Consider the following 72,089-nt stretch of genomic DNA (forward strand, 5'->3'; position numbering starts at 1 on the left):
AAAGAAAAGACTTGCGGCAAAAGCACAGCAAAGAACTGTGCGTTCTTCGAAATCCCAAATCCCAAAGGAGAGTGGATTTGTGTCGGTTGCGATGCCTGACCTTCCCAACACTGGACGGGAAGAGATTGCGCCTTCCACCATTTGCACACCCCCTGCAAGTGCTGGAAGGAGCACCCGCGGTCCAGTTCCTGATAGTCAAATTGAAGATGTCACTGTTGAAGTACACCAGGATGAGGATATGGGTGTTGCTGGCGCTGGGGAGGAAATTGACAAGGAGGATTCTGATGGTGAGGTGGTTTGTTTAAGTCAGGCACCCGGGGAGACACCTGTTGTCCGTGGGACGAATATGGCCATTGACATGCCTGGTCAAAATACAAAAAAAATCAGCTCTTCAGTGTGGAATTATTTCACCAGAAATGCGGACAACTGGTGTCAAGCCGTGTGTTGCCTTTGTCAAGCTGTAATAAGTAGGGGTAAGGACGTTAACCACCTCGGAACATCCTCCCTTATACGTCACCTGCAGTGCATTCATAATAAGTCAGTGACAAGTTCAAAAACTTTGGGCGACAGCGGAAGCAGTCCACTGACCAGTAAATCCCTTCCTCTTGTAACCAAGCTCGCGCAAACCACACCACCAACTCCCTCAGTGTCAATTTCCTCCTTACCCAGGAAAGCAAATAGTCCTGCAGGCCATGTCACTGGCAAGTCAGACGAGTCCTCTCCTGCCTGGGATTCCTCCGATGCATCCTTGAGTGTAACGCCTACTGCTGCTGGCGCTGCTGTTGTTGCTGCTGGGAGTCGATCGTCATCCCAGAGGGGAAGTCGGAAGACCACTTGTACTACTTCCAGTAAGCAATTGACTGTCCAACAGTCCTTTGCGAGGAAGATGAAATATCACAGCAGTCATTCTGTTGCAAAGCGGATAACTGAGGCCTTGACAACTATGTTGGTATTAGACGTGCGTCCAGTATCCGCCGTTAGTTCACAGGGAACTAGACAATTGCTTGAGGTAGTGTGCCCCCGTTACCAAATACCATCTAGGTTCCACTTCTCTAGGCAGGCGATACCGAAAATGTACACGGACGTCAGAAAAAGACTCACTAGTGTCCTAAAAAATGCAGATGTACCCAATGTCCACTTAACCACGGACATGTGGACAAGTGGAGCAGGGCAGACTCAGGACTACATGACTGTAACAGCCCACTGGGTAGATGTATTGCCTCCCGCTGCAAGAACAGCAGCGGCGGCACCAGTAGCAGCATCTCGCAAATGCCAACTCGTTCCTAGGCAGGCTACGCTTTGTATCACCGCTTTCCAGAATACGCACACAGCTGAAAACCTCTTACGGCAACTGAGGAAGATCATCACAGAATGGCTTACCCCAATTGGACTCTCCTGGGGATTTGTGGCATCGGACAACGCCAGCAATATTGTGAGTGCATTACATCTGGGCAAATTCCAGCACGTCCCATGTTTTGCACATACCTTGAATTTGGTGGTGCAGAATTATTTAAAAAACGACAGGGGCGTGCAAGAGATGCTGTCGGTGGCCAGAAGAATTGCGGGCCACTTTCGGCGTACAGGCACCGCGTACAGAAGACTGGAGCACCACCAAAAACACCTGAACCTGCCCTGCCATCATCTGAAGCAAGAGGTGGTAACGAGGTGGAATTCAACCCTCTATATGCTTCAGAGGATGGAGGAGCAGCAAAAGGCCATTCAAGCCTATACATCTGGCCACGATATAGGCAAAGGAGGTGGAATGCACCTGTCTCAAGCGCAGTGGAGAATGATTTCAACGTTGTGCAAGGTTCTGCAACCTTTTGAACTTGCCACACGTGAAGTCAGTTCAGACACTGCCAGCCTGAGTCAGGTCATTCCCCTCATCAGGCTTTTGCAGAAGAAGCTGGAGGCATTGAAGGAGGAGCTAAAACAGAGCGATTCCGCTAGGCATATGGGACTTGTGGATAGAGCCCTTCATTTGCTTAACCAGGATTCACGGGTGGTCAATCTGTTGAAATCAGAGCACTACATTTTGGCCACCGTGCTCGATCCTAGATTTAAAACCTACGTTGGATCTCTCTTTCCGGCAGACACAAGTCTGCAGAGGTTCAAAGAACTGCTGGTGAGAAAGTTGTCAAGTCAAGCGGAACGCGACCCGTCAACATCTCCTCCTTCACATTCTCCCGCAACTGGGGGTGCGAGGAAAAGGCTACGAATTCCGAGCCCACCCGCTGGCGGTGATGCAGGGCAGTCTGGAGTGACTGCTGATGCTGACATCTGGTCCGGACTGAAGGACCTGCCAACGATTACTGACATGTCATCTACTGTCACTGCATATGATTCTCTCCCCATTGAAAGAATGGTGGAGGATTATATGAGTGACCGCATCTAAGTAGGCACGTCAGACAGTCCGTACGTATAGTGGCAGGAAAAAGAGGCAATTTGGAGACCCTTGTACAAACTGGCTTTATTCTACCTAAGTTGCCCTCCCTCCAGTGTGTACTCCGAAAGAGTGTTTAGTGCCGCCGCTCACCTTGTCAGCAATCGGCGTACAAGATTACTTCCAGAAAATGTGGAGAAGATGATGTTCATTAAAATGAATTATAATCAATTCCTCCATGGAGACATTCACCAGCAGCAATTGCCTCCAGAAAGTACACAGGGACCTGAGATGGTGGATTCCAGTGGGGACGAATTAATAATCTGTGAGGAGGGGGATGTACACAGTGAAAGGGGTGATGAATCGGACGATGATGATGAGGTGGACATCTTGCCTCTGTAGAGCCAGTTTGTGCAAGGAGAGATTGATTGCTTCTTTTTTGGTGGGGGCCCAAACCAACCAGTCATTTCAGTCACAGTCGTGTGGCAGACCCTGTCGCTGAAATGATGGGTTCGTTAAACTGTGCATGTCCTGTTTTTACAACATAAGGGTGGGTGGGAGGGCCCAAGGACAATTCCATCTTGCACCTCTTTTTTCTTTCATTTTTCTTTGTGTCATGTGCTGTTTGGGGAGTATTTTTTGGAAGGGCCATCCTGCGTGACACTGCAGTGCCACTCCTAGATGGGCCAGGTGTTTGTGTCGGCCACTAGGGTCGCTTAGCTTAGTCGTCACACAGCTACCTCATTGCGCCTCTTTTTTTCTTTGCGTCATGTGCTGTTTGGGGAGTATTTTTTGGAAGGGCCATCCTGCCTGACACTGCAGTGCCACTCCTAGATGGGCCAGGTGTTTGTGTCGGCCACTTGTGTCGCTTAGCTTAGCCATCCAGCGACCTCGGTGCAAATTTTAGGACTAAAAATAATATTGTGAGGTGTTCAGAATAGACTGGAAATGAGTGTAAATTATGGTTATTGAGGTTAATAATACTATGGGATCAAAATGACCCCCATATTCTATGATTTAAGCTGTTTTTTAGGTTTTTTTGAAAAAAACACCCGAATCCAAAACACAACCGAATCCGACAAAAAAAATTCGGTGAGGTTTTGCCAAAACGCGTTCGAACCCAAAACACGGCTGCGGAACCGAACCCAAAACCAAAACACAAAACCCGAAAAATTTCCGGTGCACATCACTAATAATAATAATAATAATCATTATAATAATGTTAGGGGAGCAGAAATGAGATACAGTGAGATGAACGTGTGAGGGGGACAAAAAAGGGGGACAGGGGAGACAAAAATTAGAAAAGGGAAGACACGGTGGACAAAGATTAGAGACCCCCTGTCTCTCATCTTTGTCCACCCAGTCTTCCCGCAATAGAGAACATGATAACTAGAAAATACATACATTTAATGTAGCTAAAGATCACTGTATTGATAATCAAGTGAGAGATTGGAATAGAATATTACAGGCACGATCTATAGCATATCAGATATCACATATCTTACATTATGTGAATGTTATGAGTCTATGTTATGAGGACAGTGAGAATAACATAATGAATTTATCATCCATTGCTCTCACAGCTGCACAAAAGCAAATATTTTGAAGAGGTCTTAATTTCGTTTTAAATCTGTACTTAATAGCATAGTATTAGTTCTTGAACATAATTTATACAATTAGCATTTTGTGGGTGTGCCGCAGCTAGCGCCTGCATCTTTGGACACAGCTTCAATGGCCCCAGTGTCTTAGTTACGACGGACATTCTGAGCATCCATTGAGGTGCTCATTAGTTGGATGGTGCGACTAATGTGCATCCGACGCATATATATAGTGAAAACCCGCCTCGTGCAAGTGTGCGAATGCATGCGCACGCTGTGCGAAAACTTTGCTAGACAGCGGACAGCTGCAAATCCGTTCGCAATTCACTCACCATCAAATGAATTTTCCAGTCTGTGCGTATCCCAGGACTTACTCCTATAGTGCGATAGAATCAGGCTGTTCGGGGCTGGAGTTGACGTCACACACCCTCCGAGAAAATACGTTTTGCCTGACACTCCCAGAAAATGTCCAGTTACCACACACAAATGTCCGTTTTCTGTCAATCGCCTTGCATACATTTAGCGATCGAAATTTTCACACCATTCTATCTAGAGATGAGCGGGTTCGGTTCCTCGAGATCCGAACCCCCCCGAACTTCACCTATTTTACACGGTTCCGAGGCAGCCTCGGATCTTCCCTCCTTGCTCGGATAACATGAACGCGCCCGAACGTCATCATCCCACTGTCATATTCTCGCGAGATTTGTATTGCATATAAAGAGCCGCGCGCCGCCACCATTTTTACTCATGCATTGGAGATGATAGCGAGAGGACGTGGCTGTGTTCTCTCAGTTTCTGTGTTCAGTGTGCTGCAAATATCTGTGCTCAGTGTGCTGCAAATATCTGTGCTCAGTGTGCTGCAAATATCTACGTTCTCTGCCTGAAAACGCTCCATATCTGTGCTGCATTGTAGTTGTGCGCAGTATAAAGTAGGAGGACAGTGTAGAATTTTGATGACCACCAGAATATATATAGCAGTACGGTACAGTAGTCCATTGCTCTACCTCTGTGTCGTCAAGTATACTATCCATATCTGTTCTGCATTGTAGTTGTGCGCAGTATATAGTAGGAGGACAGTGCAGAATTTTGCTGACCACCAGTATATATATAGCAGTATGGTACAGTAGTCCATTGCTCTACCTCTGTGTTGTAAAGTATACTATCCATATCTGTGCTGCATTGTAGTTGTGCGCAGTATATAGTAGGAGAACAGTGCAGAATTTTGCTGACCACCAGTATATATATAGCAGTATGGTACAGTAGTCCATTGCTCTACCTCTGTGTCGTCAAGTATACTATCCATATCTGTGCTGAATTGTAGTTGTGCGCAGTATATAGTAGAAGGACAGTGCAGAATTTTGCTGACCACCAGTATATATATAGCAGTACGGTACAGTAGTCCATTGCTCTACCTCTGTGTCGTCAAGTATACTATCCATATCTGTGCTGCATTGTAGTTGCGCGCAGTATATAGTAGGATGACAGTGCAGAATTTTGCTGACCACCAGTATATATATATAGCAGTGTGGTACAGTAGTCCATTGCTCTACCTCTGTGACATCAAGTATACTATCCATATCTGTGCTGCATTGCAGTTGTGCGCAGTATATAGTAGGAGGACAATGCAGAATTTTGCTGACCACCAGTATATATATAGCAGTACGGTACAGTAGTCCATTGCTCTACCTCTGTGTCATAGAAACATAGAATTTGTCGGCAGATAAGAACGACTTGGCCCATCTAGTCTGCCCCTTTTTTTTTTTTTATATTATTTTTATCTCTAACCTTATTTGATCCTTTTTTCTTTGTAAGGATATCCTTATGTCTATCCCATGCATGTTTAAATTGCTCTACTGTATTAGCCTCTACCACCTCTGATGGGAGGCTATTCCACTTGTCCACTACCCTTTCTGTGAAATTATTTTTCCGCAAATTTCCCCTGAACCTCCCCCCCTCCAGTCTCAGTGCATGTCCTCGTGTCATATTGCTTCTCTTCATTTGGAGAATGTTTCCCTCCTGGACTTTGTTAAAACCCTTGATATATTTGAAAGTTTCTATCATGTCCCCCCTTTCCCTTCTCTGCTCCAAACTATACATATTGAGATTTCTCAGTCTTTCTGGGTATGTTTTGTGATGTAGGCCATGCACCATTTTAGTTGCCCTCCTTTGTACAGTTTCTAATGTATTAATATCCTTTTGAAGATATTGCCTCCAGAACTGAATACAGTATTCTAGATGAGGCCGTACCAATGACCTATACAGTGGCATTATTACTTCTTTCTTTCTGCTGCTGATTCCTCTCCCAATGCAGCCAAGCATCTGACTAGCCTTCCTCATTGCCTTGTTACATTGCTTACCTGCCTTTAAGTCATCTGAAATAGTGACTCCTAGATCCCTTTCCTCCTCAGTAGTTTCCAGTATAGTGCCATTAATACTGTATTTAGCTTTAGGATTTTTGAGACCCAAGTGCATGATTTTGCATTTTTTGGCATTAAACTGTAATTGCCAGACTCTTGACCATTCCTCTAGTCTACCTAGATCCTCAATCATTTGTTTTACCCCACCTGGTGTGTCTACCCTGTTGCATACCTTTGTGTCATCTGCAAAAAGGCATACTTTCCCTTTAATGCCATTTGCAATGTCACCAATAAAGATATTAAAAAGCACTGGTCCAAGTACAGATCGCTGGGGTACTCCACTGGTAACATTTCCCTCCTGTGAATGCACTCCATTTACCACAACTCTCTGTTTTCTATCCTTCAACCAAGATCTTATCCATTCAATAATCCTAATATCCAATCCCAAACTTTCAAGTTTATTTAGCAGTCTGCGATGTGGAACTGTGTCAAAAGCCTTACTAAAGTCTAGATAAGCTATATCCATGGCTCCACCTTTATCCATCACTTTAGTCACACAATCAAAAAAGTCAATAAGATTTGTTTGACATGATCTCCCCCCTGTGAATCCATGCTGTTTGGGATCCAGTAAATTGCCGGATTTGAGATAATCTACAACTCTTTCTTTTAAGAGTGTTTCCATCAATTTCCCTACTACTGATGTAAGACTCACTGGTCTGTAGTTGTTTGCCTTTTCCTTGCTTCCCCTTTAGTGCAGTGGGACTACATTTGCCCTTTTCCAGTCCCCTGGAATTACTCCTGTAGCTAATGACTGGTTGAATAATTCTGTCAATGGTGCTACCAGCACCTCTTTAAGTTCTTTTAGTATCCTTGGATGTATCCCATCTGGCCCCATAGATTTGTCCACTTTCAGCTTTGAGAGTTCTGTTAGGACCTTCTCCTCTGTAAATGTACTTGTTTCATTTTCCTGAATATCCCTGCAACTTAACTGTGGCCCCTTCCCCTCTCTTTCAGTAGTAAATACTGAGCAAAAATAATCATTAAGATGATCTGCTATTAAATTGTCTCCTTCAACAAGACTCCCAGTGTCCGTCTTTAGTTTTATAATTCCGCCTTTTGTTTTTCTCCTTTCGCTTATATACCTAAAAAAAGTTTTGCCTCCTTTACCCACTGACTGGGCCATTTTCTCCTCAGCTTGTGCCTTTGCACATCTGAATACCTTCTTTGCCTCCTTCTGTCGAACAAGATATATCTTTTTGTCTTCATTATTTTGTGTCTGCTTATATTTCCTAAAAGCCATCTTTTTTGCTCTCACAATATTTGCTACTTCTTTTGCAAACCACACTGGCTTCCTTTTCCTTGTGTTTTTCCTAACAGTTTTGATACAAAGGTCTGTTGCCTTCAATATTGCACATTTTAATGTTTCCCACCTCTCCTGCACTGCTTCCAAGTTCTTCCACTCTGCCAAAGAATCGCTTACACATTTTTACATCCCTACAAAATGCCTTCCTAAAATCCAACACCTTTGTTTTTGTATGGGACGAGTAAGTCGCTGTCTTAATGCTGAACCATACTGCTTGATGATCACTGGATCCCAGGTTTTCACCCACTTTTACGTCCGATAATCTGTCTCCATTTGAAAGTATTAAGTCTAATATTGCGTCTTTCCGAGTGGGCTCCCTCACCAATTGGTGGAGGGATGCTCCCTGAATGGAATTTAAAATGTTCCTACTTCTAGTGGAACTAGCAACAGATAACTCCCAGTTTACATCAGGAAGATTAAAGTCTCCCATGATTATTACCTCTCCTTTTAATGCCATTTTAGTTATGTCCTGCAATAGGTTCTTGTCAAGTTCCTCTTCCTGACCTGGTGGCCTGTATATCACGCCAATACGAATAATCAACTTTTCCCCTGTTTCTATGGTCACCCAAAGGGCCTCAGTTTTTTCTTCAATACTTTGTATTAATCAAGTATACTATCCATATCTGTGCTGCATTGTAGTTGCGCGCAGTATATAGTAGGAGGACAGTGCAGAATTTTGCTGACCACCAGTATATATATATATATAGCAGTACAGTACAGTAGTCCATTGCTCTGCCTCTGTGACATCAAGTATACTATCCATATCTGTGCTGCATTGCAGTTGTGCGCAGTATATAGTAGGAGGACAGTGCATAATTTTGCTGACCACCAGTATATATATATAGCAGTACGGTACAGTAGTCCATTGCTCTACCTCTGTGTCGTCAAGTATACTATCAATATCTGTGCTGCATTGTAGTTGTGCGCAGTATATAGTAGGAGGACAGTGCAGAATTTTGCTGACCACCAGTATATATATAGCAGTATGGTACAGTAGTCCATTGCTCTACCTCTGTGTCGTCAAGTATACTATTCATATCTGTGCTTCATTGTAGTTGTGCGCAGTATATAGTAGGAGGACAGTGCATAATTTTGCTGACCACCAGTATATATATATATAGCAGTACGGTACAGTAGTCCATTGCTCTGCCTCTGTGACGTCAAGTATACTATCCATATCTGTGCTGCATTGTAGTTGTGCGCAGTATATAGTAGGAGGACAGTGCAGAATTTTGCTGACCACCAGTATATATATAGCAGTATGGTACAGTAGTCCATTGCTCTACCTCTGTGTCATCAAGTATACTATTCATATCTGTGCTTCATTGTAGTTGTGCGCAGTATATAGTAGGAGGACAATGCAGAATTTTGCTGACCACCAGCATATATATAGCAGTACGGTACAGAAGTCTATTGCTCTACCTCTGTGTCGTCAAGTATACTATGCATATATGTGCTGCATTGTAGTTGTGCGCAGTTTATAGTAGGAGGACAGTGCAGAATTTTGCTGAGCACCAGTATATATATAGCAGTACGGTACAGTAGTCCATTGCTCTACCTCTGTGTCGTCAAGTATACTATCCATATCTGTGCTGCATTGTGGTTGTGCGCAGTATATAGTAGGACAGTGCAGAATTTTGCTGCCCACCAGTATATATATAGCAGTACGGTACAGTAGTCCATTGCTCTACCTCTGTGACGTCAAGTATACTATCCATATCTGTGCTGTATTGTAGTTGTACGCAGTATATAGTAGGAGGACAGTGCAGAATTTTGCTGACCACCAGTATATATATAGCAGTACGGTACAGTAGTCCATTGCTCTACCTCTGTGTCATCAAGTATACTATCCATATCTGTGCTGCATTGTAGTTGTGCGCAGTATATAATAGGAGGACAGTGCAGAATTTTGCTGACCACCAGTATATATATAGCAGTACGGTACAGTAGTCCATTGCTCTACCTTTGTGTCGTCAAGTATACTATCCATATCTGTGCTGCATTGTAGTTGTGCGCAGTATATAGTAGGAGGACAGTGCAGAATTTTTCTGCCCACCAGTATATATATATAGCAGTACGGTATAGTAGTCCATTGCTCTTCCTTTGTGTCATCAAGTATACTATCCATATCTGTGCTGCATTGTAGTTGTGTGCAGTATATAGTAGGAGGACAGTGCAGAATTTTGCTGACCACCAGTATATATCTAGCAGTACGGTAAAGTAGTCCATTGCTCTACCTCTGTGTCTTCAAGTATACTATCCATATCTGTGCTGCATTGTAGTTGTGTGCAGTATATAGTAGGAGGACAGTGCAGAATTTTGCTGACCACCAGTATATATATAGCAGTATGGCACAGTAGTCCATTGCTCTACCTCTGTGTCGTCAAGTATACTATCCATATCTGTGCTGAATTGTAGTTGTGCGCAGTATATAGTAGAAGGACAGTGCTGAATTTTGCTGACCACCAGTATATATATAGCAGTACGGTACAGTAGTCCATTGCTCTACCTCTGTGTCGTCAAGTATACTATCCATATCTGTGCTACATTGTAGTTGTGCGCAGTATATAGTAGGATGACAGTGCAGAATTTTGCTGACCACCAGTATATATATAGCAGTGTGGTACAGTAATCCATTGCTCTGCCTCTGTGACATCAAGTATACTATTCATATCTGTGCTGCATTGCAGTTGTGAGCAGTATATAGTAGGAGGACAATGCAGAATTTTGCTGACCACCAGTATATATATAGCAGTACGGTACAGTAGTCCATTGCTCTACCTCTGTGTCATAGAAACATAGAATTTGTCCGCAGATAAGAACCACTTGGCCCATCTAGTCTGCCCCTTTTTTTTTTTTTTATTATTTTTATCTCTAACTTTATTTGATCCTTATTTCTTTGTAAGGATATCCTTATGTCTATCCCATGCATGTTTAAATTGCTCTACTGTATTAGCCTCTACCACCTCTGATGGGAGGCTATTCCACTTGTCCACTACCCTTTCTGTGAAATTATTTTTCCGCAAATTTCCCCTGAACCTCCCCCCCTCCAGTCTCAGTGCATGTCCTCGTGTCATATTGCTTCTCTTCATTTGGAGAATGTTTCCCTCCTGGACTTTGTTAAAACCCTTGATATATTTGAAAGTTTCTATCATGTCCCCCCTTTCCCTTCTCTGCTCCAAACTATACATATTGAGATTTCTCAGTCTTTCTGGGTATGTTTTGTGATGTAGGCCATGCACCATTTTAGTTGCCCTCCTTTGTACAGTTTCTAATGTATTAATATCCTTTTGAAGATATTGCCTCCAGAACTGAATACAGTATTCTAGATGAGGCCGTACCAATGACCTATACAGTGGCATTATTACTTCTTTCTTTCTGCTGCTGATTCCTCTCCCAATGCAGCCAAGCATCTGACTAGCCTTCCTCATTGCCTTGTTACATTGCTTACCTGCCTTTAAGTCATCTGAAATAGTGACTCCTAGATCCCTTTCCTCCTCAGTAGTTTCCAGTATAGTGCCATTAATACTGTATTTAGCTTTAGGATTTTTGAGACCCAAGTGCATGATTTTGCATTTTTTGGCATTAAACTGTAATTGCCAGACTCTTGACCATTCCTCTAGTCTACCTAGATCCTCAATCATTTGTTTTACCCCACCTGGTGTGTCTACCCTGTTGCATACCTTTGTGTCATCTGCAAAAAGGCATACTTTCCCTTTAATGCCATTTGCAATGTCACCAATAAAGATATTAAAAAGCACTGGTCCAAGTACAGATCGCTGGGGTACTCCACTGGTAACATTTCCCTCCTGTGAATGCACTCCATTTACCACAACTCTCTGTTTTCTATCCTTCAACCAAGATCTTATCCATTCAATAATCCTAATATCCAATCCCAAACTTTCAAGTTTATTTAGCAGTCTGCGATGTGGAACTGTGTCAAAAGCCTTACTAAAGTCTAGATAAGCTATATCCATGGCTCCACCTTTATCCATCACTTTAGTCACACAATCAAAAAAGTCAATAAGATTTGTTTGACATGATCTCCCCCCTGTGAATCCATGCTGTTTGGGATCCAGTAAATTGCCGGATTTGAGATAATCTACAACTCTTTCTTTTAAGAGTGTTTCCATCAATTTCCCTACTACTGATGTAAGACTCACTGGTCTGTAGTTGTTTGCCTTTTCCTTGCTTCCCCTTTTGTGCAGTGGGACTACATTTGCCCTTTTCCAGTCCCCTGGAATTACTCCTGTAGCTAATGACTGGTTGAATAATTCTGTCAATGGTGCTACCAGCACCTCTTTAAGTTCTTTTAGTATCCTTGGATGTATCCCATCTGGCCCCATAGATTTGTCCACTTTCAGCTTTGAGAGTTCTGTTAGGACCTTCTCCTCTGTAAATGTACTTGTTTCATTTTCCTGAATATCCCTGCAACTTAACTGTGGCCCCTTCCCCTCTCTTTCAGTAGTAAATACTGAGCAAAAATAATCATTAAGATGATCTGCTATTAAATTGTCTCCTTCAACAAGACTCCCAGTGTCCATCTTTAGTTTTATAATTCCGCCTTTTGTTTTTCTCCTTTCGCTTATATACCTAAAAAAAGTTTTGCCTCCTTTACCCACTGACTGGGCCATTTTCTCCTTAGCTTGTGCCTTTGCACATCTGATTACCTTCTTTGTCTCCTTCTGTCGAACAAGATATATCTTTTTGTCTTCATTATTTTGTGTCTGCTTATATTTCCTAAAAGCCATCTTTTTTGCTCTCACAATATTTGCTACTTCTTTTGCAAACCACACTGGCTTCCTTTTCCTTGTGTTTTTCCTAACAGTTTTGATACAAAGGTCTGTTGCCTTCAATATTGCACATTTTAATGTTTCCCACCTCTCCTGCACTGCTTCCAAGTTCTTCCACTCTGCCAAAGAATCGCTTACACATTTTTACATCCCTACAAAATGCCTTCCTAAAATCCAACACCTTTGTTTTTGTATGGGACGAGTAAGTCTCTGTCTTAATGCTGAACCATACTGCTTGATGATCACTGGATCCCAGGTTTTCACCCACTTTTACGTACGATAATCTGTCTCCATTTGAAAGTATTAAGTCTAATATTGCGTCTTTCCGAGTGGGCTCCCTCACCAATTGGTGGAGCGATGCTCCCTGAAGGGAATTTAAAATGTTCCTACTTCTAGTGGAACTAGCAACAGACACCTCCCAGTTTACATCAGGAAGATTAAAGTCTCCAATGATTATTACCTCTCCTTTTAATGCCATTTTAGTTATGTCCTGCAATAGGTTCTTGTCAAGTTCCTCTTCCTGACCTGGTGGCCTGTATATCACGCCAATACGAATAATCAACTTTTCCCCTGTTTCTATGGTCACCCAAAGGGCCTCAGTTTTTTCTTCAATACTTTGTATTAATCAAGTATACTATCCATATCTGTGCTGCATTGTAGTTGCGCGCAGTATATAGTAGGAGGACAGTGCAGAATTTTGCTGACCACCAGTATATATATATAGCAGTACAGTACAGTAGTCCATTGCTCTGCCTCTGTGACATCAAGTATACTATCCATATCTGTGCTGCATTGCAGTTGTGTGCAGTATATAGTAGGAATTCAGTGCAGAATTTTGCTGACCACCAGTATATATATAGCAGTACGGTACAGTAGTCCATTGCTCTAACTCAGTGTCGTCAAGTATACTATCCATATCTGTGCTGCATTGTAGTTGTGCGCAGTATATAATAGGAGGACAGTGCAGAATTTTGCTGACCACCAGTATATATATAGCAGTACGGTACAGTAGTCCATTGCTCTACCTTTGTGTCGTCAAGTATACTATCCATATCTGTGCTGCATTGTAGTTGTGCGCAGTATATAGTAGGAGGACAGTGCAGAATTTTTCTGCCCACCAGTATATATATAGCAGTACGGTATAGTAGTCCATTGCTCTTCCTTTGTGTCATCAAGTATACTATCCATATCTGTGCTGCATTGTAGTTGTGTGCAGTATATAGTAGGAGGACAGTGCAGAATTTTGCTGACCACCAGTATATATCTAGCAGTACGGTAAAGTAGTCCATTGCTCTACCTCTGTGTCTTCAAGTATACTATCCATATCTGTGCTGCATTGTAGTTGTGCGCAGTATATAGTTGGAGGACAGTGCAGAATTTTGCTGACCACCAGTATATATATAGCAGTATGGTACAGTAGTCCATTGCTCTACCTCTGTGTCGTCTAGTATACTATCCATATCTGTGCTGAATTGTAGTTGTGCGCAGTATATAGTAGAAGGACAGTGCAGAATTTTGCTGACCACCAGTATATATATAGCAGTACGGTACAGTAGTCCATTGCTCTACCTCTGTGTCGTCAAGTATACTATCCATATCTGTGCTGCATTGTAGTTGTGCGCAGTATATAGTAGGATGACAGTGCAGAATTTTGCTGACCACCAGTATATATATATATAGCAGTGTGGTACAGTAGTCCATTGCTCTGCCTCTGTGACATCAAGTATACTATTCATATCTGTGCTGCATTGCAGTTGTGAGCAGTATATAGTAGGAGGACAATGCAGAATTTTGCTGACCACCAGTATATATATAGCAGTACGGTACAGTAGTCCATTGCTCTACCTCTGTGTCATAGAAACATAGAATTTGTCGGCAGATAAGAACCACTTGGCCCATCTAGTCTGCCCCTTTTTTTTTTTTTTTTATATTATTTTTATCTCTAACCTTATTTCATCCTTATTTCTTTGTAAGGATATCCTTATGTCTATCCCATGCATGTTTAAATTGCTCTACTGTATTAGCCTCTACCACCTCTGATGGGAGGCTATTCTACTTGTCCACTACCCTTTCTGTGAAATTATTTTTCCGCAAATTTCCCCTGAACCTCCCCCCCTCCAGTCTCAGTGCATGTCCTCGTGTCATATTGCTTCTCTTCATTTGGAGAATGTTTCCCTCCTGGACTTTGTTAAAACCCTTGATATATTTGAAAGTTTCTATCATGTCCCCCCTTTCCCTTCTCTGCTCCAAACTATACATATTGAGATTTCTCAGTCTTTCTGGGTATGTTTTGTGATGTAGGCCATGCACCATTTTAGTTGCCCTCCTTTGTACAGTTTCTAATGTATTAATATCCTTTTGAAGATATTGCCTCCAGAACTGAATACAGTATTCTAGATGAGGCCGTACCAATGACCTATACAGTGGCATTATTACTTCTTTCTTTCTGCTGCTGATTCCTCTCCCAATGCAGCCAAGCATCTGACTAGCCTTCCTCATTGCCTTGTTACATTGCTTACCTGCCTTTAAGTCATCTGAAATAGTGACTCCTAGATCCCTTTCCTCCTCAGTAGTTTCCTGTATAGTGCCATTAATACTGTATTTAGCTTTAGGATTTTTGACACCCAAGTGCATGATTTTGCATTTTTTGGCATTAAACTGTAATTGCCAGACTCTTGACCATTCCTCTAGTCTACCTAGATCCTCAATCATTTGTTTTACCCCACCTGGTGTGTCTACCCTGTTGCATACCTTTGTGTCATCTGCAAAAAGGCATACTTTCCCTTTAATGCCATTTGCAATGTCACCAATAAAGATATTAAAAAGCACTGGTCCAAGAACAGATCGCTGGGGTACTCCACTGGTAACATTTCCCTCCTGTGAATGCACTCCATTTACCACAACTCTCTGTTTTCTATCCTTCAACCAAGATCTTATCCATTCAATAATCCTAATATCCAATCCCAAACTTTCAAGTTTATTTAGCAGTCTGCGATGTGGAACTGTGTCAAAAGCCTTACTAAAGTCTAGATAAGCTATATCCATGGCTCCACCTTTATCCATCACTTTAGTCACACAATCAAAAAAGTCAATAAGATTTGTTTGACATGATCTCCCCCCAGTGAATCCATGCTGTTTGGGATCCAGTAAATTGCCGGATTTGAGATAATCTACAACTCTTTCTTTTAAGAGTGTTTCCATCAATTTCCCTACTACTGATGTAAGACTCACTGGTCTGTAGTTGTTTGCCTTTTCCTTGCTTCCACTTTTGTGCAGTGGGACTACGTTTGCCCTTTTCCAGTCCCCTGGAATTACTCCTGTAGCTAATGACTGGTTGAATAATTCTGTCAATGGTGCTACCAGCACCTCTTTAAGTTCTTTTAGTATCCTTGGATGTATCCCATCTGGCCCCATACATTTGTCCACTTTCAGCTTTGAGAGTTCTGTTAGGACCTTCTCCTCTGTAAATGTACTTGTTTCATTTTCCTGAATATCCCTGCAACTTAACTGTGGCCCCTTCCCCTCTCTTTCAGTAGTAAATACTGAGCAAAAATAATCATTAAGATGATCTGCTATTAAATTGTCTCCTTCAACAAGACTCCCAGTGTCCGTCTTTAGTTTTATAATTCCGCCTTTTGTTTTTCTCCTTTCGCTTATATACCTAAAAAAAGTTTTGCCTCCTTTACCCACTGACTGGGCCATTTTCTCCTCAGCTTGTGCCTTTGCACATCTGATTACCTTCTTTGTCTCCTTCTGTCTAACAAGATATATCTTTTTGTCTTCATTATTTTGTGTCTGCTTATATTTCCTAAAAGCCATCTTTTTTGCTCTCACAATATTTGCTACTTCTTTTGCAAACCACACTGGCTTCCTTTTCCTTGTGTTTTTCCTAACAGTTTTGATACAAAGGTCTGTTGCCTTCAATATTGCACATTTTAATGTTTCCCACCTCTCCTGCACTGCTTCCAAGTTCTTCCACTCTGCCAAAGAATCGCTTACACATTTTTCCATCCCTACAAAATGCCTTCCTAAAATCCAACACCTTTGTTTTTGTATGGGACGAGTAAGTCTCTGTCTTAATGCTGAACCATACTGCTTGATGATCACTGGATCCCAGGTTTTCACCCACTTTTACGTCCGATAATCTGTCTCCATTTGTAAGTATTAAGTCTAATATTGCGTCTTTCCGATTGGGCTCCCTCACCAATTGGTGGAGGGATGCTCCCTGAAGGGAATTTAAAATGTTCCTACTTCTAGTGGAACTAGCAACAGATACCTCCCAGTTTACATCAGGAAGATTAAAGTCTCCCATGATTATTACCTCTCCTTTTAATGCCATTTTAGTTATGTCCTGCAATAGGTTCTTGTCAAGTTCCTCTTCCTGACCTGGTGGCCTGTATATCACGCCAATACGAATAATCAACTTTTCCCCTGTTTCTATGGTCACCCAAAGGGCCTCAGTTTTTTCTTCAATACTTTGTATTAATCAAGTATACTATCCATATCTGTGCTGCATTGTAGTTGTGCGCAGTATATAGTAGGAGGACAGTGCAGAATTTTGCTGACCACCAGCATATATATATAGCAGTACGGTACAGTAGTCCATTGCTCTGCCTCTGTGACATCAAGTATACTATCCATATCTGTGCTGCATTGCAGTTGTGTGCAGTATATAGTAGGAGGACAGTGCAGAATTTTGCTGACCACCAGTATATATATATAGCAGTACGGTACAGTAGTCCATTGCTCTACCTCTGTGTCATCAAGTATACTATCCATATCTGTGCTGCATTGTAGTTGTGCGCAGTATATAGTAGGAGGACAGTGCAGAATTTTGCTGACCACCAGTATATATATAGCAGTATGGTATAGTAGTCCATTGCTCTACCTCTGTGTTGTAAAGTATACTATCCATATCTGTGCTGCATTGTAGTTGTGCGCAGTATATAGTAGGAGGACAGTGCAGAATTTTGCTGACCACCAGTATATATATAGCAGTACGGTACAGTAGTCCATTGCTCTACCTCTGTGTCTTCAAGTATACTATCCATATCTGTGCTGCATTGTAGTTGTGCGCAGTACATAGTAGGAGGATAGTGCAGAATTTTGCCGACCACCAGTATATATATAGCAGTATGGTACAGTAGTCCATTGCTCTACCTCTGTGTCGTAAAGTATACTATCCATATCTGTGCTGCATTGTAGTTGTGCGCAGTATATAGTAGGAGGACAGTGCAGAATTTTGCTGACCACCAGTATATATATATAGCAGTACGGTACAGTAGTCCATTGCTCTGCCTCTATGACATCAAGTATACTATCCATATCTGTGCTGCATTGCAGTTGTGCGCAGTATATAGTAGGAGGACAATGCAGAATTTTGCTGACCACCAGCATATATCTAGCAGTACGGTACAGTAGTCCATTGCTCTGCCTCTGTGACGTCAAGTATACTATCCATATCTGTGCTGCATTGTAGTTGTGTGCAGTATATAGTAGGAGGACAGTGCAGAATTTTGCTGACCACCTGTATATATATATAGCAGTACGGTACAATAGTCCATTGCTCTAACTCTGTGTCGTCAAGTATACTATCCATATCTGTGCTGCATTGTAGTTGTGCGCAGTATATAGTAGGAGGACAGTGCAGAATTTTGCTGACCACCAGTATATATATAGCAGTACGGTAAAGTAGTCCATTGCTCTACCTCTGTGTCGTCAAGTATACGATCCATATCTGTGCTGCATTGTAGTTGTGCGCAGTATATAGTAGGAGGACAGTGCAGCATTTTGCTGACCACCAGTATATATATAGCAGTACGGTACAGTAGTCCATTGCTCTACCTTTGTGTCATCAAGTATACTATCCATATCTGTGCTGCATTGTAGTTGTGTGCAGTATATAGTAGGAGGACAGTGCAGAATTTTGCTGACCATCAGTATATATATAGCAGTACGGTACAGTAGTCCATTGCTCTACCTTTGTGTCGTCAAGTATACTATCCATATCTGTGCTGCATTGTAGTTGTGCGCAGTATATAGTAGGAGGACAGTGCAGAATTTTGCTGACCACCAGTATATATATAGCAGTACGGTACAGTAGTCCATTGCTCTACCTCTGTGACGTCAAGTATACTATCCATATCTGTGCTGCATTGTAGATGTGCGCAGTATATAGTAGGAGGACAGTGCAGAATTTTGCTGACCACAGTATATATATAGCAGTACGGTATAGTAGTCCATTGCTCTACTTCTGTGTCGTCAAGTATACTATCCATATCTGTGTTGCAAAGATTAGAAACCCCCTGTCTCTCATCTTTGTCCACCCAGTCTTCCCGCAATAGAGAGCATGATAACTAGATAATACATACATTTAATGTAGCTAAAGATCACTGTATTGATAATCAAGTGAGAGATTGGAATAGAATATTACAGGCACAATCTATAGCATATCAGATATTACATATCTTACATTATGTGAATGTTATGAGTCTATGTTATGAGGACAGTGAGAATAACATAATGAATTTATCATCCATTGCTCTCACAGCTGCACAAAAGCAAATATTTTGAAGAGGTCTTAATTTCGTTTTAAATCTGTACTTAATAGCATAGTATTAGTTCTTGAACATAATTTATACAATTAGCATTTTGTGGGTGTGCCGCAGCTAGCGCCTGCATCTTTGGACACAGCTTCAATGACCCCAGTGTCTTAGTTACGACGGACATTCTGAGCATCCATTGAGGTGCTCATTAGTTGGATGGTGCGACTAATGTGCATGTGACACATATATATAGTGAAAACCTGCCTCGTGCAAGTGTGCGAATTCATGCGCACGCTATGCGAAAACTTTGCTAGACAGCGGACAGCTGCAAATCCATTCGCAATTCACTCACCATCAAATGAATTTTCCAGTCTGTGCGTATCCCAGGACTTACTCCTACAGTGCGATAGAATCAGGCTGTTCGGGGCCGGAGTTGACGTCACACATCCTCCGAGAAAATACGTTTTGCCTGACACTCCCAGAAAATGTCCAGTTACCACACACAAATGTCCGTTTCCTGTCAATCGCCTTGCATACATCTAGCGATCGAAATTTTCACACCATTCTATCTAGAGATAAGCGGGTTCGGTTCCTCGAGATCCGAACCCCCCCGAACTTCACCTATTTTACACGGTTCCGAGGCAGCCTCGGATCTACCCGCCTTGCTCGGTTAACATGAACGCGCCCGAACGTCATCATCCCACTGTCGTATTCTCGCGAGATTCGTATTGCATATAAAGAGCCGCGCATCGTCGCCATTTTCACTCGTGCATTGAAGATGATAGCAAGAGGACGAGGCTGCGTTCTATCAGTTTCTGTGTTCAGTGTGCTGTAAATATCTGTGCTCAGTGTGCTGCAAATATCTGTGCTCAGTGTACTGCAAATATCTACGTTCTCTGCCTGAAAACGCTCCATATCGGTGCTGCATTGTAGTTGAGCGCAGTATATAGTAGAGATGAGCGCCTGAAATTTTTCGGGTTTTGTGTTTTGGTTTTGGGTTCGGTTCCGCGGCCGTGTTTTGGGTTCGACCGCGTTTTGGCAAAACCTCACCGAATTTTTTTTGTCGGATTCGGGTGTGTTTTGGATTCGGGTGTTTTTTTCAAAAAACACTAAAAAACAGCTTAAATCATAGAATTTGGGGGTCATTTTGATCCCAAAGTATTATTAACCTCAAAAACCATAATTTCCACTCATTTTCAGTCTATTCTGAATACCTCACACCTCACAATATTATTTTTAGTCCTAAAATTTGCACCGAGGTCTCTGTGTAAGATAAGCGACCCTAGTGGCCGACACAAACACCGGGCCCATCTAGGAGTGGCACTGCAGTGTCACGCAGGATGTCCCTTCCAAAAAACCCTCCCCAAACAGCACATGACGCAAAGAAAAAAAGAGGCGCAATGAGGTAGCTGTGTGAGTAAGATTAGCGACCCTAGTGGCCGACACAAACACCGGGCCCATCTAGGAGAGGCACTGCAGTGTCACGCAGGATGTCCCTTCCAAAAAACCCTCCCCAAACAGCACATGACGCAAAGAAAAAAAGAGGAGCAATGAGGTAGCTGACTGTGTGAGTAAGATAAGCGACCCTAGTGGCCGACACAAACAACGGGCCCATCTAGGAGTGGCACTGCAGTGTCACGCAGGATGGCCCTTCCAAAAAACCCTCCCCAAACAGCACATGACGCAAAGAAAAAAAGAGGCGCAATGAGGTAGCTGACTGTGTGAGTAAGATAAGCGACCCTAGTGGCCGACACAAACACCGGGCCCATCTAGGAGTGGCACTGCAGTGTCACGCAGGATGTCCCTTCCAAAAAACCCTCCCCAAACAGCACATGACGCAAAGAAAAAAAGAGGCGCAATGAGGTAGCTGACTGTGTGAGTAAGATAAGCGACCCTAGTGGACCGACACAAACACCGGGCCCATCTAGGAGTGGCACTGCAGTGTCACGCAGGATGGCCCTTCCAAAAAACCCTCCCCAAACAGCACATGACGCAAAGAAAAAAAGAGGCGCAATGAGGTAGCTGACTGTGTGAGTAAGATAAGCGACCCTAGTGGCCGACACAAACACCGGGCCCATCTAGGAGTGGCACTGCAGTGTCACGCAGGATGGCCCTTCCAAAAAACCCTCCCCAAACAGCACATGACGCAAAGAAAAAAAGAGGCGCAATGAGGTAGCTGACTGTGTGAGTAAGATAAGCGACCCTAGTGGCCGACACAAACACCGGGCCCATCTAGGAGTGGCACTGCAGTGTCACGCAGGATGGCCCTTCCAAAAAACACTCCCCAAACAGCACATGACGCAAAGAAAAATAAAAGAAAAAAGAGGTGCAAGATGGAATTGTCCTTGGGCCCTCCCACCCACCCTTATGTTGTATAAACAAAACAGGACATGCACACTTTAACCAACCCATCATTTCAGTGACAGGGTCTGCCACACGACTGTGACTGATATGACGGGTTGGTTTGGACCCCCCCCAAAAAAGAAGCAATTAATCTCTCCTTGCACAAACTGGCTCTACAGAGGCAAGATGTCCACCTCATCATCATCCTCCGATATATCACCGTGTACATCCCCCTCCTCACAGATTATCAATTCGTCCCCACTGGAATCCACCATCTCAGCTCCCTGTGTACTTTGTGGAGGCATTTGCTGCTGGTCAATGTCTCCGCGGAGGAATTGATTATAATTCATTTTAATGAACATCATCTTCTCCACATTTTCTGGATGTAACCTCGTACGCCGATTGCTGACAAGGTGAGCGGCGGCACTAAACACTCTTTCGGAGTACACACTTGTGGGAGGGCAACTTAGGTAGAATAAAGCCAGTTTGTGCAAGGGCCTCCAAATTGCCTCTTTTTCCTGCCAGTATAAGTACGGACTGTGTGACGTGCCTACTTGGATGCGGTCACTCATATAATCCTCCACCATTCTTTCAATGGTGAGAGAATCATATGCAGTGACAGTAGACGACATGTCCGTAATCGTTGTCAGGTCCTTCAGTCCGGACCAGATGTCAGCATCAGCAGTCGCTCCAGACTGCCCTGCATCACCGCCAGCGGGTGGGCTCGGAATTCTGAGCCTTTTCCTCGCACCCCCAGTTGCGGGAGAATGTGAAGGAGGAGATGTTGACAGGTCGCGTTCCGCTTGACTTGACAATTTTCTCACCAGCAGGTCTTTCAACCCCAGCAGACTTGTGTCTGCCGGAAAGAGAGATCCAAGGTAGGCTTTGAATCTAGGATCGAGCATGGTGGCCAAAATGTAGTGCTCTGATTTCAACAGATTGACCACCCATGAATCCTTGTTAAGCGAATTAAGGGCTCCATCCACAAGTCCCACATGCCTAGCGGAATCGCTCCGTGTTAGCTCCTCCTTCAATGTCTCCAGCTTCTTCTGCAAAAGCCTGATGAGGGGAATGACCTGACTCAGGCTGGCAGTGTCTGAACTGACTTCACGTGTGGCAAGTTCAAAGGGCATCAGAACCTTGCACAATGTTGAAATCATTCTCCACTGCGCTTGAGACAGGTGCATTCCACCTCCTATATCGTGCTCAATTGTATAGGCTTGAATGGCCTTTTGCTGCTCCTCCAACCTCTGAAGCATATAGAGGGTTGAATTCCACCTCGTTACCACTTCTTGCTTCAGATGATGGCAGGGCAGGTTCAGTAGTTTTTGGTGGTGCTCCAGTCTTCTGTACGTGGTGCCTGTACGCCGAAAGTGTCCCGCAATTCTTCTGGCCACCGACAGCATCTCTTGCACGCCCCTGTCGTTTTTAAAAAAATTCTGCACCACCAAATTCAAGGTATGTGCAAAACATGGGACGTGCTGGAATTTGCCCATATTTAATGCACACACAATATTGCTGGCGTTGTCCGATGCCACAAATCCACAGGAGAGTCCAATTGGGGTAAGCCATTCCGCGATGATCTTCCTCAGTTACCGTAAGAGGTTTTCAGCTGTGTGCGTATTCTGGAAACCGGTGATACAAAGCGTAGCCTGCCTAGGAAAGAGTTGGCGTTTGCGAGATGCTGCTACTGGTGCCGCCGCTGCTGTTCTTGCGGCGGGAGTCCATACATCTACCCAGTGGGCTGTCACAGTCATATAGTCCTGACCCTGCCCTGCTCCACTTGTCCACATGTCCGTGGTTAAGTGGACATTGGGTACAACTGCATTTTTTAGGACACTGGTGAGTCTTTTTCTGACGTCCGTGTACATTCTCGGTATCGCCTGCCTAGAGAAGTGGAACCTAGATGGTATTTGGTAACGGGGGCACACTGCCTCAATAAATTGTCTAGTTCCCTGTGAACTAACGGCGGATACCGGACGCACGTCTAACACCAACATAGTTGTCAAGGCCTCAGTTATCCGCTTTGCAGCAGGATGACTGCTGTGATATTTCATCTTCCTCGCAAAGGACTGTTGAACAGTCAATTGCTTACTGGAAGTAGTACAAGTGGGCTTACGACTTCCCCTCTGGGATGACCATCGACTCCCAGCAGCAACAACAGCAGCGCCAGCAGCAGTAGGCGTTACACGCAAGGATGCATCGGAGGAATCCCAGGCAGGAGAGGAATCATCAGAATTGCCAGTGACATGGCCTGCAGGACTATTGGCATTCCTGGGGAAGGAGGAAATTGACACTGAGGGAGTTGGTGGGGTGGTTGCGTGAGCTTGGTTACAAGAGGAAGGGATTTACTGGTCAGTGGACTGCTTCCGCTGTCGCCCAAAGTTTTTGAACTTGTCACTGACTTATTATGAATGCGCTGCAGGTGACGTATAAGGGAGGATGTTCCGAGGTGGTTAACGTCCTTACCCCTACTTATTACAGCTTGACAAAGGGAACACACGGCTTGACAAATGTTGTCCGCATTTCTGGTGAAATACTTCCACACCGAAGAGCTGATTTTTTTGGTATTTTCACCAGGCATGTCAACGGCCATATTCCTCCCACGGACAACAGGTGTCTCCCCGGGTGCCTGACTTAAACAAACCACCTCACCATCAGAATCCTCCTGGTCAATTTCCTCCCCAGCGCCAGCAACACCCATATCCTCCTCATCCTGGTGTACTTCAACACTGACATCTTCAATCTGACTATCAGGAACTGGACTGCGGGTGCTCCTTCCAGCACTTGCAGGGGGCGTGCAAATGGTGGAAGGCGCATGCTCTTCACGTCCAGTGTTGGGAAGGTCAGGCATCGCAACCGACACAATTGGACTCTCCTTGTGGATTTGGGATTTCGAAGAACGCACAGTTCTTTGCTGTGCTTTTTCTAGCTTGAGTCTTTTCATTTTTCTAGCGAGAGGCTGAGTGCTTCCATCCTCATGTGAAGCTGAACCACTAGCCATGAACATAGGCCAGGGCCTCAGCCGTTCCTTGCCACTCCGTGTGGTAAATGGCATATTGGCAAGTTTACGCTTCTCCTCCGACAATTTTATTTTAGGTTTGGAGTCCTTTTTTTACTGATATTTGGTGTTTTGGATTTGACATGCTCTGTACTATGACATTGGGCATCGGCCTTGGCAGACGACGTTGCTGGCATTTCATCGTCTCGGCCATGACTAGTGGCAGCAGCTTCAGCACGAGGTGGAAGTGGATCTTGATCTTTCCCTAATTTTGGAACCTCAACATTTTTGTTCTCCATATTTTAATAGGCACAACTAAAAGGCACCTCAGGTAAACAATGGAGATGGATGGATACTAGTATACAATTATGGATGGACTGCCGAGTGCCGACACAGAGGTAGCTACAGCCATGGACTACCGTACTGTACTGTGTCTGCTGCTAATATAGACTGGTTGATAATGAGATGTAGTATGTATGTATAAAGAAGAAAGAAAAAAAAACCACGGGTAGGTGGTATACAATTATGGACGGACTGCCGAGTGCCGACACAGAGGTAGCTACAGCCGTGGACTACCGTACTGTACTGTGTCTGCTGCTAATATAGACTGGTTGATAATGAGATGTAGTATGTATAAAGAAGAAAGAAAAAAAACCACGGGTAGGTGGTATACAATTATGGATGGACTGCCGAGTGCCGACACAGAGGTAGCTACAGCCGTGGACTACCGTACTGTACTGTGTCTGCTGCTAATATAGACTGGATAATAATGAGATGTAGTATGTATAAAGAAGAAAGAAAAAAAAACCACGGGTAGGTGGTATACAATTATGGATGGACTGCCGAGTGCCGACACAGAGGTAGCTACAGCCGTGGAATACCGTACTGTACTGTGTCTGCTGCTAATATAGACTGGATGATAATGAGATGTAGTATGTATAAAGAAGAAAGAAAAAAAAACCACGGGTAGGTGGTATACAATTATGGATGGACTGCCGAGTGCCGACACAGAGGTAGCTACAGCCGTGGACTACCGTACTGTACTGTGTCTGCTGCTAATATAGACTGGATGATAATGAGATGTAGTATGTATAAAGAAGAAAAAAAAAAAACACGGGTAGGTGGTATACAATTATGGACGGACTGCCGAGTGCCGACACAGAGGTAGCTACAGCCGTGGACTACCGTACTGTACTGTGTCTGCTGCTAATATAGACTGGATGATAATGAGATGTAGTATGTATAAAGAAGAAAGAAAAAAAAACCACGGGTAGGTGGTATACAATTATGGATGGACTGCCGAGTGCCGACACAGAGGTAGCTACAGCCGTGGACTACCGTACTGTACTGTGTCTGCTGCTAATATAGACTGGTTGATAATGAGATGTAGTATGTATGTATAAAGAAGAAAGAAAGAAAAACCACGGGTAGGTGGTATACAATTATGGACGGATTGCCGAGTGCCGACACAGAGGTAGCTACAGCCGTGGACTACCGTACTGTACTGTGTCTGCTGCTAATATAGACTGGATGATAATGAGATGTAGTATGTATGTATAAAGAAGAAAGAAAAAAAAACCACGGGTAGGTGGTATACAATTATGGACGGACTGCCGAGTGCCGACACAGAGGTAGCTACAGCCGTGGACTACCGTACTGTACTGTGTCTGCTGCTAATATAGACTGGATGATAATGAGATGTAGTATGTATAAAGAAGAAAGAAAAAAAAACCACGGGTAGGTGGTATACAATTATGGATGGACTGCCGAGTGCCGACACAGAGGTAGCTACAGCCGTGGACTACCGTACTGTACTGTGTCTGCTGCTAATATAGACTGGATGATAATGAGATGTAGTATGTATAAAGAAGAAAGAAAAAAAAACCACGGGTAGGTGGTATACAATTATGGATGGACTGCCGAGTGCCGACACAGAGGTAGTTACAGCCGTGGACTACCGTACTGTACTGTGTCTGCTGCTAATATAGACTGGTTGATAATGAGATGTAGTATGTATGTATAAAGAAGAAAGAAAAAAAAACCACGGGTAGGTGGTATACAATTATGGACGGACTGCCGAGTGCCGACACAGAGGTAGCTACAGCCGTGGACTACCGTACTGTACTGTGTCTGCTGCTAATATAGACTGGTTGATAATGAGATGTAGTATGTATGTATAAAGAAGAAAGAAAAAAAAACCACGGGTAGGTGGTATACAATTATGGACGGACTGCCGAGTGCCGACACAGAGGTAGCTACAGCCGTGGACTACCGTACTGTACTGTGTCTGCTGCTAATATAGACTGGATGATAATGAGATGTAGTATGTATAAAGAAGAAAGAAAAAAAAACCACGGGTAGGTGGTATACAATTATGGATGGACTGCCGAGTGCCGACACAGAGGTAGCTACAGCCGTGAACTACCGTACTGTGTCTGCTGCGACTGGATGATAAATAATGATATAAAAAATATATATATATCACTACTGCAGCCGGACAGGTATATATTATATAATGACGGACCTGCTGGACACTGTCTGTCAGCAGAATGAGTTTTTTATAGAATAAAAAAAAAACACCACACAAGTCACACGACGAGTGTTTAACTTTTTCAGGCAATCACAATATAGTATACTATACTGGTGGTCAGTGTGGTCAGGTCACTGGTCAGTCACACTGGCAGTGGCACTCCTGCAGCAAAAGTGTGCACTGTTTAATTTTAATAATATGTACTCCTGGCTCCTGCTATAACCTATAACTGCTCCCCAGTCTCCCCCACAATTAAGCTGTGTGAGCACAGTCAGATATTATACATAGATGATGCAGCACACTGGGCTGAGCACACAGATATGGTATGTGACTGAGTCACTGTGTATCGTTTTTTTCAGGCAGAGAACGGATTATATTAAATAAAACTGCACTGGTGGTCACTGGTCAGTGGTCAGTCACTAGTAAACTCTGCACTCTCTAGTACTCCTAAGCTCCAGTAAATCAAGTGTCTCTGTCTCAATCTCACTCTCTCTCTTCTAATCTAAATGGAGAGGACGCCAGCCACGTCCTCTCCCTATCAATCTCAATGCACGTGTGAAAATGGCGGCGGCGCGCGGCTCCTTATATAGAATCCGAGTCTCGCGATAGAATCCGAGCCTCGCGAGAATCCGACAGCGTCATGATGACGTTCGGGCGCGCTCGGGTTAACCGAGCAAGGCGGGAAGATCCGAGTCGCTCGGATCCGTGTAAAAAAAGCTGAAGTTCGGGCGGGTTCGGATTCCGAGGAACCGAACCCGCTCATCTCTAGTATATAGTAGGAGGACAATGCAGAATTTTGCTGACCACCAGTATATATATAGCAGTACGGTACAGTAGTCCATTGCTCTACCTTTGTGTCGTCAAGTATACTATCCATATCTGTGCTGCTTTGTAGTTGTGTGCAGTATATAGTAGGAGGACAGTGCAGAATTTTGCTGACCACCAGTATATATATAGCAGTACGGTACAGTAGTCCATTGCTCTACCTTTGTGTCGTCAAGTATACTATCCATATCTGTGCTGCATTGTAGTTGTGCGCAGTATATAGTAGGAGGACAGTGCAGAATTTTGCTGACCACCAGTATATATATAGCAGTACGGTACAGTAGTCCATTGCTCTACCTCTGTGACGTCAAGTATACTATCCATATCTGTGCTGCATTGTAGATGTGCGCAGTATATAGTAGGAGGATGGTGCAGAATTTTGCTGACCACAGTATATATATAGCAGTACGGTATAGTAGTCCATTGCTCTACTTCTGTCGTCAAGTATACTATCCATATCTGTGTTGCAAAGATTAGAAACCCCCTGTCTCTCATCTTTGTCCACCCAGTCTTCCCGCAATAGAGAGCATGATAACTAGATAATACATACATTTAATGTAGCTAAAGATCACTGTATTGATAATCAAGTGAGAGATTGGAATAGAATATTACAGGCACAATCTATAGCATATCAGATATTACATATCTTACATTATGTGAATGTTATGAGTCTATGTTATGAGGACAGTGAGAATAACATAATGAATTTATCATCCATTGCTCTCACAGCTGCACAAAAGCAAATATTTTGAAGAGGTCTTAATTTCGTTTTAAATCTGTACTTAATAGCATAGTATTAGTTCTTGAACATAATTTATACAATTAGCATTTTGTGGGTGTGCCGCAGCTAGCGCCTGCATCTTTGGACACAGCTTCAATGACCCCAGTGTCTTAGTTACGACGGACATTCTGAGCATCCATTGAGGTGCTCATTAGTTGGATGGTGCGACTAATGTGCATGTGACACATATATATAGTGAAAACATGCCTCGTGCAAGTGTGCGAATTCATGCGCACGCTATGCGAAAACTTTGCTAGACAGCGGACAGCTGCAAATCCGTTCGCAATTCACTCACCATCAAATGAATTTTCCAGTCTGTGCGTATCCCAGGACTTACTCCTACAGTGCGATAGAATCAGGCTGTTCGGGGCCGGAGTTGACGTCACACATCCTCCGAGAAAATACGTTTTGCCTGACACTCCCAGAAAATGTCCAGTTACCACACACAAATGTCCGTTTCCTGTCAATCGCCTTGCATACATCTAGCGATCGAAATTTTCACACCATTCTATCTAGAGATAAGCGGGTTCGGTTCCTCAAGATCCGAACCCCCCCGAACTTCACCTATTTTACACGGTTCCGAGGCAGCCTCGGATCTACCCGCCTTGCTCGGTTAACATGAACGCGCCCGAACGTCATCATCCCACTGTCGTATTCTCGCGAGATTCGTATTGCATATAAAGAGCCGCGCATCGTCGCCATTTTCACTCGTGCATTGAAGATGATAGCAAGAGGACGTGGCTGCGTTCTATCAGTTTCTGTGTTCAGTGTGCTGTAAATATCTGTGCTCAGTGTGCTGCAAATATCTGTGCTCAGTGTACTGGAAATATCTACGTTCTCTGCCTGAAAACGCTCCATATCGGTGCTGCATTGTAGTTGTGCGCAGTATATAGTAGGAGGACAATGCAGAATTTTGCTGACCACCAGTATATATATAGCAGTACGGTACAGTAGTCCATTGCTCTACCTTTGTGTCGTCAAGTATACTATCCATATCTGTGCTGCATTGTAGTTGTGTGCAGTATATAGTAGGAGGACAGTGCAGAATTTTGCTGACCACCAGTATATATATAGCAGTACGGTACAGTAGTCCATTGCTCTACCTTTGTGTCGTCAAGTATACTATCCATATCTGTGCTGCATTGTAGTTGTGCGCAGTATATAGTAGGAGGACAGTGCAGAATTTTGCTGACCACCAGTATATATATATAGCAGTACGGTACAGTAGTCCATTGCTCTACCTCTGTGACGTCAAGTATACTATCCATATCTGTGCTGCATTGTAGATGTGCGCAGTATATAGTAGGAGGACAGTGCAGAATTTTGCTGACCACAGTATATATATAGCAGTACGGTATAGTAGTCCATTGCTCTACTTCTGTCGTCAAGTATACTATCCATATCTGTATTGCAAAGATTAGAAACCCCCTGTCTCTCATCTTTGTCCACCCAGTCTTCCCGCAATAGAGAGCATGATAACTAGATAATACATACATTTAATGTAGCTAAAGATCACTGTATTGATAATCAAGTGAGAGATTGGAATAGAATATTACAGGCACAATCTATAGCATATCAGATATTACATATCTTACATTATGTGAATGTTATGAGTCTATGTTATGAGGACAGTGAGAATAACATAATGAATTTATCATCCATTGCTCTCACAGCTGCACAAAAGCAAATATTTTGAAGAGGTCTTAATTTCGTTTTAAATCTGTACTTAATAGAATAGTATTAGTTCTTGAACATAATTTATACAATTAGCATTTTGTGGGTGTGCCGCAGCTAGCGCCTGCATCTTTGGACACAGCTTCAATGGCCCCAGTGTCTTAGTTACGACGGACATTCTGAGCATCCATTGAGGTGCTCATTAGTTGGATGGTGCGACTAATGTGCATGTGACACATATATATAGTGAAAACCTGCCTCGTGCAAGTGTGCGAATTCATGCGCACGCTATGCGAAAACTTTGCTAGACAGCGGACAGCTGCAAATCCGTTCGCAATTCACTCACCATCAAATGAATTTTCCAGTCTGTGCGTATCCCAGGACTTACTCCTACAGTGCGATAGAATCAGGCTGTTCGGGGCCGGAGTTGACGTCACACATCCTCCGAGAAAATACGTTTTGCCTGACACTCCCAGAAAATGTCCAGTTACCACACACAAATGTCCGTTTCCTGTCAATCGCCTTGCATACATCTAGCGATCGAAATTTTCACACCATTCTATCTAGAGATAAGCGGGTTCGGTTCCTCGAGATCCGAACCCCCCCGAACTTCACCTATTTTACACGGTTACGAGGCAGCCTCGGATCTACCCGCCTTGCTCGGTTAACATGAACGCGCCCGAACGTCATCATCCCACTGTCGTATTCTCGCGAGATTCGTATTGCATATAAAGAGCCGCGCATCGTCGCCATTTTCACTCGTGCATTGAAGATGATAGCAAGAGGACGTGGCTGCGTTCTATCAGTTTCTGTGTTCAGTGTGCTGTAAATATCTGTGCTCAGTGTGCTGCAAATATCTGTGCTCAGTGTACTGCAAATATCTACGTTCTCTGCCTGAAAACGCTCCATATCGGTGCTGCATTGTAGTTGTGCGCAGTATATAGTAGGAGGACAATGCAGAATTTTGCTGACCACCAGTATATATATAGCAGTACGGTACAGTAGTCCATTGCTCTACCTCTGTGTCATCAAGTATACTATCCATATATGTGCTGCATTGTAGTTGTGCGCAGTATATAGTAGGAGTACAGTGCAGAATTTTTCTGCCCACCAGTATATATATAGCAGTACGGTACAGTAGACCATTGCTCTACCTCTGTGTCGTCAAGTATACGATCCATATCTGTGCTGCATTGTAGTTTTGCGCAGTATATAGTAGGAGGACAGTGCAGAATTTTGCTGACCACCAGTATATATATAGCAGTACGGTACAGTAGGCCTTTGCTATTGATATATTACTGGCATATAATTCCACACATTAAAAAATGGAGAACAAAGATGTGGAGGGTAAAATAGGGAAAGATCAAGATCCACTTCCACCTCGTGCTGAAGCTGCTGCCACTAGTCATGGCCGAGACGATGAAATGCCATCAATGTCGTCTGCCAAGGCCGATGCAGAATGTCATAGTAGAGAGCATGTAAAATCCAAAAAACAAAAGTTCAGTAAAATTACCCAAAAATCTAAATTAAAAGCATCTGATGAGAAGCGTAAACTTGCCAATATGCCATTTACGACACGGAGTGGCAAGGAACGGCTGAGGCCCTGGCCTATGTTCATGGCTAGTGGTTCAGCTTCACATGAGGTTGGAAGCACTCATCCTCCCGCTAGAAAAATGAAAAGACTTAAGCTGGCAAAAGCACAGCAAAGAACTGTACGTTCTTCTAAATCACAAATCCCCAAGGAGAGTCCAATTGTGTCGGTTGCAATGCCTGACCTTCCCAACACTGGACGGGAATAGGTGGCGCCTTCCACCATTTGCACACCCCCTGCAAGTGCTGGAAGGAGCACCCGCAGTCCAGTTCCTGATAGTCAAATTGAAGATGTCACTGTTGACGTACACCAGGATGAGGATATGGGTGTTGCTGGCGCTGAGGAGGAAATTGACAAGGAGGATTCTGATGGTGAGGTGCTTTGTTTAAGTCAGGCACCCGGGGAGACACCTGTTGTCCGTGGGACGAATATGGCCATTGACATGCCTGGTTAAATTACAAAAAAAATCACCTCTTCGGTGTGGAATTATTTTAACAGAAATGCGGACAACAGGTGTCAAGCGTGTGTTGCCTTTGTGAAGCTGTAATAAGTAGGGGTAAGGACGTTAACCACCTAGGAACATCCTCTCTTATACGTCACCTAGAGCGCATTCATCAGAAGTCATTGACAAGTTCAAAAACTTTGGGTGATAGCGGAAGCAGTCCACTGACAAATAAATCCCTTCCTCTTGTAACCAAGCTCCTGCAAACCACACCACCAACTCCCTCAGTGTCAACTTCCTCCTTAGACAGGAAAGCCAATAGTCCTGCAGGCCATGTCACTGGCAAGTCTGACGAGTCCTCTCCTGCCTGGGATTCCTCTAATGCATCCTTGAGTGTAACGCCTACTGCTGCTGGCGCTGCTGTTGTTGCTGCTGGGAGTCGATCGTCATCCCAGAGGGGAAGTCGGAAGACCACTTGTACTACTTCCAGTAAGCAATTGACTGTCCAACAGTCCTTTGCAAGGAAGATGAAAAATCACAGCAGTCATCCTGCTGCAAAGCGGATAACTCAAGTCTTGGCAGCTGTGGTGGTGTTAAACGTGTGTCCGGTATCCACCGTTAATTCACAGGGAAAAAGAGAATTGATTGAGTTACTGTGTCCCCGGTACCAAATACCATCTAGGTTCCATTTCTCTAGGCAGGCAATACCGAGAATGTACACAGACGTCAGAAAAAGAGTCACCAGTGTCCTAAAAAATGCAGTTGTACCCAATGTCCACTTAACCACGGACATGTGGACAAGTGGAGCAGGGCAGACTCAGGACTATATAACTGTGACAGCCCACTGGGTAGATGTATTGCCTCCTGCAGCAAGAACAGCAGCGGCGGCACCAGTAGCAGCATCTCGCAAACGCCAACTCGGTCCTAGGCAGGCTACGCTTTGTATAACCGCTTTCCATAAAAGGCACACAGCTGACAACCTCTTACGGAAACTGAGGAACATCATTGCAGAATGGCTTACCCCATTTGGACTCTCCTGGGGATTTGTGACATCGGACAACGTAACCAATATTGTGCGTGCATTACATGTGGGCAAATTCCAGCACGTCCCATGTTTTGCACATACATTGAATTTGGTGGTGCAGAATTTTTAAAAAAATGACAGGGGTGTGCATGAGATGCTGCCGGTGGCCCGAAGAATTGCGGGCCACTTTCGGCATTCAGCCACCGCGTGCCGAAGACTGGAGCACCAGCAAACACTTCTGAACCTGCCCCGCCATCATCTGAAGCAAGAGGTGGTAACGAGGTGAAATTCAACCCTCTATATGCTTCAGAGGATGGAGGAGCAGCAAAAGGCCATTCAAGCCTATACATCTGCCTATGGTATAGGCAAAGGAGGGGGAATGCACCTGACTCAAGCGCAGTGGAGAATGATTTCAACGTTGTGCAAGGTTCTGCAACCCTTTTAACTTGCCACACGTGAAGTCAGTTCAGACACTGCCTGCCTGAGTCAGGTCATTCCCCTCATCAGGCTTTTGCAGAAGAAGCTGAAGAGATTGAAGGAGGAGCTAAAATGGAGCGATTCCGCTAGGCATGTGGGACTTGTGGATGGAGCCCTTAATTCGCTTAACCAGGATTCACGGGTAGTCAATCTGTTGAAATCAGAGCACTACATTTTGGCCACTGTGCTCGATCTTAGGTTTAAAGCCTACGTTGTATCTCTCTTTCCGGCAGACACAAGTGTGCAGAGGTGCAAAGACCTGCTGGTGAGACACTTGTCAAGTCAAGCGGAACGTGACCCGTCAACAGCTCCTCCTTCACATTCTCCTGCAACTGGGGCTGCGAGGAAAAGGCTAAGAATTCCAAGCCCACCCACTGGCGGTGATGCAGGGCAGTCTGGAGCGAGTGCTGACATCTGGTCTGGACTGAAGGACCTGCCAACGATTACTGACATGTCGTCTACTGTCACTGCATATGATTCTGTCACCATTGAAAGAATGGTGGAGGATTATATGAGTGACCGCACCCAAGTAGGCATGTCAGACAGTCCGTACGTATACTGGCAGGAAAAAGAGGCAATTTGGAGGCCCTTGCACAAACTGGCTTTATTTTACCTAAGTTGCCCCCCCCCTCCAGTGTGTACTCCGAAAGAGTGTTTAGTGCAGCCGCTCACCTTGTCAGCAATCGGCATACGAGGTTACTTTCATAAAATGTGGAGAAGATGATGTTCATCAAAATTAATTATAATTAATTCCTCCGTGGAGACATTCACCAGCAATTGCCTCCAGAAAGTACACAGGGACCTGAGATGGTGGATTCCAGTGGGGACGAATTAATAATCTGTGAGGAGGGGGATGTACACAGTGAAAGGGGTGAGGAATCGGATGATGAGGAGGAGGTGGACATCTTGACTCTGTAGAGCCAGTTTGTGCAAGGAGAGATCGATTGCTTCTTTTTTGGTGGGGGCCCAAACCAACCAGTCATTTCAGTCACAGTCGTGTGGCAGACCCTGTCGCTGAAATGATGGGTTTGGTAAAGTGTGCATGTCCTGTTTATACAACATAAGGGTGGGTGGGAGGGCCCGGGTGGGTGGGAGGGCCCAAGGACAATTCCATCTTGCACCTCTTTTTTCTTTAATTTATTTTTGCATCATGTGATGTTTGGGGCCAATTTTTTTTTAAGTGCCATCCTGTCTGACACTGCAGTGCCACTCCTAGATGGGCCAGGTGTTTGTACCGGCCACTTGGGTCGCTTAGCTTAGTCATCCAGCGACCTCGGTGCAAATTTTAGGACTAAAAATAATATTTTGAGGTATTCAGAATAGACTGGAAATGAGTGGAAATTATGGTTATTGAGGTTAATAATACTATGGGATCAAAATGACCCCCAAATTCTATGATTTAAGCTGTTTTTGAGGGGTTTTTGAAAAAATACACCCGAATCGAAAACACCCCCGAATCTGACAAAAAAATTTCAGGGAGGTTTTGCCAAAACGTGTCCGAATCCAAAACACGGCCACGGAACCGAATCCAAAACCAAAACACAAAACCCGAAAAATGTCCGGTGCACATCTCTAATTCTATCACTGTTTGGGCTTGCGCCTGCGCATTGTGGTGCATAACATATGCATGTGCAGTCATTCGATAATCGGCCGCTGTGCAGTCTGAATTAGGCCCAATATCCAGTACAAGAGCTTAAGCTTAATAATACATAGTAAATGTAAGGTAGTATTTAGGATGTCAGAATGTATTTCAGGAGAAATAAATAAAAATTATAACACATCACTCAAATACGTTATAATTGTTACGCCTTTAACAACAATCAATGTCATCTGAGCATCTAGATATTTGGTTGTTATTTTTTCTTATATTTGTTTTTTTTGGGGGTTGACTGACTTTACCATGAGTTTTCTAATCAAGAAGGCTCGTAAAGTGTGGGCTCACATTGCCCCAGTCCAGGAGAATAGGCACCAGCCAGTAGATATTGTATAACACTTTTCCAAGTATTGCTAGAGGCTGTTTGTAGTTTCCCTTTTGAAACTTCCCTTTTTAGTTAGCATTTACTATGGTCTTTCACAGGGCCGTCTGGTTGAGGAAATTATACTCCTTTCAGACTTACTTTAATATCCCTTATTCTTGCAAGTGAACTCTCATCAACCCGGGATATCTGTACAGTATATCTAAAGTGACAATGTCCAAGACTGCCAAGGTGGCTTGCAGAGTGGGGATGTTTTAGTTAGGGGAGACGTTCTCCTTTGCAAGATACAATGCTCCATAACTGACCAACTAGATAGCGGGTGCTGTCTTTCTCTACCTGCCTACTCTTATACCTAGATCTGACCACAATTATTTGCTGTGTCGTCCTGACATTGCGGTTGCATGCAAAATTCCAATTTGGGTTGGTCTTGAAATGTTGTACTGTGGCTCTTTGGTCCTCCTCCTTTGGAGTTGCTTTCTCACTCCTTTAAAATTCAGATTCAGGCCTCTTAGAAGTAGAGATGAGCCAGTTCGGTTCTCCAAGATCCGAACCCCCCCTAACTTCACCTATTTTACATGGTTCCTGAATCAGCCTCGGATCTTCCCACCTTGCTCGGTTGACCAGAACGCGCCCGAACATCATCATCCCGCTGTCGGATTCTCGCGAGATTCGTATTCTATATAAGGAGCTGCGCGTCGCCGCCATTTTCACTCGTGCTTTAGAGATTGAACGGAGAGGACGTGGCTGCGTTCTCTCCCTGAAAAGCTCCGTAATCTGTGCTCAGTGTGCTGAAAATATCTGTGCTCAGTGTGCTGCAAATAATCTGTGCTCAGTGTGCTGAAAATATCTACGTTCTCTGCCTGAAAACGCTCCATATCTGTGCTCAGTGTACTGCAAATATCTGATCAGTGTGCTGCATTGTGGGGACTGGGGACCACCAGTATATAATATATACTTTTCTATAGCTTCTAAACTGCTTGTCAGGACACATGGTCACAGTTACACCGCTCTGTACTGATATATACAATAATATATATACTTTTCTATAGCTTCTATACTGCTTGTCAGGACACATGTGTCATAGTTACACCGCTCTGTACTGACATACAATAATATATATACTTTTCTATAGCTTCTATACTGCTTGTCAGGACACATGTGTCACAGTTACACCGCTCTGTACTGATATACAGTAATATATATACTTTTCTATAGCTTCTATACTGCTTGTCAGGACACATGGGTCACAGTTACACTGCTCTGTACTGATATATACAATAATATATATGCTTTTCTATAGCCTCTATACTGCTTGTCAGGACACATGGTCACAGTTACACTGCTCTGTACTGATATATACAATAATTTTAAATACTTTTCTATAGCTTCTATACTGCTTGTCAGGACACACATGTGTCACAGTTACACTGCTCTGTACTGATATATACAATAATATATATGCTTTTCTATAGCCTCTATACTGCTTGTCAGGACACATGGTCACAGTTACACTGCTCTGTACTGATATATACAATAATTTTAAATACTTTTCTATAGCTTCTATACTGCTTGTCAGGACACACATGTGTCACAGTTACACCGCTCTGTACTGATATATACAATAATATATATGCTTTTCTATAGCCTCTATACTGCTTGTCAGGACACATGGGTCACAGTTACACTGCTCTGTACTGATATATACAATAATTTTAAATACTTTTCTATAGCTTCTATACTGCTTATCAGGACACACATGGGTCACAGTTACACCGCTCTGTACTGATATATACAATAATATATATACTTTTCTATAGCTTCTATACTGCTTGTCAGGACACATGTGTCACAGTTACACCGCTCTGTACTGATATACAGTAATATATATACTTTTCTATAGCTTCTATACTGCTTGTCAGGACACACATGGGTCACAGTTACACCGCTGTGTACTGATATATACAATAATATATATATTTTTCTTATTTTCTGTAGCTTCTATACTGCTTGTCAGGACACATGTGTCACAGTTACACTGCTCTGTACTGATATATACAATAATATATATACTTTTCTATAGCTTCTATACTGCTTGTCAGGACACATGGATCACAGTTACACTGCTCTGTACTGATATATACAATAATATATATACTTTTCTATAGCTTCTATACAGCTTGTCAGGACACATGAGTCACAATTACACCGCTCTGTACTGATATATATAATAATATATATATATATACTTTTCTTATTTTCTATAGCTTCTACACTGCTTGTCAGGACACATGGGTCACAGTTACACTGCTCTGTACTGATATATACAATAATATATATACTTTTCTATAGCTTCTATATGTCTTATCAGGACACATGGGTCACAGTTACACCGCTCTGTACTGATATATAAAATAATATATATACTTTTCTTATTTTCTATAGCTTCTATACTGCTTGTCAGGACACACATGGGTCACAGTTTCACCGCTCTGTACTGATATATACAATAATATATATATATTTTTCTATAGCTTCTAGTATTACAGTGCAGCATTTTGGTGACCAACAGTATACATATATAGTACAGTTAGAGATGTGCACTTGAAATTTTTCGGGTTTTGTGTTTTGGTTTTGGGTTCGGTTCCGCGGCCGTGTTTTGGGTTCGACCGCGTTTTGGCAAAACCTCACCGAATTTTTTTTGTCGGAATCGGGTGTGTTTTGGATTCGGGTGTTTTTTTCAAAAAACACTAAAAAACAGCTTAAATCATAGAATTTGGGGGTCATTTTGATCCCAAAGTATTATTAACCTCAAAAACCATAATTTCCACTCATTTTCAGTCTATTCTGAATACCTCACACCTCACAATATTATTTTTAGTCCTAAAATTTGCACCGAGGTCGCTGGATGACTAAGCTAAGCGACCCTAGTGGCCGACACAAACACCTGGCCCATCTAGGAGTGGCACTGCAGTGTCACGCAGGATGGCCCTTCCAAAAAACACTCCCCAAACAGCACATGACGCAAAGAAGAAAAAAAGAGGCGCAATGAGGTAGCTGTGTGAGTAAGATAAGCGACCCTAGTGGCCGAAACAAACACCTGGCCCATCTAGGAGTGGCACTGCAGTATCACGCAGGATGGCCCTTCCAAAAAACACTCCCCAAACAGCACATGACGCAAAGAAGAAAAAAAGAGGCGCAATGAGGTAGCTGTGTGAGTAAGCTAAGCGACCCTAGTGGCCGACACAAACACCTGGCCCATCTAGGAGTGGCACTGCAGTGTCACGCAGGATGGCCCTTCCAAAAAACACTCCCCAAACAGCACATGACGCAAAGAAGAAAAAAAGAGGCGCAATGAGGTAGCTGTGTGAGTAAGATAAGCGACCCTAGTGGCCGACACAAACACTTGGCCCATCTAGGAGTGGCACTGCAGTGTCACGCAGGATGGCCCTTCCAAAAAACACTCCCCAAACAGCACATGATGCAAAGAAGAAAAAAAGAGGCGCAATGAGGTAGCTGTGTGAGTAAGCTAAGCGACCCTAGTGGCCGACACAAACACCTGGCCCATCTAGGAGTGGCACTGCAGTGTCACGCAGGATAGACCTTCCAAAAAACACTCCCCAAACAGCACATGACGCAAAGAAGAAAAAAAGAGGCGCAATGAGGTAGCTGTGTGAGTAAGATAAGCGACCCTAGTGGCCGACACAAACACCTGGCCTATCTAGGAGTGGCACTGCAGTGTCACGCAGGATGGCCCTTCCAAAAAACACTCCCCAAACAGCACATGACGCAGAGAAGAAAAAAAGAGGCGCAATGAGGTAGCTGTGTGAGTAAGATAAGCGACCCTAGTGGCCGACACAAACACCTGGCCCATCTAGGAGTGGCACTGCAGTGTCACGCAGGATGGCCCTTCCAAAAAACACTCCCCAAACAGCACATGACGCAAATAAAAATGAAAGAAAAAAGAGGTGCAAGATGGAATTGTCCTTGGGCCCTCCCTCCCACCCTTATGTTGTATAAACAGGACATGCACACTTTAACCAACCCATCATTTCAGTGACAGGGTCTGCCACACGACTGTGACTGAAATGACGGGTTGGTTTGGACCCCCACCGAAAAAGAAGCAATTAATCTATCCTTGCACAAACTGGCTCTACAGAGGCAAGATGTCCACCTCATCATCATCCTCCGATATATCACCGTGTACATCCCGCTCCTCACAGATTATCAATTCGTCCCCACTGGAATCCACCATCTCAGCTCCCTGTGTACTTTGTGGAGGCAATTGCTGCTGGTCAATGTCTCCACGGAGGAATTGATTATAATTCATTTTAATGAACATCATCTTCTCCACATTTTCTGGAAGTAACCTCGTACGCCGATTGCTGACAAGGTGAGCGGCGGCACTAAACACTCTTTCGGAGTACACACTTGTGGGAGGGCAACTTAGGTAGAATAAAGCCAGTTTGTGCAAGGGCCTCCAAATTGCCTCTTTTTCCTGCCAGTATAAGTACGGACTGTCTGACGTGCCTACTTGGATGCGGTCACTCATATAATCCTCCACCATTCTTTCAATGGTGACAGAATCATATGCAGTGACAGTAGACGACATGTCCGTAATCGTTGTCAGGTCCTTCAATCCGGACCAGATGTCAGCATCAGCAGTCGCTCCAGACTGCCCTGCATCACCGCCAGCGGGTGGGCTCGGAATTCTGAGCCTTTTACTCGCACCCCCAGTTGCGGGAGAATGTGAAGGAGGAGATGTTGACAGGTCGCGTTCCGCTTGACTTGACAATTTTGTCACCAGCAGGTCTTTGAACCCCAGCAGACTTGTGTCTGCCGGAAAGAGAGATCCAAGGTAGGTTTTAAATCTAGGATCGAGCACGGTGGCCAAAATGTAGTGCCCTGATTTCAACAGATTGACCACCCGTGAATCCTTGTTAAGCGAATTAAGGGCTCCATCCACAAGTCCCACATGCCTAGCGGAATCGCTCCCTTTTAGCTCCTCCTTCAATGCCTCCAGCTTCTTCTGCAAAAGCCTGATGAGGGGAATGACCTGACTCAGGCTGGCAGTGTCTGAACTGACTTCACGTGTGGCAAGTTCAAAAGGTTGCAGAACCTTGCACAACGTTGAAATCATTCTCCACTGCGCTTGAGACAGGTACATTCCACCTCCTATATCGTGCTCAATTGTATAGGCTTGAATGGCCTTTTGCTGCTCCTCCAACCTCTGAAGCATATATAGGGTTGAATTCCACCTCGTTACCACTTCTTGCTTCAGATGATGGCAGGGCAGGTTCAGGCGTTTTTGGTGGTGCTCCAGTCTTCTGTACGTGGTGCCTGTACGCCGAAAGTGTCCCGCAATTCTTCTGGCCACCGACAGCATCTCTTGCACGCCCCTGTCGTTTTTAAAAAAATTCTGCACCACCAAATTCAAGGTATGTGCAAAACATGGGACGTGCTGGAATTTGCCCATATTTAATGCACACACAATATTGCTGGCGTTGTCCGATGCCACAAATCCACAGGAGAGTCCAATTGGGGTAAGCCATTCCGCGATGATCTTCCTCAGTTGCCGTAAGAGGTTTTCAGCTGTGTGCGTATTCTGGAAACCGGTGATACAAAGCGTAGCCTGCCTAGGAAAGAGTTGGCGTTTGCGAGATGCTGCTACTGGTGCCGCCGCTGCTGTTCTTGCGGCGGGAGTCCATACATCTACCCAGTGGGCTGTCACAGTCATATAGTCCTGACCCTGCCCTGCTCCACTTGTCCACATGTCCGTGGTTAAGTGGACATTGGGTACAACTGCATTTTTTAGGACACTGGTGAGTCTTTTTCTGACGTCCGTGTACATTCTCGGTATCGCCTGCCTAGAGAAGTGGAACCTAGATGGTATTTGGTAACGGGGGCACACTACCTCAAGAAATTGTCTAGTTCACTGTGAACTAACGGCGGATACCGGACGCACGTCTAACACCAACATAGTTGTCAAGGCCTCAGTTATCCGCTTTGCAACAGGATGACTGCTGTGATATTTCATCTTCCTCGCAAAGGACTGTTGGACAGTCAATTGCTTGGTGGAAGTAGTAAAAGTGGGCTTACGAGTACGACTTCCCCTCTGGGATGACCATCGACTCCCAGCAGCAACAACAGCAGCGCCAACAACAGTAGGCGTTACACGCAAGGATGCATCGGAGGAATCCCAGGCAGGAGAGGACAGAGGACTCGTCAGAATTGCCAGTGACATGGCCTGCAGGACTATTGGCATTCCTGGGGAAGGAGGAAATTGACACTGAGGGAGTTGGTGGGGTGGTTTGCGTGAGCTTGGTTACAAGAGGAAGGGATTTACTGGTCAGTGGACTGCTTCCGCTGTCGCCCAAAGTTTTTGAACTTGTCACTGACTTATTATGAATGCGCTGCAGGTGACGTATAAGGGAGGATGTTCCGAGGTGGTTAACGTCCTTACCCCTACTTATTACAGCTTGACAAAGGCAACACACGGCTTGACAAATGTTGTCCGCATTTCTGTTGAAATACTTCCACACCGAAGAGCTGATTTTTTTGGTATTTTCACCAGGCATGTCAACGGCCCTATTCCTCCCACGGACAACAGGTGTCTCCCCGGGTGCCTGACTTAAACAAACCACCTCACCATCAGAATCCTCCTTGTCAATTTCCTCCCCAGCGCCAGCAACACCCATATCCTCCTCATCCTGGTGTACTTCAACACTGACATCTTCAATCTGACTATCAGGAACTGGACTGCGGGTGCTCCTTCCAGCACTTGCAGGGGGTGTGCAAATGGTGGAAGGCGCATGCTCTTCACGTCCAGTGTTGGGAAGGTCAGGCATCGCAACCGACACAATTGGACTCTCCTTGTGGATTTGGGATTTGGAAGAACGCACAGTTCTTTGCAGTGCTTTTGCCAGCTTGAGTCTTTTCATTTTTCTAGCGAGAGGCTGAGTGCTTCCATCCTCATGTGAAGCTGAACCACTAGCCATGAACATAGGCCAGGGCCTCAGCCGTTCCTTGCCACTCCGTGTGGTAAATGGCATATTGGCAAGTTTACGCTTCTCCTCCGACAATTTTATTTTAGATTTTGGAGTCCTTTTTTTACTGATATTTGGTGTTTTGGATTTTACATGCTCTGTACTATGACATTGGGCATCGGCCTTGGCAGACGACGTTGCTGGCATTTCATCGTCTCGGCCATGACTAGTGGCAGCAGCTTCAGCACGAGGTGGAAGTGGATCTTGATCTTTCCCTAATTTTGGAACCTCAACATTTTTGTTCTCCATATTTTAATAGGCACAACTAAAAGGCACCTCAGGTAAACAATGGAGATGGATGGATACTAGTATACTTATGGATGGACCAGCGACTGCCGACACAGAGGTAGCTACAGCCGTGGACTATCGAACTGTGTCTGCTGCTAATATAGACTGGATGATAATGAGATGAAATTAATATATATATATATATATATATATATAATATCACTAGTACTGCAGCCGGACAGGTATATATATTTATTATGTAATGACTGATGACGGACCTGCTGGACACTGTCAGCTCAGCAGCACCGCAGTCTGCTACAGTAAGCTACTATAGTAGTATGTATCAAGAAGAAAGAGAAAAAAAAACCACGGGTAGGTGGTATACAATTATGGATGGACCAGCGACTGCCGACACAGAGGTAGCTACAGCCGTGGACTACCGTACTGTGTCTGCTGCTAATATAGACTGGATGATAATGAGATGAAATTAATATATATATATATATATAATATCACTAGTACTGCAGCCGGACAGGTATATATATTTATTATGTAATGACTGATGACGGACCTGCTGGACACTGTCAGCTCAGCAGCACCGCAGACTGCTACAGTAAGCTACTATAGTAGTATGTATCAAGAAGAAAGAGAAAAAAAAAAACCACGGGTAGGTGGTATACAATTATGGATGGACCAGCGACTGCCGACACAGTGGTAGCTACAGCCGTGGACTACCGTACTGTGCCTGCTGCTAATATAGACTGGATGATAATGAGATGAAATTAATATATATATATATAATATCACTAGTACTGCAGCCGGACAGGTATATATATTTATTATGTAATGACTGATGACGGACCAGCTGGACACTGTCAGCTCAGCAGCACCGCAGACTGCTACAGTAAGCTACTATAGTAGTATGTATCAAGAAGAAAGAGAAAAAAAAAACCACGGGTATGTGGTATACAATTATGGATGGACCAGCGACTGCCGACACAGAGGTAGCTACAGCTGTGGACTACCGTACTGTGTCTGCTGCTAATATAGACTGGATGATAATGAGATGAAATTAATATATATATATATATATAATATCACTAGTACTGCAGCCGGACAGGTATATATATTTATTATGTAATGACTGATGACGGACCTGCTGGACACTGTCAGCTCAGCAGCACCGCAGACTGCTACAGTAAGCTACTATAGTAGTATGTATCAAGAAGAAAGAGAAAAAAAAAAACCACGGGTAGGTGGTATACATATACAATTATATATATATTATATACAATTATATATATATATATATATATATATATATATTAAACTGGTGGTGATTAATTAAACTGGTGGTCAGGTCACTGGTCACACTATCAGCAACTTGCAAGTAGTACTCCTAAGCAGACAATCACAATATATACTGGTGGTCAGTGTGGTCACAATGGCAGTGTGGCACTCTGGCAGCAGAGTGCCAGCAAAAGTGTGCACTGTACGTTAAAATATGTACTCCTGCTCTCAGACTCTAACTGCTCCCCACTGTCTCCCCCACAAGTCAGATATACAGTCACACTATCACTTCAGCAAGTAGTAGTACTCCTCCTAATGCTCCCCAAAATTACTAAAGTAAATAATACTGTGTCTCTCTCTACTCTAGTAGTCTCACTCTCTATAAACGGAGAGGACGCCAGCCACGTCCTCTCCCTATCAATCTCAATGCACGTGTGAAAATGGCGGCGACGCGCGGCTCCTTATATAGAATCCGAGTCTCGCGATAGAATCCAAGCCTCGCGAGAATCCGACAGCGGGATGATGACGTTCGGGCGCGCTCGGGTTAACCGAGCAAGGCGGGAAGATCCGAGTCGCTCGGACCCGTGTAAAAAAAACTGAAGTTCGGGCGGGTTCGGTTTCCGAGGAACCGAACCCGCTCATCTCTAAGTACAGTACAGTAGGCCATTGCTATTGATATATTACTGGCATATAATTCCACACATTAAAAAATGGAGAACAAAGATGTGGAGGGTAAAATAGGGAAAGATCAAGATCCACTTCCACCTCGTGCTGAAGCTGCTGCCACTAGTCATGGCTGAGACGATGAAATGCCATCAATGTCGTCTGCCAAGGCCGATGCCCAATGTCATAGTAGAGAGCATGTAAAATCCAAAAAACAAAAGTTCAGTAAAATGACCCAAAAATCTAAATTAAAAGCGTCTGATGAGAAGCGTAAACTTGCCAATATGCCATTTACGACACGGAGTGGCAAGGAACGGCTGAGGCCCTGGCCTATGTTCATGGCTAGTGGTTCAGCTTCACATGAGGATGGAAGCACTCATCCTCCCGCTAGAAAAATGAAAAGACTTAAGCTGGCAAAAGCACAGCAAAGAACTGTACGTTCTTCTAAATCACAAATCCCCAAGGAGAGTCCAATTGTGTCGGTTGCGATGCCTGACCTTCCCAACACTGGACGGGAATAGGTTGCGCCTTCCACCATTTTGCACACCCCCTGCAAGTGCTGGAAGGAGCACCCGCAGTCCAGTTCCTGATAGTCAAATTGAAGATGTCACTGTTGACGTACACCAGGATGAGGATATGGGTGTTGCTGGCGCTGAGGAGGAAATTGACAAGGAGGATTCTGATGGTGAGGTGGTTTGTTTAAGTCAGGCACCCGGGGAGACACCTGTTGTCCGTGGAACGAATATGGCCATTGACATGCCTGGTTAAATTACAAAAAAATCACCTCTTCGGTGTGGAATTATTTTAACAGAAATGCGGACAACAGGTGTCAAGCCGTGTGTTGCCTTTGTCAAGCTGTAATAAATAGGGGTAAGGACGTTAACCACCTAGGAACATCCTCTCTTATACGTCACCTGGAGCGCATTCATCAGAAGTCATTGACAAGTTCAAAAACTTTGGGTGACAGCCAGAGCCGGCCCTAACTAATAGGATGCCCTAGGCAAGATTTTGGCTGGTGCCCCCTAGCACCGCTGCTAGTTCTGCAGGAGATGCCTGGCATGAGTCAGCTGGCAGCTCTGCTAACGTCGGGTGCCTTTTGTTTATGAAAATGCATTTTATTTGCAATACTTTGTGGCTAGGATGCACAAGCAGCTTCTGTTGATTAAAATGATATGCAGCATGCCTATATTCTGTGTGCGACTGCGGCTGTATCTGCATATGAAATGCTACATTACAGTGATTTCCAGGAAGACACTGCCATGTAGCATTTCGTATGCAGATATAGCCGCAGTCACACACAGAATATAGGCATGCCGCATATCATTTTAATCAGCATAAGCTGATGGTGCCCCTAAGCATACCAAATGCCCTAGGCATTTGCCTAGTTTGCCTATGCCTAAGGCCGGCTCTGGTGACAGCGGAAGCAGTCCACTGACAACTAAATCTCTTCCTCTTGTAACCAAGCTCCTGCAAACCACACCACCAACTCCCTCAGTGTCAATTTCCTCCTTAGACAGGAAAGCCAATAGTCCTGCAGGCCATGTCACTGGCAAGTCTGACGAGTCCTCTCCTGCATCCTTAAGTGTAACGCCTACTGCTGCTGGCGCTGCTGTTGTTGCTGCTGGGAGTCGATCGTCATCCCAGAGGGGAAGTCGGAAGACCACTTGTACTACTTCCAGTAAGCAATTGACTGTCCAACAGTCCTTTGCGAGGAAGATGAAATATCACAGCAGTCATCCTGCTGCAAAGCGGATAACTCAGGTCTTGGCAGCTGTGGTGGTGTTAAACGTGTGTCCGGTATCCACCGTTAATTCACAGGGAAAAAGAGAATTGATTGAGTTACTGTGTCCCCGGTACCAAATACCATCTAGGTTCCATTTCTCTAGGCAGGCAATACCGAGAATGTACACAGACGTCAGAAAAAGAGTCACCAGTGACCTAAAAAATGCAGCTGTACCCAATGTCCACTTAACCACGGACATGTGGACAAGTGGAGCAGGGCAGACTCAGGACTATATAACTGTGACAGCCCACTGGGTAGATGTATTGCCTCCCGCATCAAGAACAGCAGTGGCGGCACCATTTGCAGCATCTCGCAAATGCCAACTCGGTCCTAGGCAGGCTACGCTTTGTATAACCGCTTTCCATAAGAGGCACACAGCTGACAACCTCTTACGGAAACTGAGGAACATCATCGCAGAATGGCTTACCCCAATTGGACTCTCCTGGGGATTTGTGACATCGGACAACAAAACCAATATTGTGCGTGCATTACATGTGGGCAAATTCCAGCACGTCCCATGTTTTGCACATACATTGAATTTGGTGGTACAGAATTTTTTAAAAAACGACAGGGGTGTGCATGAGATGCTGCCGGTGGCCCGAAGAATTGCGGGCCTCTTTCGGCATTCAGCCACCGCATGCCGAAGACTGGAGCACCAGCAAACACTTCTGAACCTGCCCCGCCATCATCTGAAGCAAGAGGTGGTAACGAGATGGAATTGAACCCTCTATATGCTTCAGAGGATGGAGGAGCAGCAAAAGGCCATTCAAGCCTATACATCTACCTATGGTATAGGCAAAGGAGGGGGAATGCACCTGACTCAAGCGCAGTGGAGAAGGATTTCAACGTTGTGCAAGGTTCTACAACCCTTTGAACTTGCCACACGTGAAGTCAGTTCAGACACTGCCAACCTGAGTCAGGTCATTCCCCTCATCAGGCTTTTGCAGAAGAAGCTGAAGAGATTGAAGGAGGCGCTCAAACGGAGCGATTACGCTAGGCATGTGGGACTTGTGGATTCAGCCCTTAATTCGCTTAACCAGGATTCACGGGTGGTCAATCTGTTTAAATCAGAGCACTACATTTTGGCCACCGTGCTCGATCCTAGGTTTAAAGCCTACGTTGTATCTCTCTTTCCGGCAGACAAAAGTGTGCAGAGGTGCAAAGACCTGCTGGTGAGACACTTGTCAAGTCAAGCGGAACGTGACCCGTGACCGGTCAACAGCTCCTCCTTCACATTCTCCCGCAACTGGGGCTGCGAGGAAAAGGCTAAGAATTCCGAGCCCACCCACTGGCGGTGATGCAGGGCAGTCTGGAGCGAGTGCTGACATCTGGTCTGGACTGAAGGACCTGCCAATGATTACTGACATGTCGTCTACTGTCACTGCATATGATTCTGTCACCATTGAAAGAATGGTGGAGGATTATATGAGTGACCGCATCCAAGTAGGCATGTCAGACAGTCCGTACGTATACTGGCAGGAAAAAGAGGCAATTTGGAGGCCCTTGCACAAACTGGCTTTATTTTACCTAAGTTGCCCCCCCCACCTCCAGTGTGTACTCCGAAAGAGTGTTTAGTGCAGCCGCTCACCTTGTCAGAAATCGGCGTACGAGGTTACTTTCAGAAAATGTGGAGAAGATGATGTTCATCAAAATTAATTATAATGAATTCCTCCGTGGAGACATTCACCAGCAATTGCCTCCAGAAAGTACACAGGGACCTGAGATGGTGGATTCCAGTGGGGACGAATTAATAATCTGTGAGGAGGGGGATGTACACAGTGAAAGGGGTGAGGAATCGGATGATGAGGAGGAGGTGGACATCTTGACTCTGTAGAGCCAGTTTGTGCAAGGAGAGATCGATTGCTTCTTTTTTGGTGGGGGCCCAAACCAACCAGTCATTTCAGTCACAGTCGTGTGGCAGACCCTGTCGCTGAAATGATGGGTTTGGTAAAGTGTGCATGTCCTGTTTATACAACATAAGGGTGGGTGGGAGGGCCCAAGGACAATTCCATCTTGCACCTCTTTTTTCTTTAATTTATTTTTGCATCATGTGATGTTTGGGGCCAATTTTTTTTAAGTGCCATCCTGTCTGACACTGCAGTGCCACTCCTAGATGGGCCAGGTGTTTGTGCCGGCCACTTGGGTCGCTTAGCTTAGTCATCCAGCGACCTCGGTGCAAATTTTAGGACTAAAAATAATATTGTGAGGTGTTCAGAATAGACTGGAAATGAGTGGAAATTATGGTTATTGAGGTTAATAATACTATGGGATCAAAATGACCCCCAAATTCTATGATTTAAGCTGTTTTTGAGGGGTTTTTGAAAAAATACACCCGAATCCAAAACACACTCGAATACGACAAAAAATTTTCAGGGAGGTTTTGCCAAAACGTGTCCGAATCCAAAACAATGCCGCGGAACCGAATCCAAAACCAAAACACAAAACCCGAAGAATGTCCGGTGCACATCTCTAATTCTATCACTGTTTGGGCTCGCGCCTGCGCATTGTGGTGCATAACATATGCATGTGCAGTCATTCGATAATCGTCCGCTGTGCAGTCTGAATTAGGCCCAATATCCAGTATAAGAGCTTAAGCTTAATAATACATAGTAAATGTAAGGTAGTATTTAGGATGTCAGAATGTATTTCAGGAGAAATAAATAAAAATTATAACACATCACTCAAAATATGTTATAATTGTTACGCCTTTAACAACAATCAATGTCATATGAGCATCTAGATATTTGGTTGTTATTTTTTCTTATATTTGTTTTTTTTGGGGGATTGACTGACTTTACCATGAGTTTTCTAATCAAGAAGGCTCGTAAAGTGTGGGCTCACATTGCCCCAGTCCAGGAGAATAGGCACCAGCCAGTAGATATTGTATAACACTTTTCCAAGTATTGCTAGAGGCTGTTTGTAGTTTCCCTTTTGAAACTTCCCTTTTTAGTTAGCATTTACTATGGTCTTTCACAGGGCCGTCTGGTTGAGGAAATTATACTCCTTTCAGACTTACTTTAATATCCCTTATTCTTGCAAGTGAACTCTCATCAACCCGGGATTTCTGTACAGTATATCTAAAGTGACAATGTCCAAGACTGCCAAGGTGGCTTGCAGAGTGGGGATGTTTTAGTTAGGGGAGACGTTCTCCTTTGCAAGATACAATGCTCCATAACTGACCAACTAGGTAGCGGGTGCTGTCTTTCTCTACCTGCCTACTCTTATACCTAGATCTGACCACAATTATTTGCTGTGTCGTCCTGACATTGCGGTTGCATGCAAAATTCCAATTTGGGTTGGTCTTGAAATGTTGTACTGTGGCTCTTTGGTCCTCCTCCTTTGGAGTTGCTTTCTCACTCCTTTAAAATTCAGATTCAGGCCTCTTAGAAGTAGAGATGAGCCGGTTCGGTACTCCAAGATCCGAACCCCCCCGAACTTCACCTATTTTACACGGTTCCGAAGCAGCCTCGGATCTTCCCACCTTGCTCGGTTAACCAGAATGCACCTGAACATCATCATCCCGCTGTCGGATTCTCGCGAGATTCGTATTCTATATAAGGAGCTGTGCGTCGCCGCCATTTTCACTCGTGCTTTAGAGATTGAACGGAGAGGACGTGGCTGCGTTCTCTCCCTGAAAAGCTCCGTAATCTGTGCTCAGTGTGCTGAAAATATCTGTGCTCAGTGTGCTGCAAATAATCTGTGCTCAGTGTGCTGAAAATATCTATGTTCTCTGCCTGAAAACGCTCCATATCTGTGCTCAGTGTGATGCAAATATCTGATCAGTGTGCTGCATTGTGGGGACTGGGGACCACCAGTATATAATATATACTTTTCTATAGCTTCTAAACTGCTTGTCAGGACACATGGTCACAGTTATAACGCTCTGTACTGATATATACAATAATATATACACTTTTCTATAGTTTCTATACTGCTTGTCAGGACACATGGTCACAGTTACACCACTCTGTACTGATATATACAATAATATATACACTTTTCTATAGCTTCTATACTGCTTGTCAGGACACATGTGTCACAGTTACACCGCTTTGTACTGATATACAGTAATATATATACTTTTCTATAGCTTTTATACTGCTTGTCAGGACACATGGTCACAATTACACCGCTCTGTACTGATATATACAGTAATATATATATATACTATTCTATAGCTTCTATACTGCTTGTCAGGACACATGGTCACAGATACACCACTCTGTACTGATATATACAATAATATATATGCTTTTCTATAGCCTCTATACTGCTTGTCAGGACACATGGTCACAGTTACACTGCTCTGTACTGATATATACAATAATTTTAAATACTTTTCTATAGCTTCTATACTGCTTGTCAGGACACACATGGGTCACAGTTACACTGCTCTGTACTGATATATATAATAATATATATACTTTTCTATAGCTTCTATGCTGCTTGTCAGGACACATGTGTCACAGTTACACTGCTCTGTACTGATATACAGTAATATATATACACTTTTCTATACCTTCTATACTGCTTGTCAGGACACATGGGTCACAGTTACACCGCTGTGTACTGATATATACAATAATATATATATTTTTCTTATTTTCTATAGCTTCTATACTGCTTGTCAGGACACGTGTCACAGTTACACTGCTCTGTACTGATATATACAATAATATATATACTTTTCTATAGCTTCTATATTGCTTGTCAGGACACATGTGTCACAGTTACACCGCTCTGTACTGATATACAGTAATATATATACTTTTCTATAGCTTCTATACTGCTTGTCAGGACACATGGATCACAGTTACACTGCTCTGTATTGATATATACAATAATATATATACTTTTCTATAGCTTCTATACTGCTTGTCAGGACACATGAGTCACAATTACACGGCTCTGTACTGATATATACAATAATATATATACTTTTCTTATTTTCTATAGTTTCTACACTGCTTGTCAGGACTCATGGGTCACAGTTACACTGCTCTGTACTGATATACACAATAATATATATACTTTTCTATAGCTTCTATATGTCTTGTCAGGATACATGGGTCACAGTTACACCACTCTGTACTGATATATACAATAATATATACACTTTTCTTATTTTCTATAGATTCTATACTGCTTGTCAGGACACATGTGTCACAGTTACACGCTCTGTACTGATATATACAATAATATATATACTTTTCTATAGCTTCTATACTGTTTGTCAGGAGACATGGGTAATAGTTACACTGCTCTGTACTGATATATACAATAATATATATACTTTTCTTATTTTCTTTAGCTTCTATTCTGCTTGTCAGGACACACATGGGTCACAGTTACACCGCTCTGTACTGATATATACAATAATATATATACTTTTCTATAGCTTCTAGTATTACAGTGCAGCATTTTGGTGACCAACAGTATACATATATAGTACAGTACAGTAGGCCATTGCTATTGATATATTACTGGCATATAATTCCACACATTAAAAAATGGAGAACAAAAATGTGGAGGGTAAAATAGGGAAAGATCAAGATCCACTTCCACCTCGTGCTGAAGCTGCTGCCACTAGTCATGGCCGATATGATGAAATGCCATCAACGTCGTCTGCCAAGGCCGATGCCCAATGTCATAGTAGAGAGCATGCAAAATCCAAAAAACAAAAGTTCAGTAAAATGACCCAAAAATCTAAATTAAAAGTGTCTGAGGAGAAGCGTAAACTTGCCAATATGCCATTTACGACACGGAGTGGCAAGGAACGGCTGAGGCCCTGGCCTATGTTCATTGCTAGTGGTTCAGCTTCACATGAGGATGGAAGCACTCATCCTCCCACTAGAAAAATGAAAAGACTTAAGCTGGCAAAAGCACAGCAAAGAACTGTGTGTTCTTCTAAATCACAAATCCCCATGGAGAGTCCAATTGTGTCGGTTGCAATGCCTGACCTTCCCAACACTGGATGGGAAGAGGTGGCGCCTTCCACCATTTGCACGTACCCTGCAAGTGCTGGAAGGAGCACCCGCAGTCCAGTTCCTGATAGTCAAATTGAAGATGTCACTGTTGAAGTACACCAGGATGAGGATATGGGTGTTGCTGGCGCTGAGGACGAAATTGACAAGGAGGATTCTGATGGTGAGGTGGTTTGTTTAAGTCAGGCACCCAGGGATACACCTGTTGTCCGTGGGACGAATATGGCCATTGACATGCCTGGTCAAATTACAAAAAAAATCACCTCTTCGGTGTGGAATTATTTTAACAGAAATGCGGACAACAGGTGTCAAGCCGTGTGTTGCCTTTGTCAAGCTGTAATAAGTAGGGGTCGTTAACCACCTAGGAACATCCTCCCTTATACGTCACCTGGAGCGCATTTATCAGAAGTCATTGACAAGTTCAAAAACTTTGGGTGACAGCAGAAGCAGTCCACTGACAACTAAATTCCTTCCTCTTGTAACCAAGCTCCGGCAAACCACACCACCAACTCCCTCAGTGTCAATTTCCTCATTAGACAGGAAAACCAATAGTCCTGCAGGCCATGTCACTGGCAAGTCTGACGAGTCCTCTCCTGCCTTGGATTCCTCCGATGCATCCTTGAGTGTAACGCCTACTGCTGCTGGCGCTGCTGTTGTTGCTGCTGGGAGTCGATCATCATCCCAGAGGGGAAGTCGGAAGACCACTTGTACTATTTCCAGTAAGCAATTGACTGTCCAATTGTCCTTTGCGAGAAAGATGAAATATCACAGCAGTCATCCTGCTGCAAAGCGGATAACTCAGGTCTTGGCAGCTGCAGTGGTGTTAAACGTGTGTCTGGTATCCACCGTTAATTCACAGGAAATTAGAGAATTGCTTGAGGTACTACTATGTCCCCGGTACCAAATACCATCTAGGTTCCATTTCTCTAGGCAGGTGATACAGAGATTCTACACAGACGTCAGAAAAAGAGTCACCAGTGTCCTAAAAAATGCAGTTGTACCCAATGTCCACTTACCACGGACATGTGGATAAGTGGAGCAGGGCAGACTCAGGACTATATGACTCAGAGGCAGAACTACCGCCAGTGCAACCAGTGCGTTGCACTGGGGCCCGCCTCTGTCCAGGGTCCCAAAGCATGTAATGAGTCAAACTGACTCATTACATGCCGCTGTGTGCTGCGGGCAACCGCTGCCCGCAGCGCACAGCCGCCCGGAGAGAGGAGAGGAGCAGCGGTATGGGGGAAGGAGGAGGAGGGAGGTGAAGGAGGGAGCCGCAGCAGCGCTTTGTTACTGGTGGATGCGCTGCTGCTGCTGCCCCTCTGCTTCACTATAGGCTGTCTTCCGAGAACAGCCTATAGTGAAGCAGAGGGGCAGCAGCAGCAGCGCCTCCACCAATAACACAGCGCTGCTGTGGCTCCCTCCTCCACCTCCACCCTCCTCCTTCTCTCCAGCCCGGGAATCGTCTGACGCTGCACCGAGGAGCCTGAGCCAGCGGAGAGGGTCAGTATAATTCATTCTTTCTTTCTGTCTCTTTCTTTCTGTCTCTTTCTTTCTTTGTTGGTACTGCCTGCCGCTATGTGTAAAAATGGGGGACTGCCTGCCGCTATGTGTAAAAAGGGGGAATCTGCCTGCCGCAATGTATAAAAATGGGGAATCTGCCTGCCGCAATGTGTAAAAAGGGGGAATCTGCCTGCCGCAATGTGTAAAAATGGGGGACTGCCTGCCGCAATGTGTAAAAACGGGGGACTGCCTGCCGCAATGTGTAAAAATGGGGGACTGCCTGCCGCAATGTGTAAAAATGGGGAATCTGCCTGCCGCAATGTGTAAAAATGGGGGACTGCCTGCCGCAATGTGTAAAAACGGGGTATTGCCTGCCGCAATGTGTGAAAATGGGGGACTGCCTGCCGCAATGTGTAAAAAGGGGGAATCTGCCTGCCGCAATGTGTAAAAATGGGGAATCTGCCTGCCGCAATGTGTAAAAACGGGAGACTGCCTGCCGCAATGTGTAAAAATGGGTAATCTGCCTGCCGCTATGTGTAAAAAGGGGGAATCTGCCTGCCGTAATGTGTAAAAAGGGGGACGCTGTCTGCCGTAATGTGTAACAAGGGACGCTGTCTGCCGTTATGTGTAAAAAGTGCACGCTGTCTGCCGTAATGTGTAAAAAGGGCACGCTGTCTGCCGTTATGTGTAAGAAGTGTACGCTGTCTGCCGCTATGTCTAACAAGGGCACGCTGTCTGCCGTTATGTGTAAAAAGTGTACGCTGTCTGCCGCTATGTGTAACAAGGGCACGCTGTCTGCCGTTATGTGTAAAAAGGGGACGCTGTCTGCCGTTATGTGTAAAACGTGCACGCTGTCTGCCGTAATGTGTAAAAAGGGGGACGCTGTCTGCTGTAATGTGTAAAAAGGGGGACGCTGTCTGCCGTAATGTGTAAAAAGGGGACGCTGTCTGCCGTAATGTGTAAAAAGAGGAATCTGTCCGCTGTAAGGTGTAAAAGGCTCTCTATCTGGTGTAGTGGTGCTACTGTGTGGCGTAATTTGAAGAATGGAGACTACTGTGCACCGTTTTATGAATTGGTATTATTTTGTGGCAACACCCCTTCCCCACGAAGCCACGCCACTATGTATTTTTGCGCGCGCCTAAGGCGCACACTGCCCCTGTTTTGCATGCAGGGGTGGGGCTCTGATGCCGTTTCTTGCACACAGTGCAAAAATGTCTAGTTACGGCACTGTTGCTAGGTATCCATTTCTCTGGCCCTGAGCAGGTCCCCCTCACCAGATCCTCTCCAGGGGTGAGGGGATGGACTTGGATGGGATGTGGGGGGGGGGGACAAAAGCATTTTGTTGCACCTGGGCCCACCGCTCGCTAGTTCCGCCACGGATATGACTGTGACAGCCCACTGGGTAGATGTATTGCCTCCCGCAGCAAGAACAGCAGCGGTGGCACCAGTAGCAGCATCTCGCAAATGCCAACTCGTTCCTAGGCAGGCTACGCTTTGTATCACCGCTTTCCATAAGAGGCACACAGCTGACAACCTCTTACGGAAACTGAGGAACATCATCGCAGAATGGCTTACCCCAATTGGACTCTCCTGGAGATTTGTGACATTGGACAACGCCACCAATATTGTGCGTGCATTACATGTGGGCAAATTCCATCACGTCCCATGTTTTGCACATACATTGAATTTGGTGGTGCAGAATTTTTTAAAAAACAACAGGGGCGTGCAAGAGATGCTGTCGGTGGCCCGAAGAATTGCGGGCCACTTTCGGCATTCAGCCACCACGTGCCGAAGACTGGAGCACCAGCAAATACTCCTGAACCTGCCCCGCCATCATCTGAAGCAAGAGGTGGTAACGAGGTGGAATTGAACCCTCTATATGCTTCAGAGGATGGAGGAGCAGCAAAAGGCCATTCAAGCCTATAAATCTGCCTACGATATAGGCAAAGGAGGGGGAATGCACCTGACTCAAGCGCAGTGGAGAATGATTTCAACGTTGTGCAAGGTTCTGCAACCCTTTGAACTTGCCACACGTGAAGTCACTTCAGACACTGCCAGCCTGAGTCAGGTCATTCCCCTCATAATGCTTTTGCAGAAGAAGCTGGAGAGATTGAAGGAGGAGCTAAAATGGAGCGATTCCGCTAGGCATGTGGGACTTGTGGATGGAGCCCTTTAAATCGCTTAACCAGGATTCACGGGTGGTCAATCTGTTGAAATCAGAGCACTACATTTTGGCCACCGTGCTCGATCCTAGGTTTAAAGCCTACGTTGTATCTCTCTTTCTGGCAGACACAAGTGTGCAGAGGTGCAAAGACCTGCTGGTGAGACACTTGTCAAGTCAAGCGGAACGTGACCCATCAACAGCTCCTCCTTCACATTCTCCCGCAACTGGGGCTGTGAGGAAACGGCTAAGATTTCCGAGCCCACCCACTGGCGGTGATGCAGGGCAGTCTGGAGCGAGGGCTGACATCTGGTCCGGACTGAAGGACCTGCCAACGATTACTGACATGTCGTCTACTGTCACTGCATATGATTCTGTCACCATTGAAAGAATGGTGGAGGATTATATGAGTGACCGCATCCAAGTAGGCACGTCAGACAGTCCGTACGTATACTGGCAGGAAAAAGAGGCAATTTGGAGGCCCTTGCACAAACTGGCTTTATTTTACCTAAGTTGCCCCCCTCCAGTGTGTACTCCGAAAGAGTGTTTAGTGCAGCCGCTCACCTTGTCAGCAATCGGCGTACGAGGTTACTTCCAGAAAATGTGGAGAAGATGATGTTCATCAAAATTAATTATAATCAATTCCTCCATGGAGACATTCACCAGCAATTGCCTCCAGAAAGTACACAGGGACCTGAGATGGTGGATTCCAGTGGGGACGAATTAATAATATGTGAGGAGGGGGATGTACACAGTGAAAGGGGTGAGGAATCGGATGATGAGGAGGAGGTGGACATCTTGCCTCTGTAGAGCCAGTTTGTGCAAGGAGAGATTGATTGCTTCTTTTTTGGTGGGGGCCCAAACCAACCAGTCATTTCAGCCACAGTCGTGTGGCAGACCCTGTCACTGAAATGATGGGTTTGTTAAAGTGTGCATGTCCTGTTTATACAACATAAGGGTGGGTGGGAGGGCCCAAGGACAATTCCATCTTGCACCTCTTTATTTATCTCTGCATCATGTGATGTTTGGGGCTAATTTTTTTTAAGTGCCATCCTGTCTGACACTGCAGTGCCACTCCTAGATGGGCCAGGTGTTTGTGCCGGCCACTTGGGTCGCTTAGCTTAGTCATCCAGCGACCTCAGTGCAAATGTTAGGACTAAAAATAATATTGTGAGGTGTGAGGTGTTCAGAATAGACTGGAAATGAGTGGAAATTATGGTTATTGAGGTTAATAATACTATGGGATCAAAATGACCCCCAATTTCTATGATTTAAGCTGTTTTGAGGGTTTTTTGAAAAAAAACAACCAAATCCAAAACACACCCGAATCCGAAAAAAAATTTTCAGGGAGGTTTTGCCAAAACGCGTCTGAATCCAAAACACGGCCGCGGAACCGAATCCAAAACCAAAACACAAAACCCGAAAAATGTCCGGTGCACATCTCTACTTAGAAGGTGGTTTGGTGATATTTGTTTGGTGATATATTTGTCAGTTGCTAATGCTGAAATTTTTCCTGACAAGAGAGTTTCAGGTGTTCACTGCTACCTCACCAACAGGGACCCAGAGAGATTTTTTAAAATGTTTTCCAACATGGGAACCTGATTGGCTATGGTGTATCCAAACAGGGTATACAATAGCCCTGAGTCTGGTGACTCCCCCTACCTCCCATTCCTTTCTGGTGCTTGTAGTTGTTGCAGAGTCAGTTAGGTTGAGTCATTGTGATATTTTTGGGATGATAGTTATGTTCTGGTTGATTATTTTTATTGGTATCAGTAGTTGATACTTATGCCTCCAGGTGGATTCAACGATAAGTTGATTTGGGTATTTGGCCACTCCTTTGTGTATGGTTCTGCCATATCATCTGTCTTCAGGATTGTTGCCGTTTACCCGGCTGTGCAGAAAATCAGAAGGCTTGGCTTTACTGGAGGAGCTGATATCTGTGATATACGCCAGAATGGAGTTCCTCATATACTGATGATCTTTTTATGTGCAACAATTTGGGCAAGAGAATATCCATAGATTTAAGACTGTTGATGGATCAGAGTACGATTGTAACAGCTAGTGCCTCATTATGGCACTAGTAATGGTGCTGGTATTGTTATGACCACACTTAAAAATTACTCCTTTGTGGCTACGTTTGTGGTAGTTTTGCTGTGGAGCACAGTATGATTCAGTTTACAGAGGCACATCTACAGTATATAGGCCAGATAGTATCCATCTCACGAAGACAGGTTAGGCAGTGTTTGTGAAGGATTGTTTTAGGTTTTTGAAAACTCTGTTTTAGATTTGTGTTTATATTTTATTTTAGGTTTTGTTCAGAGTATGGTGCTTGATGTTAAATGGGTGCGTCCTCCTTTAGTTTGGTGGTTGCTGATGACCCCCATACGGGTTCAGCTGCACCACTCATCTGTGTGGGTCCACCATAAGTTTTATCTAAAGTTATAGTTAGTTTGTCAGCCGTTCTTTATTTACCACCATACTCCCCTATTCCTCCTCCTTCTTCCTAATATTTTTTCTAAATAAATGTGATCTGGTTTTTACGGCAATTACTGTGTGTTTTTATGATTATTAGGTGAAACTTAATATATTAGTATTAAACTTGGAGTCACGTTGACATGTCAAGTAGTGAGTCATAGGCCTCTACAGAGTTTAATACATTGTGATTAATACAAGATGCAGGCATCACGTTTCCTATCCAAAATAAAAAATGTTTGTTATAGGTCCAAGCATAGATTATAAGTGCTACCTAACAAAGCCATATAGTGTATATCCCACACAAATTACCTTTGTCCTGCATTCAAAGATATACTTAATACAAAGTGTAATAATTAAAGTGGCAGCACCTCCCAGTAGACCTTCCTGTTAGCTGGATTCTTCCTATATTCCGTATACAATATATAGCGGAATATAGGAAGCATCCAGCTGGCTAAGTTGGTTGGATACCACTTTGTAGCTCATTTCCTGTTGACTTTTATATCACTGTTGATACATTGAATTATCTTTATCTGCTGTGTTGGGATATATTATACAACTTTATATGGTTATACCTCTGATGAAGTCTTATAGTGAGATGAAACATGTAGGGTGCAGGTACTGCATAGTCCACCACAGACAGCACACACTATTGTGAGCTTGCACCCAGTCAATTGGGTGAGACAGGAGGTTGGCAAGATCAGTCTGAAGTGGGGCTATCCTAGCAGCATCTGTTACAATATTATGTAAGCATAACTCTGTATTAATGTGTGAGAAATTGTGTTTTAATACAATTTAAAACATTTATTAATAAGTGGCCATTGGCCTTTTTTCTCTGGTGCCTTTTTCTCTTGGTTTGAGGGTCTATTCAAATGACCCCTGGAACCAATTCATATGTTGAGACCTTTCACTGGAATAATTTTCTAAAGAAGACTTTACAGTATTTAAATGATGTGTTGGTTAAGATTTTAAGACCTCAAAAAAGGACTCCATCTGATCTCATAAACCGCCGTTATTGGTCCTTTGAACAAAGTTTGTAATTGGTTCAAATGCTACAGTAAGTGTGAGCCTATAATACATTATTGTACACACCCTTAGCATCTGATTATAATAGGGATTCTCTGTGAACTGAACCCACCCGAATATTGCTATCTGAGGCAGGATCCAAGTCTGGCTTGGGACTTCCTGCCTTACTCGGATCCCAAAGTGAGGCCAAACGCCATCTTCCCGCTGTCGGATTCTCGCGGGTTTTGGATTCTATCCCCATGCATCGTGCCATCTTCACTCCGGCTGTTGAGAGTGTACTGGACGGACGTGTCTGTCTCCAGTACTGTGTTGTGTGGTGTGGGGTGGGTGCTCTCTCTGCTATATCTGAAAGGGGTGCTCTCTCTGTCTGCTATATCTGAAAAAGGGGTGCTCTTTCTGTGTGCTGTATCTGAAAAAGGGTGCTCTTTCTGTCTGCTGTGTCTGAAAAAGGGTGCTCTCTCTGTCTGCTGTATCTGCAAAAGGGATGCTTTTTCTGAATAGAACATATAGTCAAGACATTGGCAAGGTTAGAAATAATGATTTTTATTTGAAATAATATTTTTTTTCCTTCAAAATTTGCTTTCGTCAAAGAATGCTCCTTTTGCAGCAATTACAGCATTGCAGACCTTTGGCATTCTAGCTGTTAATTTGTTGAGATAATCTGAAGAAATTTCACCTCACGCTTCCTGAAGCACCTCCCACAAGTTGGATTGGCTTGATGAGCACTTCTTGTGTACCATACGGTCAAGCTGCTCCCACAACAGCTCAATGGGTTTGAGATCTGGTGACTGCACTGTCCACTCCATTTCAGGCAGAATACCAGCTGCCTGCTTCTTCCCTAAATAGTTCTTGCATAATTTGGAGGTATGCTTTGGGTCATTGACCTGTTGGAGGAGGAAATTGACTCCAATCAAGCGCTGTCCACAGGGTATGGCATGACATTGCAAAATGGAGTGATAGCCTTCCTTATTCAAAATCCCTTTTACCTTGTACAAATCTCCCACTTTACCAGCGCCAAAGCAGCTCCAGACCATCACATTACCTCCACCATGCTTGACAGATGGCATCAGGCACTCTTCCAGCACCTTTTTACTTTTTCTGCTTCTCACAAATGTTCTCTTGTGTGATCCAAACACCTCAAATTTCGATTCGTCTGTCTATAACACTTTTTTCCAATCTTCCTCTGTCCAATGTCTGTGTTCTTTTGCCCATATAAATCTTTTCCTTTTATTGGCAAGTCTCAGATATGGCTTTTTCTTTGCCACTCTGCCTAGAAGGCCAGCATCCCGGAGTCGCCTCTTCACTGTAGACGTTGACACTGGCGTTTTGCGGGTACCATTTAATGAAGCTGCCAATTGAGGACCTGTGAGGCGTCTATTTCTCAAACTAGAGACTCTAATGTACTTGTCTTCTTGCTCAGTTGTGCACTGGGCCTCCCACTTCTCTTTCTACTCTGTTTAGAGCCTGTTTGTGCTGTTCTCTAAAGGGAGTAGTACACACCGTTGTAGGAAATGTTCCGTTTCTTGGCAATTGCTTGCATGGAATAGCCTTCATTTCGAAGAAAAGAATAGACTGTTGAGTTTCACATGAAAGTTCTCTTTTACTGGCCATTTTGATGCTCCAAATACTCAACTAGTTCAAAGGAAGGCCAGTTTTATAGCTTCCCTAACAAGCAAACCCGTTTTCTCTTACATCCTAGAGGATGCTGGGGTACACATTAGTACCATGGGGTATAGACGAGTCCCTTGGGAGCCATGGGCACTTTAAGAGTTTAATAGTGTGGGCTGGCTCCTCCCTCTATGCCCCTCCTACCGGACCCAATTTAGAAAATGTGCCCGGTGGAGCCAGTCACAGCTAGGGGAGCTTCTAGGTGTTTTTCTAGTTTTATTATTTTTTAAAAGAGTTAGGTACAGGGAGGTTGCTGGCAAAAACCTCCCTGCTTCGTGGGGGGGGGTGGGGTAGGAACCAACCCAAGAGGTTAATGGTTCTGTACAGATGGGTCCACGTTTATCTTGACCTTTAATAGGATTAACGGAGACTGGCCAATCAGACTTAATCCCCTGCTGTAATGACTTAATCCCCTGCTGTATTGTTCTCTGTATTGTATTGCAGCTGAGAACAATAGATGAAGGGTTTATGCTAATAAGTCATATTGTGCCTAGGCACTGAAAACTAGTCAAGATAACCGTGGATCCATCTGTATCTCCGCTGACAGGACACTGAGCTCCTGAGGGTGATGATCGCAAGTCCCCGAGGTGACCGCTCACTCCCGCAGCACGGCTGCCACCCCCTAACAGAGCCAGAAGATGGAGTGGTGAGTATGACGCCGGAGCCCCGGTAAGCGAGTCACCGGCGGAAAATGGCAGCACAAGGGTAGGAGTGCAGCTCTGACAGGCTGCGCTATGAGGGGCGAACTGGGCCAGCACAATACCCTACACTGGTCATGTATAGCTTACAAGGTCTAACCCACTGTTTGCTGCAGAAATCACCTCAGGCCAGTATAATCTCTAAGTGTGGGAAGACTTGCCATTACAGAGGGTGAAGCTTCTTTCTCAGAGCGGATCCAGCACTCACCAGCGCCATTTTCTCCCTGCAGATCACACTGAAGAGACGCTGACAAGGAACACTGCCCTCCACATAACTAGAAAAAACAATAATATTACAGCGCACAGAAATTGCATAAATTCAATTTATTTAAGACATTTCTTAAAAAAGATTATACTTGAAAAATATATGTATAAAACAACAGTGAATCACACCACCGGTCGGTAATATCTCCACATTTAAAACAATTCTCTAAAATATAAACTCTACACCATCGATCTGAAGCCAAAAAAGTGTAACAAAAAGAAAGAGCTCTACTTTAATATCTCAAGCTACTTTGTAGCTTTTAAGAGTATGTATCAATGATGTTGCTCTCTAATCTCTAATGTATTCACAGGAGTACTTCCTAATTGTTACACTTGCCGCTCTATATATATCTAAAGGCTTAATTTGAGATATAATAATTTATCTTATTTAGGAAGACACAAAAGGAATCAATTATTATAGGTGTTTAAGAAATCATTCCCTATACAGGCGGTAGCAACAAGAAGTTGTGATTGTAGATAATTAAGCTTTTATGTTTAAGTCCAGTATCCACAAGTTCATTTAGAACTTTGATCTAGGCGTGTTAATTAATCTGGCCAGATTTAATTGGATATATTATCCCTTGTGGGGCTTAATGCTGTGAGGCACAAAAGTCTTCCCCGGCTCCTGGTGCCGTACCTTATCCGTGCAGTCTTTTCTGGGAGACTTTTAAATGAACACCCTCCACATGGTATAAATAAGAAGCACTTATCCTCCCCTTAACCTTACGTGGCAGTCTTCTCCGGGAGGCTTTAATTAGAAGATCCAAGTGGAGATTGTGTCAGGGCGCAAATGAAGATATGTCCCGATCAGGTGATATGCAGCAATTCAAAGCAACTTGACACGTTTCTCCTCCTCCTTATGGTCACAGCGGCTTCTTCAGAAGTACCTCAAAGTCTGTTGAGGTTTTGTCGTATTCAGCTCCCAATACCTCTTCAAAGACCCCCATTAATTACCCTAAGAAGCGTGCTCTTGCCCAAATAATGCAAGTTGACACGGATACCGACTCTGATACAGGGGACGGTGATGGGGATATGCAGGGGGGAGATGCATCCCTTGCTAAGGCCTTGATTGAGGCTATTAGGGACATTTTACACATTTTTGATAAGGAATCTGAGCCTGCAGAGGAGACTTACTTTACTGATACTAAGAAATCCTCTATTACATTCCCTGCTTCTAAGGAATTAAATGCATTGTTTGAAAAATCCTGGGAAAACCCGGAGAAAAAATTCCAGATCCCAAAAAGGGTTCTCATTGCTTTTCCTTTCCCTGAAGAGGATAGGAAAAAGTGGTAAACCCCACCTGTAGTAGACGCTTCTGTGTCTAGTGGTTTTACCTGTCCCAGGGTCCACCGCTTTAAAAGAGCCGGCTGACCGTAAGATTGAGACTACCCTCAAATCATTAGACACAGCTACTGGCATAGTTTTAAGGCTTACTATTGCTTGTGCGTGGATTTGTAAAGCCATAATAAAGTGGTCAGGCACATTACTAGAGGCATTAGATTCTATGGATAGAAGTGACATTGAATTGTTCTTATGTCACATACAGGACTCTGCAGGTTTCATGGTGGAGTCCATGAAGGACCTTGGCCATCTCAATGCGAGGGCTTCTTCCTTGGCTGTCTCGGCACGCAGGGGACTCTGGGTGCACCAATGGTCTGCGGATGCGGAATCCAAGAAGAGTGTGGAGAACCTACCCTTCACAGGTCAGGCTCTGTTTGGGGAAGCATTAGATGCGTGGATCTCCACAGTAACTGTGGGTATGTCAACATTCCCTCCCTCAGCTACACCACCTACTAGGAAATAATATTCTACATCTACCATGCAGTCCTTTTGGACCGCGAAAGTTAAAAAGTCCAAACCCCCTTCCACTTTCTTTAGTGGCGGTTGGGGGAAATCCAGAAAACCTGCACCAGCAGGTTCACAGCAACAGAAACCTGCTTCTGCTTCTTTCAACAAAATCCTCAGCATGACGGTGGACCTCCCAGCCTGGATATAGGGCAGGTTGGAGCAAGATTGAGAAATTTCAGTCATGTCTGGGCGTCATCAGGCCTAGATCCCTGGGTACAAGATATTGTTACCCATGGGTACAGACTGAAGTTTCAAGAACTCCCACCTCACAGATTCTTCAAATCAGGCTTACCGGCTTTGCTGACAGAAAGTGCTATCCTACAGGAAGCCATTGAAAAATTGCTAAAATCTAATGTTATTGTTCCAGTTCCACCTCACTTAACAAACAAGGGTTATTACTCAAACCTGTTTGTGGTACCGAAACCGGATGGTTCGGTCAGGCCAATATTGAATCTAAAGTCGTTGAACCCTAATTTGAGGGAATTCAAATTCAAGATGTCTCTGAGGGCAGTGATCTCAGGTCTGGAGGAGGGGGAATTTCTAGTATCCCTGGATATCAAGGATGCATACCTTCACATTATGATCTGGCCACCTCACCAGCTTATCTCAGATATGCGCTGCTGGACTATCACTATCAGTTCCAGGCACTTCCGTTTGGCCTCTCCATGGCACAGAGGGTGTTCACCAAGGTCATAGCGGAGATGATGCTACTCCTCTGCAAGCAGGGGGTGAACATAATTCCTTATCTGGATGATCTGCTGATAAAAGCATCTTCCAGGGAGAAGCTGTTACAGAGCATTGCTCTCTTAACTCAACTACTCCAGGATCATGGGTGGATCCTGAATCTTCCAAAGTCGCATTTGGAGCCAACAAGGAGACTGTCCTTCCTGGGGATGATACTCGACATGGAAGTACAGAGGGTGTTTCTGCCGGAGGAGAAAGCATTTGTGATACAAGCAATGGTCCGGGATGTCCTGAAGCCTGCCTGGGTATTGGTTCATCAGTGCATTTGCCTTCTGGGGAAGATGGTTGCTTCCTATGAGGCTCTACAGTATGGAAGATTTCATGCATGGTCTTTCCAACTGGATCGCCTGGACAAATGGTCGGGATCTCATCTTCACATGCACCAGAGGATACGTCTGTCACCGAAAGCCAGAATATTGCTCCTCTGGTGGCTAAAAACTTCTCACCTACTAGATGGCCGCAGGTTCGGGATTCAGAATTGGATCCTCCTAACCACAGATGCAAGTCTCAGAGGTTGGGGAGCAGTCACCCAAGGGTTAAACTTCCAAGGAAAGTGGTCAAGTCTGGAATCCATCCTTCCGATAAACATTTTGGAACTAAGGGCCGTGTACAACGGTCTTCTGCAAGCGGCACATCTTCTGAAAGATCAGGCCATTCAGGTTCAGTCGGACAATGTAACGGCGGTGGCCTACATAAACCGAGAAGGCGAAACGAAGAGCAGAGCTGCAATGTCACAGAAAGTCGGACACTCTGTTTGCCCTTTATGATCCCAACAAGGTTGGGTGGCCTGCTTCTAAGCAGACGATTTCTCACTGGATCAGGTGTACTATCCAGCATGCTTATTCTACGGCAGGCTTGCCGTGCCCAAAATCTGCTAAGGCCCACTCTACTCGTAAAGTGGGTTCTCCCTGGGTGGCTGTCCAGGGTGTCTCGGCTTTACAACTTTGCAGAGCGGCCACTTGGCCAGGATCGAACACGTTTGCTAAGTTCTACAAGTTTGATACTTTGGCCTCTGAGGACCTAAAGTTTGGTCAATCGGTTCTGCAGGAGCCTCCGCACTCTCCCTCCCGTACTGGGAGCTTTGGTACATCCCCATGGTACTAATGTGAACCCCAGCATCCTCTAGGACGTAAGAGAAAATAGGATTTTAATTACCTACCAGTAAATCCTTTTCTCGTAGTCCGTAGAGGATGCTAGTCGCCCAACCAGCGCTTCGTTTTCCTGCATTTGTTACTTAGTTAAGTACTGCATTGTTACTTGGTTAAGTACTGTTGTTCAGCCGTTGCTGAATTGTTTCAAGCTGGTTAGCTTGGATTTCTGTTGTTATGTGTGAGCTGGTGTGAATCTCACCACTATCTGTGTATTTCCTTCTCTCGAAGTATGTCCGTCTCCTCGGGCACTGTTTCTAGACAGGGTCTGGTAGGAGGGGCATATAGGAAGGAGCCAGCACACACTATTAAACTCTTTAAGTGCCCATGGCTCCTAAGGGACCCATCTATACCCCATGGTACCAATGTGGCCCCAGCATCCTCTACGGACTACGAGAAAAGGATTTACCGGTAGGTAATTAAAATCCTATTTTCAGCTATGCTAATATAATTGCACAAGGGTTTTTTAATCATCTATTAGTCTTCTAACTCGATTAGCAAACACAATGTACCATTAGAGCACTGGAGTGATGGTTGCTGGAAATGGGCCTCTATACACCTATGTAGATATTCCTTTAAAAACCAGATGTTGCAGCTAGTATAGTCATTTACCACATTAACAATGTATAGAGTGTATTTCTGATTAATTTAATCTTTATTGAAAAAAACTGTGCTTTTCTTTCAAAAATAAGGAAATTGTCTGGGTAACCCCAAACTTTTGAATGGTAGTGTATGTGTATGTGTGTGTATATATATATATATATATATATATAGATATATAGATAGATATATATATATATATATATATATATACACACAGCAAAGTACCCGGCACTCCACAAATGTAGCTTAACTCGGTTTGATGCCCTCACAATACGATTGATAGAGGCAGTGTTTTCCTGAAGACAAACTAAATACAGTTTAAAACGTTGAAAGATTAAGTTCTTTGCATATCTATTCATTGACAACTGGTTGTGAGTGCCGCATCTCTATCTGCCTCTATATATTTTATTCTAAAAGTACTGTGACACTGCCGGTCAGACCACAGTATGTTATTTCCTACTCATACACCTGTTATGCAACGCTGATGGTGAAGGACAACCGCAGTGTGTAACACTGTATCTGCCGGTGTGTGATATAAAAAATTATTCATATATTTGACTCATTTGTGCGACACTGTAACCACAGTGTGTGATATAAAAAATAATATATATACAGTATTTTGATTTAAATTAATATTTTGTGCTGTGTCATCCCAGTATACATCCAGGGACTGCAGCTGCTCTGTCCATCTAGGGGTGTTCTGTCAGTCCACCAAAAATAAAAGACATCTTTCTTTTTTTTATATATATTTTGTGTTGTATCCTCCCAGTGTACATCCAGGCGTGCTCCGTCCATTTCAGGGTGTGGTGTCTGTAGCCCATATTCTTATGTTATACCTTATTGTCCTATTTTCATAATTCTTCTTATCACCACAATGTGATTAATTCAAATTAATAATATTAATAATAATTATAAATTAACTAAATTTAAATTAAATTACTATAACTAAACGATCCACAGAGAGGTATAGCTAATCTTCTGCATATCAAAGATAACTTTGAGGAATAGAAGAACTAGATCTTAATTTTAAAATAATTTTAACAGATGATTACAGCATTTAAAAATATATTACTGCCACGTGTTTGCTGCCCACTGCTGTCACCTAGCTTAGTCGTCCAACTACCTTGGTGCAACCTTGTGGCCTAAACTGGATGAAAACTATATTGTGAGCTGTGAGGTGTTCAGAATAGATTGGAAATGAGTGGAAATTAATGTTATTGAAGGGCGGCTTTGGCAAAACCAATACAGATCCAAAACACGAAAGCGATCCAGATCCAAAAACAAAACCCAAAAAATGCCCAACGCACACCCCTAGTTTATAAATACAGTGTGTGTGTGTGTGTGTGTGTGTGTGTGTGTGTGTGTGTGTTTTACAGACAAACACTCACTAAAACAAAAATACTCAAAGTACCAAAACATAGAAATGCGCAAAAAAGGCTGTTTCTGGTAACAAAGTTCCGAACTAGCATCAAACAACAAATTGCAATTTAGGAAAAAGCCAAGAAAGCACACATGGGGTTTTAGACCCAATAATTGCAAATTCTTATCACTATTATTTGCGGCAATAAGAAATTAACATTCACCTGAATGTATCAAAATATACAAGTATATGCAAGGAAAGGGGCCCCAGTCAATTCACTTCTTTTCTTATGGCTCAGTGGTATTACTGTGAGTGTGCCATCTGCTGACACAAAGTTTTGCTGCCATTACTAGGGAGGGCTCCGGTTGAACCCTCTCCCAAGTATTTTTTTGCAGAATGTAGCCCACATGCGTTGGCTGCTGGGGCCAAACTTCAGAATGCTTTACATTGCAGAGTTTGATAAATCTGACAGGTTTGCAGTGCCCACAGAAGCTTATAAGAGCTGTAAAGGGCCGTATTCATGGGCCGATTTGGGGAGAGATGTGTGCTGAGCGGTTTGCTCAGCACACATCTCTCCCCCCGCTCAGCATAGCTCATTTCACCCAGCAGGAGCAACCTGCTAGATTGGCCTGCATGTAGGCAAATCTAGCATCAGCGATAGCGATGCGCGGGGCTGCGCATCGCTATCGCTGTGAGGGGTACACACGGAGTGATCGCTGCTTAAAATCTAAGCAATCTAGTCTGATTGCTTAGATTTTAAGCAGCAATTGCTCCGTGAGTACCCCCCTTAAGAAATGGAGGGATCACAGCAGATATCAGATACCTGCAGGGTACATATGGTTGATACTTAAGATTTGTGGGTATTTCCTGAAAACATGCACAAATATTCATAAATAAATGCTAAATAAGCCAAATAGGAGGTTATTCAGAGTTGTTAGCAAACCAAAAAAGTTAGCAATTGGGCAAAACCATGTTGCACTCCAGGTTGGGCAGATGTAACATGTGCAGAGAGATTTAGATCTAGGTGGGTAATATTGTTTCTGTGCATGGTAAATACTGGCTGCTTTATTTGAACACTGCAATTTAGATTTCAGTTTGAACACACCCCAATCAAGCCTAAATCTGCTTGTGTTGCTTCTGTCCCACCAGCAGTGCAACATGGTTTTGCCCAATTGCTAACTTTTTTGGTTTGCTAACAACTCTGAATAATCTCAGTAGTGTAGTATATATAATAGAGATGAGCGGTTCAGATTCTAGGAAATCCAAAGCTGCCCCTTAACTTCTTGGATCCGAGTATATCTGAGCCGCGGTTTGGGCTTTGCCGCTTGGATTCCACTTCTAGGTAAAACATCATCCTGCTGGTGTCGGATTCTCACAGGTTTTGGATTCTATATAAGAGCCCCGTGGCAGTAACCATGCACCATTTCACTCTGTTTTCAGGCATGCTGCTGTGTGTTGAGCTGTGTTTAAGTGGCTGTGCTATGTATAGATATCAGACAAGTGGCTGTGCTGTGTCCATTTAAAGTGGCTGTGCTGTGTCCAGTAAATAGCTGTGCTGTGTCCATCCAGAAGCTGTGTCCAGTCCCCAGTCTAACCCTATTACACAGTGGTGCTGCACTGAATCCGCAGGCCATACCCCACCCACTGCGTTCACATATAAGCACTAAAGTGTGTATTGTCAGTTGTAGAAAAAAGTAAAAACAAAATTAAAAAGCTAAAAAAATGAAAAAGTTTAAAAACTATAAAAAAATTAAAAAAAATATTTTAAGTTTGTACAACCCGTGTGCACTGTACACCAGTTCGTTTGTTCACAAACATTTAAAAGTAGTCTTACTCTATGCAGTGTGAGTCGAACTGTGAGTAAATAAAAATAAAAAAATAAATATATTGTTCTATTGTTTGTACTGTGCTGGCGCACTGTATCCCTGTGCATTTATTATTCACATACATATAAAAACCCTTTGAATTGCAGCAGTGTGAGTTGAGCTGCGAAGTGGAAAATATATTGTTCTACTGCATGTACTGTTCTGGTGTACTGTACCCCTGTGTGTTTATTATTCTTGTACATATAAATGTAGCCCTTCGACTTGCCACAGTGTGAGTTGAGCTACGAAGGCAAAAATAAATATATTGTTCAACTGTTTGTACTGTTCTGGCACAGTATACCCCTGTGTGTTTATTATTCACGTAACTATAAAAGGTAAAAGCCGTTTGAATTACTGCAGTGATTTGCAAATTGAAAAATGGATAATGATCACTTTAGAGAAGAGCAATCGCAGATATGCGGACAAGCGGAAGTGAGCAAACTAAAGATAACATAACTGTGACAGCCCACTGAGTGGGTTAATTACCTTCAGCTGCAGCAGCAATATCTAATAAACAATGCCAGCTCATTCAGAGGCATGCTACTCTGTGTATCACCAGCTTCACAAAGAGGCATACTGCTGACAACCTCTTAGAAAAACTAAGAGATGTCATAGCAAAATGGCTTACCCCCCTTGGACTCTGCTCAGGATTTGTGATTTCTGATAATGCCACAAATATTGTGAGAGCATTACGGGTGTGTGAGTTGTTTTTTTAAATGACAGGGGTGTGCAGGAGATGCCGTCTGTGGCCCGAAAAATTTCGGAACATTTTCGGCATGCAGTAGCAGCATGCCGGAGATAACAGTGGCTCCAAGAACAGTTCAATTTGCCCGGCCTCCAACTGAAGCAAGAGGTGGTAACAAGGTGGAATTCCACACTTTACATTCTTCAGCAAATGTAGAGCCTGCAAAAAGCCATCCACAGCTACACAACAAGCCATGACATTGGGAGAGCAGGGGGAATGTATCTTAATCCAGCGCAGTGGATTATTCTTTTTGTCTTGTGCAAGGTGCTGAAACCCTTTGAAGTAGATACCTTGTCTGTAAAGTGAGTTCAGACACTGCTAGCTTGAGTCAGGTGATTCCCCTAATTTAACTTTTGGAAAGTCAGCTTGACTTTGAGGAAATTGAGGAGATGAAATGAAGTGATTCCGGTAAGTATGTTGGACTTGTAGATCTAATGTAATTGTAATTTAATTGTAAAGCGCAAAGGAATATGCTGTGATACAGTATGTAATAAAATGTTATTAATAATAATAATAATAATCTAGGGCCTGATTTAGAGAAGTATACTAATGCAGCTGCAAGTGCGATTTTATACACAATGCAAATCCAAATATCAGTAAGTAAAGCTGCCACCCAGAAATGAAAAGAGGCTCACTCTGAAGCAACCACAACTCATTCACAATTGCGCACACATGCGCAGCCTATACACAAGGACAAGGAACATTGGGCTAAAGAGTAGAGCTCTGCCTATGCAGACTAGACACAGCAGTAGTCATGCAGGCACCATGTTTTTGCACGTTTGGGCTCACAGCTGATGTCAGATACATGCCCTGAAATTGGCATGACATGTCTGCGTTTTAATAACCATCCTTGCTAACATCATGATAACACCCACAAGCGGTCACTTCCTGTCACTTTGTGAAGAAGTCCTCATTGTGTGCGGGTTCATAGCAGCACCTTAATACATGCACAGTGCGAATGCAGCACATGTGCAGTCTGCCAATAATTACCCAGTGACAATGACATCTTGCTACTGCAGAGCTATTAGCATAGCTGCATTAAGCTGTTTCTAGCTTTGTAGGGGCCCAAACAAATCAAGCACTTCAGACACAAAAGTGGCAGGCCCTTTCAATAAAGTGCTTGGTTTGTTAAACTGTGCATGTCCTTTTTAGTATCCAAAATATGGGTGGGTGGGAGGGCCCAAGGACAATTCCCCCTTTTACCACTTTTCATTTCTACCACTTCTGTGTGGCAATGTTTCTTAGATATGCTATAAACTGCAATGTGTTTGTTCCACTGCTCTGTCACTTAAA

This window comes from Pseudophryne corroboree, chromosome 4, assembly GCF_028390025.1.
Source record: "Pseudophryne corroboree isolate aPseCor3 chromosome 4, aPseCor3.hap2, whole genome shotgun sequence".
NCBI classification, from domain to species: domain Eukaryota; kingdom Metazoa; phylum Chordata; class Amphibia; order Anura; family Myobatrachidae; genus Pseudophryne; species Pseudophryne corroboree.